This window comes from Coregonus clupeaformis, chromosome 10 (assembly GCF_020615455.1).
Source record: "Coregonus clupeaformis isolate EN_2021a chromosome 10, ASM2061545v1, whole genome shotgun sequence".
Taxonomy (NCBI): Eukaryota; Metazoa; Chordata; class Actinopteri; order Salmoniformes; family Salmonidae; genus Coregonus; species Coregonus clupeaformis.
Window position 1 is genome coordinate 14,542,307 of NC_059201.1, and position 72,089 is coordinate 14,614,395.

Below are 72,089 nucleotides of genomic sequence, written 5' to 3' on the forward strand. Positions count from 1 at the left end.
TACATACGGCCCTCCACTTCTCCTGCGTCCTCGAGCTTCTTTTTGTGAAGAAAAAGGATGGAGGGTTGCGCCCGTGCATTGATTACCGTAGTCTCAATCAGATCACTGTGAAATTCAGTTATCCACTCCCTCTGATTGTGACTATGACAGAGTCTTTGCACGGAGCCCGTTTCTTCACGAAACTGGATCTCAGGAGCGCCTATAACTTGGTGCGCATTAGGGAGGGCGATGAATGGAAGACGGCATTTAGTACCACCTCGGGTCATTACGAGTATCTCGTCATGCCATACGGGTTGATGAATGCTCCTTCAGTCTTCCAATCCTTCGTGGATGAGATCTTCCGGGACATGCAGGGGCAGGGTGTGGTCGTGTACATAGATGACATCCTGGTGTACTCGCCTACCCGAGACGAGCATGTAGCCCTGGTGCGCCGAGTGTTGGGTAGGCTGTTGGAGCATGACCTGTATGTCAAGGCAGAGAAATGTCTGTTTTTTCAGGAGTCGGTCTCCTTTCTGGGTTATCAGTTGTCCGCGTCAGGGGTGAAGATGGAGGTTGACCGGGTGTCAGCCGTGCGTAATTGGCAAACCCCAACCACCGTTAAAGAGGTGCAGCAGTTCTTGGGTTTTGCGAATTACTACCTGAGGTTTATCCGGGGTTTTGGACAGGTGGCAGCTCCCATAACGTCTCTTCTGAAGGGGGGTCCGGTGCGCTTGCAGTGGTCAGCGGAGGCGGACAGGGCTTTTGGGAGACTGAAGGCCCTGTTTACTTCGGCTCCAGTGCTTGCGCATCCGGATCCCGCCTTACCATTTCAGGTAGAGGTGGACGCGTCTGAGGCCGGTATAGGGGCCGTGCTATCTCAACGGTCCGGCACGCCACCTAAACTCCGCCCCTGTGCCTTTTACTCCAAAAAGCTCAGCCCGGCGGAGCGTAATTATGACGTAGGTGACAGGGAGCTGTTAGCCGTGGTTCAAGCCCTAAAGGTGTGGAGGCATTGGCTTGAGGGGGCTCAACACCCTTTCCTCATTTTGACTGACCACCGTAACCTGGAGTACATTCGGGCAGCTAGGAGACTGAACCCTCGCCAGGCTCGGTGGAAAATGTTTCTAACCCGGTTTGTATTTAACATCACGTACATCCCTGGGTCCCAGAACGGTAAGGCAGACGCCCTGTCCCGCGGTATGACACAGAGGAGAGGTCCGTAGAGCCCACTTCCATACTGCCGGAGTCTTGTCTAGTGGCACCGGTAGTGTGGGAGGTCGATGCTGAAATCGAGCGGGCGTTGCGTACCGACCCTAGCCCTCCACAGTGTCCGGTGGGTCGGACGTACGTTCCGCTCGAGGTTCGGGATCGACTCATTTATTGGGCTCACACGTCACCCTCCTCTGGACATCCAGGTATTGGCCGGACAGTGCACTGCCTTAGCGCGAAGTACTGGTGGCCAACGTTAGCCAGGGATGTGAGGGTTTATGTCTCCTCCTGTTCGGTGTGCGCCCAGTGTAAGGCGCCCAGAGATCTGCCCAGGGGTAAGTTACAACCCCTGCCCGTTCCACAACGACCCTGGTCTCACCTCTCGGTGGATTTTGTTACAGACCTTCCCCCCTCTCAGGGGAATACCACCATACTGGTCGTTGTGGATCGGTTCTCTAAAGCCTGTCGTCTTCTCCCAATGCCAGGTCTTCCTACTGCCTTGCAGACCGTTGAGGCACTCTTCACCCACGTCTTCCGGCATTACGGGGTACCCGAGGATATAGTGTCTGATCGAGGTCCCCAGTTCACCTCCCGAGTCTGGAGAGCGTTCATGGAGCGCTTGGGGGTCTCGGTGAGCCTTACCTCGGGGTAACACCCGGAGAGTAATGGGCAGGTAGAACGAGTGAACCAGGATGTGGGTAGGTTTCTGAGGTCGTATTGCCAGGGCCGGCCGGAGGAGTGGGCGAGGTATATTCCCTGGGCCGAGATGGCCCAGAACTCTCTCCGCCACTCCTCCACCAACCTAACCCCTTTCCAATGTGTGTTGGGTTACCAGCCGGTTCTGGCACCGTGGCATCAGAGCCAGATCGAGGCCCCTGCGGTGGATGAGTGGGTAAGGCGCTCGGAGGAGACGTGGAACGCTGCACACGTCCATCTGTAGCGGGCCATCCGTCGACAGAAGGCGAGCGCCGATCTCCACCACAGTGAGGGGCCGGTGTACGCACCTGGAGATCGAGTCTGGCTCTCGACCAGAAACCTACCCCTCCGCCTGCCCTGCCGGAAGCTGGGTCGGCGGTTTGTGGGGCCTTTTAAAGTCCTGAGGAGATTGAACGAGGTGTGTTACAGGTTACTACTGCCTATTGAGTATAAGAATATTAACCCCTCGTTCCATGTGTCTATTCTCAGGCCGGTGGTAGCTGGTCCACTCCAGGAAGATGAGATTGCAGAGACTCCTCCGCCCCCACTGGACATCGAGGGGGCTCCGGCGTACACAGTTCGGTCCATCTTGGATTCGAGACGCCGGATGGGGGGTCTCCAATATATTGTGGAGTGGGAGGGGTACGGCCCGGAGGAGCGGTGCTGGGTGCCAAGGAGGGACATCCTAGACCCGTCTCTCCTGACAGAGTTCCACCGTAGTCACCCTGCGCGCCCTGCTCCGCGTCCTCCTGGTCGTCCCCGAGGCCGGGGTCGGCGCATGGCTGGAGCCATGGTTTCGGCCGAGGCTGCTTCTCCTCCTTGCTCGGGCAGACTTCGGCGGTCGTCGTCCCCGGAGTACTAGCTACCACCGTTGTATGTTTTCGATGTTCGTTTGGTTTTGTCTTAATGTTGTACACCTGTTGTCGTTTAGCGTTGATTATGTGTCCTTTACGTTCTCGTTTTGTTTGTCAGGTGTTGTGTGTGATTGCGCTACCTGTCTACTGAGACTGTGGTTGGTTTTTCCCCGTTGTTGTAGGAGAGGTTTCCGCACGTGTGTGCGCGTTAGTATTTTCTTTGCTAGTTTACGCCTGTGTGCGTAATCGCTCGTCTCCGGGCTCCTTTTGGCTCGTGTTGTGTTTGGAGTACTAAAGTCTGTTGGACGAAGCTTCTGTGTCCTGCGCCTGATTCCTGCACCACATCCACATACAGCACTCTTGACAACAAGACACTGCGATAACCTTCACCCTACCCACTGCCGCACCTCACATAGTAAATTCTCTATCAGATATAGAGGTACCATACTCTGGAATTCTTATCTTCACATTGCCAAAATATCCTCATCCCTCAATAACTTTGAGCGAAGACTGGGGGTCAGCGTGATGAACCAAACTACTCAGTAATCTCCTCCATATAGCCTAACTCTCACACACTCACATGCACACACCTATTTAAACAAAAAAACAAAAAAATATTTTTACGTGATTACTTATCAATTCATTTATACATTTATAATTATTAGGTTTGTTATCTGTTTTAACAAACTATTTTTATTTTAACTTATTTTTTATACAGACTAGCTCAACAAAAGTGAAAATGTACAAAATATTCCATGGACTCTGATCATTTTCTGGTAAAATTCCCACAATGCACATTCCTCCTGAGTATGCCGATTTGGCACTCGCCTTCTGTAAAAAGAAGGCGACTCAATTACCACCTCATCGACAGGGGGATTGTGCGATAGACCTCCAGGTAGGCGTTGCGCTTCCTCGTAGTCATGTGTATCCTCTGTCTCAGGAGGAGACGGCAGCTATGGAGACATACGTCACCGAGTCTCTGCGACAGGGATACATAAGGCCGTCCACTTCCCCTGCGTCCTCGAGTTTCTTTTTTATGAAGAAGAAGGATGGGGGTTTACGCCCGTGTATTGATTACCGTGGTCTCAATCAGATTACAATCAAATACAGCTATCCTCCCCCTCTGATTGCTAGTATGACGGAGTCATTACACGGGGCGCGATTCTTCACAAAATTGGATCTCAGGAGCGCTTACAACCTGGTGCGCATTAGGCAAGGAGATGAGTGGAAGACAGCATTCAGTACCACCTCGGGTCACTATGAGTACCTCGTCATGCCATATGGTTTAATGAATGCTCCTTCAGTCTTCCAATCATTTGTGGATGAGATTTTCCGGGATTTGCATGGACAGGGTGTAGTGGTGTATATTGATGACATTCTAATATACTCCGCTACACGAGCCGGGTGCTGAGTAGACTGTTGGAGCATGACCTGTATGTGAAGGCGGAGAAATGTCTGTTTTTCCAGGAGTCCATCGCCTTCCTGGGACATCGGTTGTCTGCGTCAGGGGTGGAGATGGGGATTGACCGCGTTTCAGCCGTGCGTAATTGGCAGACTCCCACTACGGTGAAGGAGGTGCAGCGGTTTTTGGGTTTTGCCAATTACTACCGGAGGTTTATCCGGGGCTTTGGACAGGTAGCAGCTCCCATCACCTCCCTGCTAAAGGGGGGCCCGGTGCGTTTGCAGTGGTCGGCTGAGGCGGACAGGGCGTTTAGACATCTGAAGGACCTGTTCACCTCGGTTCCGGTGCTGGCACATCCGGATCCCTCTTTGGCGTTCCAAGTTGAGGTGGATGCGTCCGAGGCGGGGATCGGTGCTATACTGTCTCAGCGCTCGGGCACACCTCCAAAACTCCGCCCCTGTGCTTTCTATTCCAAGAAGCTCAGTCCGGCGGAACGCAATTATGACGTGGGGGACAGGGAGCTGCTAGCGGTGGTTCAAGCCCTGAAGGTGTGGAGGCATTGGCTTGAGGGGGCTAAACACCCTTTTCTCATTCTGACTGACCATCGTAACCTGGAGTACATCCGGGCAGCGAGGAGACTGAACCCTCGTCAGGCTAGGTGGGCCATGTTTCTTGCCCGGTTTGTATTTAAGCTCACTTATATACCAGGGTCACAGAACGCTAAGGCAGATGCCCTGTCCCGACGATATGACACAGAGGAGAGGTCCATTGAGCCCACTCCCATACTTCCGGAGTCTTGTCTAGTGGCACCGGTGGTGTGGGAGGTCGATGCGGAGGTCCGTGATCGACTGATATATTGGGCTCACACGTCACCCTCCTCTGGTCATCCTGGTATTGGTCGGACGGTGCACTGCCTTAGCGGGAAGTACTGGTGGCCCACCTTAGCTAGGGACGTGAGGCTTTACGTTTCTTCCTGCTCGGTGTGTGCCTAGTGTAAGGCGCCTAGACACCTGCCCAGAGGGAAGTTACAACCTCTACCCGTTCCACAACGGCCGTGGTCTCACCTATCGGTGGATTTTGTCATGGACCCTCCACACGATCTTGGTCGTTGTGGATCGGTTTTCTAAGGCCTGCCGTCTCATTCCTATGCCAGGTCTTCCTACAGCCCTACAAACGGCCGACGCCCTGTTTACTCATGTCTTCCGGCACTACGGGGTGCCTGAGTATATAGTGTCTGATCGGGGTCCCCAGTTCACCTCTAGAGTCTGGAGGGCGTTTATGGAACGTTTGGGGGTCTCGATTAGCCTTACCTCGGGTTTTCACCCTGAGAGTAATGGGCAGGTGGAGAGAGTAAACCAGGATGTGGGTAGGTTTCTGAGGTCCTATTGCCAGGACAGGCAGGAGGAGTGGTCAGGGTATATCCCCTGGGCAGAGATAGCCCAAAACTCACTCCGCCACTCCTCCACTAATCTTACGCCTTTTCAGTGTGTGTTGGGGTATCAGGCGGTCTTGGCACCCTGGCATCAGAGCCAGATCGAAGCTCCTGCGGTGGATGAGTGGTTTCTGCGCTCGGAGGAAACATGGAACGCTGCGCATATCCATCTGCAGCGGGCTATCAGACGGCAAAAGGCGAGCGCCGATCGCCACCGCAGTGAGGGTCCGGTTTATTCACCGGGAGATCGGGTCTGGCTCTCGACCCGAAACCTGCCCCTTCGCCTGCTCTGCCGGAAGCTGGGTCGGCGGTTTGTGGGGCCATTTAATTGGGTCTTTGTGATTTCCTCCCTGTTTTGGAGGTTTGTTGTTGTGTACGTTGATTTTACTGTAAATAACGTTGCCAGCCGCTCTGTGTCCTGCTTTTGAGTTCGCTACCGCATACTCATAGGAAAAGACACTGCATTGACACGGATTTCCACGAATGTCCAAATTCAGATTTCTCTCGTCAAGGCCAAATATATCATACTTTGACTAAAATAATGACCTATTGACGTAAAACGTTATACAACATGATGGGTAAGTTCTGTCCATTGTCTTTCAGCTCAAAACAGTGGATTACTGCTGATATGGATGTTTAAATAGGGATGTGAAAACCACCGCTCTTGCGCTTCCTTTCTGAAGTTGTCTCGTATGGATCTGTTTGTTGATCATACATTGAACTGCAAACGCTAAAGAAAGCGAAATATTGATTCAAAGATGATGTTCAATTTGAATAAAAGATAGTAAGAGGGCTCAAGGCATTGAATCAATGACAGGAAAAAGTGTAACAATCGCTGAAATGGTATAATATCAGATTTCTGTTCTCACACATTTAACATTTAAGTCATTTAGCAGACGCTCTTATCCAGAGCGACTTACATAAATGTTATTTGACTGTGTGCCTGTGTGTATACAGTGGGGGGAAAAAGTATTTAGTCAGCCACCAATTGTGGAAGTTCTCCCACTTAAAAAGATGAGAGAGGCCTGTAATTTTCATCATAGTTACACGTCAACTATGACAGACAAAATGAGGAAAGAAAATCCAGAAAATCACATTGTAGGATTTTTTATGAATTTATTTGCAAATTATGGTGGAAAATAAGTATTTGGTCACCTACAAACAAGCAAGACTTCTGGCTCTCACAGACCTGTAACTTCTTCTTTAAGAGGCTCCTCTGTCCTCCACTCGTTACCTGTATTAATGGCACCTGTTTGAACTTGTTATCAGTATAAAAGACACCTGTCCACAACCTCAAACAGTCACACTCCAAACTTCACTATGGCCAAGACCAAAGAGCTGTCAAAGGACACCAGAAACAAAATTGTAGACCTGCACCAGGCTGGGAAGACTGAATCTGCAATAGGTAAGCAGCTTGGTTTGAAGAAATCAACTGTGGGAGCAATTATTAGGAAATGGAAGACATACAAGACCACTGATAATCTCCCTCGATCTGGGGCTCCACGCAAGATCTCACCCTGTGGGGTCAAAATGATCACAAGAACGGTGAGCAAAAATCCCAGAACCACACGGGGGGACCTAGTGAATGACCTGCAGAGAGCTGGGACCAAAGTAACAAAGCCTACCATCAGTAACACACTACGCCGCCAGGGACTCAAATCCTGCAGTGCCAGACGTGTCCCCCTGCTTAAGCCAGTACATGTCCAAGCCCGTCTGAAGTTTGCTAGAGTGCATTTGGATGATCCAGAAGAGGATTGGGAGAATGTCATATGGTCAGATGAAACCAAAATATAACTTTTTGGTAAAAACTCAACTCGTCGTGTTTGGAGGACAAAGAATGCTGAGTTGCATCCAAAGAACACCATACCTACTGTGAAGCATGGGGGTGGAAACATCATGCTTTTGGGCTGTTTTTCTGCAAAGGGACCAGGACGACTGATCCGTGTAAAGGAAAGAATGAATGGGGCCATGTATCGTGAGATTTTGAGTGAAAACCTCCTTCCATCAGCAAGGGCATTGAAGATGAAACGTGGCTGGGTCTTTCAGCATGACAATGATCCCAAACACACCGCCTGGGCAACGAAGGAGTGGCTTCGTAAGAAGCATTTCAAGGTCCTGGAGTGGCCTAGCCAGTCTCCAGAGCTCAACCCCATAGAAAATCTTTGGAGGGAGTTGAAAGTCCCTGTTGCCCAGCGACAGCCCCAAAACATCACTGCTCTAGAGGAGATCTGCATGGAGGAATGGGCCAAAATACTAGCAACAGTGTGTGAAAACCTTGTGAAGACTTACAGAAAACGTTTGACCTGTGTTATTGCCAACAAAGGGTATATAACAAAGTATTGAGAAACTTTTGTTATTGACCAAATACTTATTTTCCACCATAATATGCAAATAAATTCATAAAGAATCCTACAATGTGATTTTCTGGAAAAGAAAATCTCATTTTGTCTGTCATAGTTGACGTGTACCTATGATGAAAATTACAGGCCTCTCTCATTGTCACGCCCTGGCTCTGGGGACTCTTAAATGTTGAGCCAGGGTGTGTAGTGTCTATGTTTTGTTTTCTATGTGTTTCTTTCTAGATCGTTTATTTCTATGTTGGCCAGGGTGGTTCCCAATCAGAGACAGCTGTGGCTCGTTGTCTCTGATTGGGAACCATACTTAGGCAGCCTGTTTTGCACTTGTCATTTGTGGGATCTTGTTCCGGAGTGGTTTGTGTTTTGTTAACCTTAGGACTTCACGTATCGTTTTGTTGTTTTGTATTGTTTGAAGTACTCATTAAAAGATGTACGCATATCATGCTGCGCCTTGGTCCGCTGCTTATGACGATCGTGACACTCATCTTTTTAAGTGGGAGAACTTGCACAATTGGTGGCTGACTAAATACTTTTTTCCCCCAATGTATGTGTGTGTGTGAGAGAGTGTGTGTGTGTGTGTGTGTGTGTGTGTGGCATGCGTGTGCATGTTCTCTATTGTGTGCTGGTAAGGTCATCATAGCTGTGTAGTGATATTTTAGTCACAGATTACCAAGACATTACATGTCCAGACAAAATTAGAATTAGGCTATAACTTGTAATCAAATTATTGCCACACCCTAGACTTACTGTACACCTCAACATAACTCAAATCCAGTAACCCAATACTGAGCCTTATGCCACCAAACCTTTCTCTATGTCATTATGTACAGTCGTGGTCAAAAGTTTTGAGAATGACACAAATATTAATTTTCACAAAGTCTGCTGCCTCAGTTTTCATGATGCCATTTGCATATACTCCAGAATGTTATGAAGAGTGATCAGATGAATTGCAATTAATTGCAAAGTCCCTCTTTGCCATGAAAATGAATTTAATCCCCAAAAAACATTTCCACTGCATTTCAGTCCTGCCACAAAAGGACCAGCTGACATCATGTAGGTGATTCTCTCGTTAACACAGGTGAGAGTGTTGACGAGGACAAGGCTGGAGATCACTCTGTCATGCTGATTGAGTTAGAATAACAGACTGGAAGCTTTAAAAGGAGGGTGGTGCTTGAAATCATTGTTCTTCCTCTGTTAACCATGGTTACCCACAAGGAAACACGTGCCATCATCATTGCTTTGCACAAAAAGGGCTTCACAGGCAAGGATACTGCTGCTAGTAAGATTGCACCTAAATCAACCATTTATCGGATCATCAAGAACATCAAGGTGAGAGGTTCAATTGTTGTTCAGGGAGCCCAAGAAAGTCCAGCAAGCGCCAGGACCGTCTCCTAAAGTTGATTCAGCTGCGAGATCGGGGCACCACCAGTGCAGAGCTTGCTCAGGAATGGCAGCAGGCAAGTGTGAGTGCATCTGCACGCACAGTGAGGCGAAGACTTTTGGAGGATGGCCTGGTGTCAAGAAGGGCAGTGAGGAAACCACTTCTCTCCAGGAAAAATATCAGGGACAGACTGATATTCTGCAAAAGGTACAGGGATTGGACTGATGAGGACTGGGCTAAAGTCATTTTCTCTGATGAATCCCCTTTCTGATTGTTTGGGGCATCCGGAAAAAAGCTTGTCCGGAGAAGACAAGGTGCGCGCTACCATCAGTCCTGTGTCATGCCAACAGTAAAGCATCCTGAGACCATTCATGTGTGGGGTTGCTTCTCAGCCAAGGGAGTGGGCTCACTCACAATTTTGCTTAAGAACACAGCCATGAATAAAGATTGGTACCAACACATCCTCAGAGAGCAACTTCTCCCAACCATCCAAGAACAGTTTGGTGACGAACAATGCCTTTTCCAGCATGATGGAGCACCTTGCCATAAGGCAAAAGTGATAACTAAGTGGCTTGGGGAACAAAACATCTACATTTTGGGTCCATGGCCAGGAAACTCCCCAGACCTTAATCCCATTGAGAACTTGTGGTCAATCCTCAAGAGGCGGGCGGACAAACAAAAACCCACGAATTCTGACAAACTCCAAGCATTGATTATGCAAGAATGGGCTGCCATCAGTCAGGATGTAGCCCAGAAGTTAATTGACAGTATGCCAGGGCGGATTGCAGAGGTCTTGAAAAAGAAGGGTCAACACTGCAAATATTGACTCTTTGCATAAACGTAATGTAATTGTCAATAAAAGCCTTTGACACTTTTGGAATGCTTGTACTTATACCATAGTAACATCTGACAAAAAATATCTAAAAACACTAAACCAGCAAACTTTGTGAAGACCAATACTTTTGTCATTCTCAAAACTTTTGGCCACAACTGTAGATGCAGTGTGTACTGTGTAGGCTGTGTTTTTGGATTCATGAGATTAGTTGATTTGAGAGGTCATTGACCCACTTCACCTTACATTGGACACTTTCTGACAAAGAACACTGGAACTTCCAAGCAATGACACGAGGAGGAGTGTCGAAAATGTCCACTCAGTAAACACTTTTATCCCTTGCCCTCCCAACCTCACCCAGGCTTCATAGTTTCCCACTGCGAGTTTCTTTTGTTCCCATCACAGCAGAACTCGAGCAGATGGTGAACTCGCCTAGTTGGGCACCAGGCAGTAATGACAAGCACGACCAATCTCACGTTTGATATCAGTTGACTAGACTTGCTGCGCTGGTCAGCGCCAGGTGCTCTCTGCATGTTAACTTGGAGGAGGGCACGAGCTCAGAGAAGCGCGAGCTCAAGGCAAGCGCTGTGCCGGGGTTACCAGTGGCGATGATAAAGCTCTTCTGTCAGCCGCGGGCAAAGCACAGAGGATAGAAGAAAGGCTGCTGAAGAAATGAAAACTAAACCTCTGTGAAAAGACGTCGCTTTTTGCTAAGTTAAATATTGTATAATTTATTTTTCATAGATATAGGAATGTTATCTTTCAAGACTGAGCGCTCAAATTGCCTGTTTTTCCTGGAGCAGCTGAGTGTGTGTACAGGGGGAGAGACATTATTGTGGATGATAAAATGCTAAGGTGAGACCAATTGCTCATTTTCATATATAGGGCCTATGCTACAATTTATATATCTAGATAACCATTGTGAAATAAGTCAATGAATGAGAATCGCATGCTTAGCTTTTGAATATTATCCACAGATATAAAATCATGAACTTAATTGGAAACGGAAATTACGGAATAATTAGACATGATCAGAATATTTTATTTTATTTCTGAAATGATCTACTCCTTGCCAAAGAATGCAAACAAATATGCCTGCTATATACACTGCACTCCTCACGCATTGAAGTGAATGCGACTGTCATTGAGGATACATTTTTCTTTCTAACGTGGTGGTGACAGCACAATTGGCATATCTTCGAAATAAAATATGTAGGCTAAGGTCTTATATGTAGGCTAAGCTCTTTGTTTATTTCGCTCAATGGAACCCTGGCCGTTCATATTTCTATTGTAGAAGCTGGCTGAATCTCACCTCAAATGGTAGGGCTAGCTACAGCATCAGTGCACCAATTGGTTTTGCAAGGGCACTGTGATCCGCATTCAGTAGCTCACATAATATGGAGGATGTAGTCTCATATGTGTGTGTCTATAATTAATTCATTTCTATCAATTGAGAATGCGAATTCATATCGATTTTGTCTGAGGGATGACACACTGACACAGCAAATTGCCCAGTGTTACCTAGTGTTGATTTTTCAGTGTCACATTTCTAGTGTTGATTCAGTTGTTAAATTAACTCATAGTGTTAAATTAACACTCATTGGTGTAAATGAACCCCAGTGTTGGTGTTAATTACCAGTGTTAAACCATAGCCACACCAATCGTTATCAAATGTCTGATTAATGAATGTTATGCTACTCAAATATACATAACATAATTTTTTCTAAACTAATCCTATCTGTTATTTGGATTTATTGCACCCATATCTGAAATATTTGTTCCAGTTTAGATGCTTTAGGTAGTCTCATATCTTAGTCTTCCAAACCCTGGCAGTCATTCTGAATGCAGGTTGGATACCAATAGGAATTATACATCACTTTGCAAGCAAGCGTAATGTGACTTGCAGGCCTGATTTTGCCTGTAAACCATGAGTTTCAGACCACTGTATTAGCATACGAGTGGCGCAGTGGTCTAAGGCACTGCATCTCAGTGCTTGAGGTGTCACTACAGACCCCCTGGTTCGATTCCAGGCTGTATCACAACCGGCCTTGATTCGGAGTCCCATAGGGTGGCGCACAATTGGCCCAGCGTAGTCCTGTTTTGGTCGGTGTAGGCTGTCATTGTAAATAAGAATTTGTTCTTAACTGACTTGCCTAGTTAAATAAAGGTAAAAAAAAAAAGAAGCCCTTAAAATAAGGCCTTATGACAGGGTTCCCCAACTGATGGCCCACGGGCCGAATTTGGCCCGCAAGGGATTTTATTTTTGAATGCTTTATTTTATTTTGTTGGACATAATAGACCAAAAACACTAAAAATCAGCTCCAAGTTATTTTAATTTAAGAAATCTGTTCCCAAGTATTCCCACGCATAATAGAGAGAAACATGCAGTCTACAAATTATTTGTAATTATGTTCCGGCCCCACAACCATGCACTCAAGAAAAAATCTGCCTGCGGCTGAATCTAGTTGATGATCCCTGCCTTATGAAATATGTTTTTAAAACAATTTAACTTTAAGGATAACATATTCTCTTATGATCTCTGTTGGTGAAGGCTACAGGACTGAAAATGGCTGAATGCAACAACCATGTCTCTGTCACTAACAAATACAGTCATGGGTAGTAACTCTAAAATTATGCAAATAAGGCTTTACACTAAGCTGTATGTTAATTTAACACTGAAAAGTGTGGACCCGTATAGACACTGAACCAGTGTTAAATGTAACACTCAGTGTTGATTTAACACTGGAGAATTTGCTATGGACAAACGTGCACTCACACAGTAAAATAGCCCAATATAAACCGCTTTATAAACAACAGCAGAAAAACATGCAAAACAAATAATTTGCCATAATGTCGCCTATATTATTGCCACACACACAACACGAACACAGGGAAAGCAGCTGAAACAGCTGACTGGCAGCTAAGGTCTCTCATGCCCCATCAGTTTCATTTGCATACGAAAGTGTGAGGATCCTGGCAGATGTCTCGACTGCTCTGTTGAGAAATTCGACAAGAAGTCTTCGGGGAAAATAAAAAGACAACGGTTCCTCATCCTCATCGGCTCTGTTGTAGCTGTTGCGCGATAGCGGCACCTGTTACTACTCTCTTTGAAGCTGAGCCACAGAGCCAAGATGCTTTGAGTGACTCAGGGCCACATTCAATCAAACCTACACAAGTCAAGTCTTGGTAATGTGGAGGATTGGATTGAAAAATGTATCACAAGTTGTAATACTTGGATTGATTAATTGTCCTACAGTTACAGAGGCAATCAACATAAAAGTTAAGCAAGGTTTTGTTTTTCAGTTTAAGGCTTTTGTTTTCAAGGAATGGCAGTTTCTGTAATTTGATTAAATTGAGGCTGATGTGGGAATGTGCGAAGTTCATTGGCCGAGGCTCAGTTGATTTAAATGATCCTGTTATTCACTACTGTGCTCTTTGGGCTTGCCAACTGAACCAGGGCTTTGTCTTGGGAAAACTCTGAGAATGCTGACATGTATGGATGTACTCTAGCCAGAGTGGTGAGGGAGGAGGGGGGAAGAGGCTATTAGGTATAACCCGCTTTAGGAAGCCGTGTCGTGCCCTCCCCCACACACAAAGCAGGATTCTCCGCCAGCAGTTCAGGAGTCGTGAGAACCAGCCAACTCAAAGACGTGTTTAACACAGTATGTGTGTGTGTGCACTTGCATGTGTGCATGTGCTCACCACAGAAGTCGTTGAGACCCATTGAGAGAGCCTGGGACTGACTCTGCACTGTGGGCTCTAGTTTTGGGGGTGTTTGAGGGGGGATGGCTGGGGACGACTTGGGTGCTCCAGCTCGACACTCTCCCATTGTGACTGCAAGTTGAGGGGTGAGGGAAACACGTCACCCCATTGTGAGATTTTTGTAAAGATGTTTCTGACTGAGGCAGCTGTTTGTCAAACTCTACCCATCTAATGTCTGGGTAGGGAATTAATGAATGGGAGAGAGAGAGAGAGAGAGAGAGAGAGAGAGAGACTTACAGTTATTGGTACTCAGAATATTAATTAATAAAAAAGTGTTATTGGCCCACCAAACTATTTGAAAATGCTTGTTCAGTAGTATTTCATTGTGTAATCTACATGCCTGACAGTGCTGAGGTGATATTTTTATGCTTTGTCCCACATGGGGCATCCCTTGAGATATCGGATTTGCGTCTCTCTATTGGTGCAATGTTGAAGGACTTTGCCAAAGTCAGCATGATTGATCCATGCTCAGATGACATATTAGCTTTTCTTTGCCGTTGTAGATAGAATGCGAAAAAAATAGGAAATAGACAGAAGAGAGAGATGTAGTGATATATATATAGAGAGAGAAAGATTGTGTGTGAGAGAGAGAGAGAGAGAGAGAGAAATAGTTACTGTCAGCACCATCTCTGTTCCATAGGGAATTTGGCATTTGTGAAACGCCCATGTTGGATCTGAATAGCTTCAGCTACTGAAACATATAAGACTGCCTCACATTAGCGTACTCTAACACAATTATTAATTAAACCGTGTCACATTAGATGGTGTTAGCATAATTATATGTTTTTTATTTGTATCTTGTTAAAAGTGATATAATCATTACAAATAAAATTTTATTTGTCAAATGCTTCATAAACAACAGGTGTGGACTAACAGTGAAATGCTTACTTACGGGCCCTTCCCAACAATACAGAGAGAAAGATAATAGAGAAATAATAGAAAAATAAAACGCGTAATAATAATAATAAAAGTAGTAATAGATACACAATGAGTGACTATAACTTGGCTATATACAAGGGGTACCAGTACCGAGTCGATGTGCAGGGGTACGAGGTAATTGAGGTAGATATGTACATATAACTAGGAATAAAGTGATAGATAGTAAACAGTAGCAGCAGCATATGTGATGAGTCAAACAAGTTAGTGCAAAAAGGGTCAATGCAGATAGTCCGGGTAGCTATTTGGTTAACTATTTAACTCACTATTTAGCAGTCTTATGGCTTAGGGTTAGAAGCTGTTCAGGGTCATGTTGGTTCCAGACTTGGTGCCGTGCGGTAGCAGAGAGAACAGTCTATGACTTGGGTGGCTGGAGACTTTGACAATTTCTAGGGCCTTCCTCTGACACCGCCTGGTATAAGGTCCTGGATGGCAGGGAGCTCAGCCCCAGTGATGTACTGGGCCGTATGCACTACCCTCTGTAGTGCCTTGCAGTCGGATGCCAAGCAGTTGCCATACCAAGTGGTGATGCAGCCAGTCAAGATGCTCTCAATGGTATAGCTGTAGAACTTTTGGAGGATCTGGGGACCCCATGCCACATTTTTTCATCTCCTGAGGGGGAGGAGGCGTTGTTGTGCCCTCTTCACGACTGTGTTGGTGTGTTTGGACCGTGATAGATCCTTAGTGATGTGTACACCGTAGAACTTGATGCTCTCGACCCGCTTCACTACAGCCCCGTCGATGTGAATGGGGGCGTGCTCGGCCCTCCGTTTCCTGTTGTCCACGATTAGTTCCTTTGTCTTGCTGACATTGAGGGAGAGGCTGTTGTCCTGGCACCACACTTCCAGGTCTCTGACCTCCTCTCTATAGGCTGTCTCACCGTCATCGGTGATCAGGCCTACCACCGTCGTGTCGTCGGCAAACTTGCTTTATGGAAGAGCAGAGCAGAGAAGGATTCCTATTGGCTCAGAAGCAGTAGTGCTCCTCAGAAGCAGTATTGCTCCTCAGTTCCCTCCCTCTCCTTCCTCTCTCTGGCTGAACAGACACATTTCTTCGTCCTCTTCTCAGCTCCACACCTCTGCTCTGCCTCCACCAGCTGCACCAAAGCCCTGTGTGATGTGGAGCGAGACGCCTGCATACTAATGATGCCCAAACAGGTTGCCTCTCAGGCAGACCAATGCAGGAGGAGCAGCGTGCCTCTCAGGCAGGCCAATGCAGCAGGAACAGGGTGCTTCTCAGGCAGACAAATGCAGCAGGAATAGGGTGCCTCTCAGGCAGGCTAACGAAAATGCACTTATCCAGGCTAGTTGCTTGTAAATATCCTTTGCTCTTTGCTGTTGTTTTTTTATATGTGATTTTGTTTGTATGTTTATGACTGCTGCAAAATGAATTGCCTCTGAGGACATTTAAGTTTTTCTAAATCTAAAAGGACCCATGAGCACCATCATGTGAAGTTCATAGGAGCATGTCAAATTGGGTGTCAAATGAAAGCTAAGAGTCTATATTATTGAGAATTTAAGGCATATATATACATTTTTCAACCATTTTCCAGGACTAAGCAAAGGCCTCTTGTAGCTCAGTTGGTAAAGCATGGCGCTTGCAACGCCAGGGTTGTGGGTTCGATTCCCACGGGGGGCCAGCATGAAAAATGTATGCACTCACTAACTGTAAGTTGCTCTGGATAAGAGCGGCTGCTAAATGTAAAATATATATATATATATACTGTATATATTTCTGGTCAAACAGATGGAAAAGGGGTCTTAGACAACATCTACCAGTTATTATTAAAAGTCTTAAAAGGTATTAGAAATACATCAAAACACAATAATGTTGAAGCAAAGACCCCTGCCAACTAATATCAACACATATTTCGTTTTGGATAAATGTTTTGCCTTCTGTAAGTTTAAGAAACATTGCCTTTTACCTTGTAATTCTGTTACCAAAAACCCACATATCTTTAAGATATTTTCTAATTTCTCTCCCTCATGAGGAGGGAGGATAATGAACGTTCACAGAAGCAACAAGTTAAGGAAGACCCACCAATTAGTTATAGTGTTTTTTTTTATATCAAGTTTGTTTATGAATTATTAAAACTCATAATTCTGTTACCAAATCGGTAACAGAATTACCTAAATTTAATCAGTAATGGAATTGCTGCAGTTGAATTGGCTACAATGGGAAATCATAGTAGTCACAAACCACAGTTGGGTCACCTGCTACTGTCCTCCCTTCCACTGGCATACTGTTATGTTCAGCTCATAATAGGCTTGGGCGGTATCCAGATTGTCATACCTTCATACCGACCTTGTGCCATACCAGGATATCAGGTCATACCGGCACTGAACACAATGCTATTTTCAAACCCCACCCCTCTGTAATCCGAAGGTTAGCAATGCTAACAAGTACATGTCAAATCCCATAGACAATGCTAACGAGCGCATTTGCAAACATTTTATACAGTCTCTGACCGAAACTATTTGCAGGACAGACATCCCAGCTCATAAAGTTATACAAGTACCTCAAAAATGCTACTCACAGTTTGCTGCACGCACAAAACAAATATTAGACCTCAACTAGCCGGTGCCCCCGCACATTGACTCTGCACCGGTACCCCACTGTATATATAGCCTCCCTACTGTTATTTTATTTTACTTCTGCACTTTTTTTCTCAACACTTTTTTGTTGTTGTTTTATTTTACTTTTTTATTTAAAAAATAAATGCATTGTTGGTTAAGGGCTGTAAGTAAGCATTTCACTGTAATGTCTACACCTGTTGTATTCGGCGCATGTGGCCAATACGATTTGATTTGATTTGATTTAGACAAGGCACTTAATCCAGGAGGGGATTCTCTGCTGTTACCAAGCGAAGCTTGATTTTGGAAGAAGCCAACTACTTAGCTAGCTAGATAGCGAACTAGCTACTAAATTAGCAAACCACAACTGCAGAGCATTTAGCACATTTTGACACTTAACTTAATAGTTATAAGATATCTAGCTGGCAAACATTTAGTTGTGAATTCCATACTGTAACTAGATCACCTGGCGTTTGCTGCACAACAGTGAGTGACTCACAAGACTCCAGTCTCTCGTCGTTGTGTGCTTGTAAACAAACACCATGTGACTGGGGTCTACCGGTAAGCTTCATAATACAAAATTATGTGACAGGTGAAATGAAGAACATGATCTTCTTTATCTCATAATGTATTGCACAAGTTGACTGCAGGTATTTACTTAAAAAGTAGCTACAAATATTCACATTTATGAAAAAAACTCAAATAAATATTATCAACAGTATTGACGGTATTGAAAAACCATCCCATGGCCATTTCCAAATACCCTGGTGTACAGTGTATATACGGTTTACTGCCCAAGCCTAGCTCATAACAGTTTTTTCTCTCTTTCTGTCATCTGGTGGTCAAAGCAAGACTGTGAAATCAGTCTAGACAACCCCTCACTCACTCACTCACACTCACTCTCTCTCTCTCTCTCTCTCTCTCTCTCTCTCTCTCTCTCTCTCTCTCTCTCTCTCTCTCTCTCTCTCTCTCTCTCTCTTCTCTTCTCTCTCTCTCTCTCTCTCTCTCTCTCTCTCTCTCTCTCTCTCTCTCTCTCTCTCTCTCTCTCTCTCTCTCTCTCTCTCTCTCTCTCTCTCTCATTCTCTCTCTTATCTCTCTCCAGTTAATGTCACCTCTCCCGGCTCTTACTGACACCTACCCTCTTTCCATTTTTACTGTAACAAGCATCCTCACCCACTGAGCACCGACTGACACCGGGTGAAAAGTAGTTTAAATTTGGTCAGCCTGCACTGGCCGGACCAAATCTGAACCAATCATAGACATCTATGTTTCACAAGTTTGGACAGCACAATACAATACAGTACAGTAGAGCCCAGTGGAGAACAGTACAGTACAGAACAGTACAGTAGAATAGAGTTCAGTATGATTGTTTCAGATTTGGTCTGGTCCGGACCAACCAAATGTGGTCTTGTTTGGAGGCAGAGCTCATTACAATAATAGCCAGTGTGTAGAATAATACCCTAATATGCAAAATAAGGATATTGCATATTTCTACTTTTGTGTACCTATTCAGGATACATTACTATGAAGAGAATGATATTCATATCCATAATTATGCATTTCTGTATAGGACAGATCAGGGACCCATGATGTAATTCTGTTACCGTAATTCCGTTACCAAACTCTGCATCAGCATAGTTCTTCCAGTCAATGTGTTTTTGTGACATCTTCGGTGTAAATTGTTCAAAGTAGTCCTTGTGCATAAAGTGGTATGGTTTGTTAAACTTTGAAATCAATGTTTTTTGTTTGGCATACATTTTAATGTGAAAAATCTGAGTCAAAGCGTAATAACGTTACAGTGGAATTGCCCAGCAAGGACATGGAGTGCCCATCAGCTACACACATGCCTGGCAGGCCGGCTGTCAGCAACACATGGCACAGCTTGGGACCCATGTATGGAGCTGTAATTTAGGAGTATTGCGACTGTAAACGAATAATAGTGATGGAATGGTAGGTTTGGCTGTGGTTGCTGTATTGTGATATGCTGTGTTTCATCAGTAATAGTTGCTGTTTGGGAAGGAGACATGCTACGGTGCATTGGTAGCTGTAGTCAGTAGAATCTACTAGGCAACAGCAGTCCCTTGTTTCTTTGTTGTGGTAGCGGGAGACTGAACGTAGGCGCGATATAGTGGGAGCCATGGTCTGCTGGTATAGCAATTATCAGCCTTTTCGTTTGACGGTGTCTGTTGTTTAATGTTCAATCTTTGGTTAACAAAGTCGACGAGCTACGGGCAAGGATTTCTTTCCAGAGAGACATCAAGGCCTGTAACATACTCTGTTTCACGGAAACATGGCTCTCTTGGGATATTCTGTCGAAATCGGTCCAGCCAGATGTGTTCTCAGTTCATCGCGCAGACAGGAATAAATATCTCTCCGGGAAGCAGAAGGGCGGAGGTGTGTGTTTCATGATTAACGACTCATGGTGTAATTGTAGTAACATACAGGAACTCGAGTCCTTCTGTTCACCCGACCTAGAATATCTCACAATCAAATGCCGACCGTATTATCTCCCAAGATAATTTTATTTGGTTATAGTCACGGCCGTGTATATCCCCCCTCAAGCCGATAACACGATGGCCCTCAAAGAACTTCACTGGACTTTATGCAAACTGGAAAGAACATATCCTGAGGCTGCATTTATTGTAGCTGGGGATTTTAACAAAGCAAATTTGAGGACTAGGCTGCCGAAGTTCTATCAACATATCGACTGTTGTACTCGCGCTGCTAAAATCCTCGACCATTGCTATTCAAACTTCCGGGATGGTTATAAGGCCCTCCCCCGCCCTCCTTTCGGCAAATCTGACCACGACTCCATTTTGTTTCTCCCTTCCTATAGGCAGAAACTCAAACAGGAAATACCCGTGCTAAGGAGTATTCATCGCTGGTCTGACCAATCGGAATCCATGCTTCAAGATTGATTTGATCACGTGGACTGGGATATGTTCCGGGTAGCTTCCGAAAATTATTTAGACAAATACACTGAAACAGTGACTGAGTTTATCAGGAAGTGTATAGGTGATGTTGTGCCCACTGTGACTATTAAAACCTACCCTAACCAGAAACCGTGGATAGACGGCAGCATTCTCGCAAATCTAAAAGCGCAAACCACCGCATTTAACCATGTCAAGGTGACTGGGAATATGGCAGAATACAAACAGTGTAGTTACTCACTCCGCAAGGCAATTCAACTGGCGAAACATCAGCATAGAGACAAAGTGGAGTCGCAATTCAACGGCTCAGACACGAGACATATGTGGCAGGGTCTACAGACAATCACAGACTACAAAAAGAAAACCAGCCACATCGCCGACACAGACGTCTCGCTTCCAGACAAGCTAAACACCTTCTTCACCCGCTTTGAGGATAACACAGTGCCACTGACTAGGCCCACTACCAAGGACTGTGGCCTCTCCTTCTCCATGGCCGACGTGATTAAGACATTTAAGCATGTTAACCCCTGCAAGGCTGCCGGCCCAGACGGCATCCCTAGTCGCGTCCTCAGAGCATGCGCAGACCAGCTGGCTGTTGTGTTTATGGACATATTCAATCTCTCCCTTTCCCAGTCTGCTGTTCCCACATGCTTCAAGATGGCCACCATTGTTCCTGTACCCAAGAAAGCAAAGGTAACTGAACTAAATGACTATCGCCCTGTAGCACTCACGTCTGTCATCATGAAGTGCTTTGAGAGACTAGTCAAGGATCATATCACCTCTACCTTACCTGTCACCCTAGACCACTTCAATTTGCTTACTGCCCCAATAGATCCACAGACGATGCAATCGAAATCACACTGCACACTGCCCTATCCCATCTGGACAAGAGGAATACCTATGTAAGAATGCTGTTCATTGACTATAGCTCAGCATTCAACACCATAGTACCCTCCAAGCTCATCATTAAGCTCGAGGCCCTGGGTCTGAACCCCGCCCTGTGCAACTGGGTCCTGGACTTCCTGACGGGCCGCCCCCAGGTGGTGAAGGTAGGAAACAACATCTCCACTTCGCTGATCCTCAACACTGGGGCCCCACAAGGGTGCGTGCTCAGCCCCCTCCTGTAACTCCCTGTTCACCCATGACTGCGTGGCCAAGCACGCCTCCAACTCAATCATCAAGTTTGCAGACGACACAACAGTAGTAGGCTTGATTACCAACAATGACGAGACCGCTTACAGGGAGGAGGTGAGGGCTCTGGGAGTGTGGTGCCAGGAAAATAACCTCTCACTCAACATCAACAAAACAAAGGAGATGATCGTGGACTTCAGGAAACAGCAGAGGGTGCACCCCCCTATCCACATCGACGGGACCGCAGTGGAGAAGGTGGAAAGCTTCAAGTTCCTTGGCGTACACATCACAGACAAACTGAAATGGTCCACCCACACAGACAGTGTGGTGAAGAAGGCGCAACAGCCTCAGGAGGCTGAAGAAATTCGGCTTAGCACCTAAAACCCTCACAAACTTTTACAGATGCACAATTGAGAGCATCCTGTCGGGCTGTATCACCGCCTGGTACGGCAACTGCACCGCCCACAACCGCAGGGCTTTCCAGAGGGTGGTGCGGTCTGCCGAACGCATTACCGGGGGCAAACTACCCGCCCTCCAAGACACATACAACACCCGATGTCACAGGAAGGCCAAAAAGATCATCAAGGACATCAACCACCCGAGCCACTGCCTGTTCACCCTGCTATCATCCAGAAGGCGAGGTCAGTACAGGTGCATCAAAACTGGGACCGAGAGAATGAAAAACAGCTTCTATCTCAAGGCCATCAGACTGTTAAATAGCCATCACTAGCACATTAGAGGCTGCTGCTGCCTATTGAAATCACTGGCCACTTTAAGAAATGGAACACTAGTTACTTTAATAATGTTTACATATCTTGCACTACTCATCTCATATGTATATACTGCATTCTATTCTATAATATTCTACTGTATCTTAGTCCATGCCGCTCTGTCATTGCTTGTCCATATATGTATATATATATGTGGTCCTCTGTAGCTCAGCTGATAGAGCACGGCGCTTGTAACGCCAAGGTAGTGGGTTCGATCCCCGGGACCACCCATACACAAAAAAATGTATGCACGCATGACTGTAAGTCGCTTTGGATAAAAGCGTCTGCTAAATGGCATATTATTTAAATCCCATTCCTTACTAGTTTTGTGTGTATTGGGTATATGTTGTGAAATTGTTAGATATTACTGCACTGTCGGAACTAGAAGCACAAGCATTTCGCTACACCCGCTATAACATCTGCTAAACACGTGTATGTGACAAATAACATTTTATTTGATTTTATTTGAATCCGGTCATTGCATATGGATGTTTATGGTTGTGATCTCGTGCTAGCGGCGGTTCTTGTTGGCTTTTCGCTCTATGGCCGTCTAATGGCACACACAGCTGTCTCCTCATTTGACTATGAAACAGACATGTGGCATAGCCGGTCACCATGGTGACGGCATGAATGTGAGGGAGCCTGTTGTGTGGCTGCTGATTGGGAAACACTGCTCACATTTTAGGCCCAATGAAAAGGGCCGAATGAATGAGGAGAAACACATTATTCTTCCCTGTGAAAAGTGCTATCATGTTCTCATTGGACCCAGTTTCCTCTTGGCAGTACCAGCCAGCATCTGAAAGACGAGGGTTAAGTCACTGAGCAAAACGGATACTGAAGACAGGCACTCTGTATACACTGTCTCCTCCCCAATGGAAAAAAAGCCATTTGGCTCATTTTTATTCATATGGTTGCCTTTGTGTACTTCGGTGTCCAGATTTGGCGATTGAGAAGGTTTTAGCTATTGATGTCTTTGTGGAACAGTGAGTGCTAATGTTGGCAGAGTGAACTCAGCCCAAGGAAACCTAATGCTGTTACGAAAAACTCAGCAGGACAGGAAAAAGAGCATCCATCTTTGATCTAAGATTTCCAGACCTCTGTTCAGACCTCCAAACAGGGTGTCTGTTAGTTTCTTCCCCCCAGAACTAATGAGCTTTATGCGGGAACAGAGAGAGACCCACACAGCCTACCCTGGAAAGGGACCAGATCTGTCTTCCCCTGGTTGTGTGCTGCTGCTGTGGCTTTGATGAGCTTCATTAGTCCCTGTGCTGTCTGGAGACTCGGGTAATAAATGCATTTATGAGGCCTTGGCATCAAATAGACAGGGCTGATGATATCTCTAAATGACATCTCGTCCTACTTGCCTGCCTTATCCTTTGAACCCCAGGGCTGTGTTTCTGGAAGGGAAGGCACTAAGCTGGGTAAACTTTTACCACAGTGTGTGTGTATTTACAGGTATGTGTATTTGTGTATGAGGTGTGTAGGTGTGTGTATTTGGTGTATGATTTTGTGTACAGTATGGTTGTGTATGTGTGTTTTGTTTGTTTTGTGTATGTGTGTTTTGTGAGTTTGTAAGGTTTTGTGTACGGTGTGTGTGCTCATGCACGTGTGTTTTAAAGAAGCTAAAGCACATAAAGGCTGTGACAGAATGAAGAGGCAGAGTAAATCCCCCCTGCCTGCCTGAGGCCTGCTCTGCTTTGATTCACACTGAACCAGCTGGATAAAGCCTGGATGATGAGGGATTTCTGCCCTTTCAGTGTACCACTGGTTTGTGGAGGTGTGAGTAGGAGTGTGTGTGAAAGAAACTGTTTGTGCACCAGTACTAGGACCAGGACAATGTATGCAATGTATGTACCACCACAGCATGTACAGTATGAGTGGGTGGTGTTTTGCATGCTTCGCAGGCACTGGTTTGCTGATGAGGTGCCTGTGCTCATGTTGTGGTATATGTCTTTATGTGGGTTTATATGTACAGTGGGGAAAAAAAGTATTTAGTCAGCCACCAATTGTGCAAGTTCCCCCACTTAAAAAGATGAGAGAGGCCTGTAATTTTCAGCATAGGTACACGTCAACTATGACAGACAAAATGAGGAAAAAAAATCCAGAAAATCACATTGTAGGATTTTTAATGAATTTATTTGCAAATTATGGTGGAAAATAGGTATTTGGTCAATAACAAAAGTTTCTCAATACTTTGTTATATACCCTTTGTTGGCAATGGCACAGGTCAAACGTTTTCTGTAAGTCTTCACAAGGTTTTCACACACTGTTGCTGGTATTTTTGCCTATTCCTCCATGCAGATCTCCTCTAGAGCAGTGATGTTTTGGGGCTGTCGCTGGGAAACACAGACATTCAACTCCCTCCTAAGATTTTCTATGGGGTTGAGATCTGGAGACTGGCTAGGCCACTCCAGGACCTTGAAATGCTTCTTACGAAGCCACTCCTTCATTGCCCGGGCGGTGTGTTTGGGATCATTGTCATGCTGAAAGACCCAGCCACATTTCATCTTCAATGCCCTTGCTGATGGAAGGAGGTTTTCACTCAAAATCTCACGATACATGGCCCCATTCATTCTTTCCTTTACACGGATCAGTCGTCCTGGTCCCTTTGCAGAAAAACAGCCCCAAAGCATGATGTTTCCACCCCCATGCTTCACAGTAGGTATGGTGTTCTTTGGATGCAACTCAGCATTATTTGTCCTCCAAACACGACGAGTTGAGTTTTTACCAACAAGTTCTATTTTGGTTTCATCTGACCATATGACATTCTCCCAATCCTCTTCTGGATAATCCAAATGCACTCTAGCAAACTTCAGACGGGCCTGGACATGTACTGGCTTAAGCAGGGGGACACGTCTTCACTGCAGGATTTGAGTCCCTGGCGGCGTAGTGTGTTACTGATGGTAGGCTTTGTTACTTTGGTCCCAGCTCTCTGCAGGTCATTCACTAGGTCCCCCCGTGTGGTTCTGGGATTTTTGCTCACCGTTCTTGTGATCATTTTGACCCCACGGGGTGAGATCTTGCGTGGAGCCCCAGATCGAGGGAGATTATCAGTGGTCTTGTATGTCTTCCATTTCCTAATAATTGCTCCCACAGTTGATTTCTTCAAACCAAGCTGCTTACCTATTGCAGATTCAGTCTTCCCAGCCTGGTGCAGGTCTACAATTTTGTTTCTGGTGTCCTTTGACAGCTCTTTGGTCTTGGCCATAGTGGAGTTTGGAGTGTGACTGTTTGAGGTTGTGGACAGGTGTCTTTTATACTGATAACAAGTTCAAACAGGTGCCATTAATACAGGTAACGAGTGGAGGACAGAGGAGCCTCTTAAAGAAGAAGTTACAGGTCTTTGAGAGCCAGAAATCTTGCTTGTTTGTAGGTGACCAAATACTTATTTTCCACCATAATTTGCAAATAAATTCATTAAAAATCCTACAATGTGATTTTCTGGATTTTTTTTCTCAATTTGTCTGTCATAGTTGACGTGTACCTATGATGAAAATTACAGGCCTCTCTCATCTTTTTAAGTGGGAGAACTTGCACAATTGGTGGCTGACTAAATACTTTTTTTCCCCACTGTATAGCTCTTAAACTCTGTGTGTGTGTGTGTGTGCATTCTTGAGTGAGTTATGTGTGTGCATGCGTGCCTTTGTGAGCTTGTGTGTGAGCATAATCGGCGTGTGTGTGTGTCTGTGCGTGCCTGTGTGTGTGTGTGCTCAGTGTAAACCGTGAATGAGTGTGCTGTTCTGTGGTTCCCCAGGCTGTGAGATTAGCTTCATGGTTCAGGCACTCAGGACACATCTGATTTGGTCCTGCTTTATCAGGGACAGGGAGGGAATTAAAGTCACTCAATTTGCCCGTGTCATATCCCCCCACAGCAAATGATCCAGTGTTAAAATGAATACTAACCAGGTTTCCATCCAACCTTTTTATGAGAGTAAAGTACATGTCACGACAGGCCTGATGGAAACAGCAGATTTGTCGTTAAACTTTCCAAATGTTGACAAAACAAAATACTCTAGACAAGGTGGGATCTTTTAGTCTGTAAAATTAATTATGTGAGGAATAAATATCTAGGGTCTTATTCTTATGACATGATGATCGATCCTTGGCTGCCGTTTGACAAATAAAAATAATCTTGCTCTTGTCCATAATAATCTCATCATGTAGGTAGCCTACCCACACTGTCCGAGAGCTGTTGGCTACAGCGCACATGCCAAGACCAGAGTGGGAACATTCACCATATAACGCAACATTTATTGTGACAAAACCATCAGTAGAGTTGAAAATGCGATGGAAACCCATTTAACTTGTATTTGGATGGAAACCTAGCTACTGAGAGTGTTAAATCAACACTGAGAGTGTTGAGTCAGTGGACCCATATAGACACCGGAACAGTGTTAAATTAACACACTGCTTAGTGTAAAGCCTTATTCAAATATTTCCCAGTGCCTTGCCTTTCAAATAAATTGTAGAGTTACCACCCAGGACTGTATTTGTTAGTGACAGTGTCATGGTTGTTGCATTTGTCAATTTTCGGTCTTCTGGACTTCACCAAGTGAGATCCCAAGCGAATATGTTATTATTTTTCATTATTATTTAACCCAATACAGTATGTATTTCATAAGGCCTTATTTTGAGAGCCTAGTTTTACTCTAGTACAGGGGCCTGAAACTCATACACATCACTTTAAACCAAAATCACGCCCATCATCATATTTCTCAGCATGCTCTATTGCAGGTTGATTTTTAGAATTGTTTGTTTCAATATCTATGTTTGTGCATGATTGATTAATCTTATGCTACACAAAGATAAATAGAATGCGTTTTTCAAACTAATCCAATCAGTTAGTTATATATTTTGCACACGTTACTGAAATGTTTGTTCCAGTTTAAATGTCGTAGGTAGTTTCCTCTCAATGATCCTAACGCTGGCAGTCATTCTGAATGCAGGTTGCAGGTGAATACAAATTTCCAACTCTGGCTGGATTCCAATAGGAATTACACATCATTTTCAAAGCCAGCAATGTTTTTTGAACACTGGAGAATTTGCTGTGCCCGAATGCCTCACGCTCTCACACAAAATGCCAGGGCCCACCGAAGACACTCACTATAGGGATAGAGTTGAACTAGGTTTAATGCAGGGCTTGGGTCTCCTTCTGTGACGAAGGAATTTGTTTGTGTGGTGAGCTAAGATAGGTGAGTGTAAATTCAAGTTAACTTTTTCTATTTTCACATACACCGGATAGGTGCAGTGAAATGTGTTGTTTTACATGGTCAACCATAGTAGTACAGCACCCCTGGATAAAATTAGGGTTAAGTACCTTGCTCAAGGGCACATCGACAGATTTTTCACCTTGTCAGCTCGGGTATTCAAACCAGCTACCTTTCAGTATCTGGCCCAACGCTCTAACCGCTCTAGCCACCCTACATTGCTCTGCATCTCTGGACTCTCTCCTTTAGCCCTCACCGCTACCTGTTTTTCCTATTTTGGGCTGTTCTGGGTTAAGTTAAAAGAATGTGTGAACAATGAATCTCTGTGTATCTGGTTTAAGCAGTTTGGCCTCTTCAGACAAGTGTTGCACCTGACTAGGGGTCGCTGGCCAGGAAGCCCAAAACAATGCTTGTTATGTCTGCTCCTGAGGCATTGTTATGTACACTACCAGTCAAATGTTTGGACACACCTACTCATTCAAGAGTTCTTTCTTTCTTTTTACTATTTTTTACATTGTAAAATAATAGTGAAGACATCAAAACTATGAAATAACACATATGGAATCATGTAGTAAACAAAAAAGTGTTAAACAAATCAAAATATATTTTATATTTGAGATTCTTCAAATAGCCACCCTTTGCCTTGATTACAGCTTTGCACACTCTTGGTATTCTCTCAACCAGCTTCACCTGGAATGCTTTTCCAACAGTCTTGAAGGAGTTCCCACATATGCTGAGCACTTGTTGGCTGCTTTTCCTTCACTCTGCCGTCCGACTCATCCCAAACCATCTCAATTGGGTTGAGGTCGGGGCTTGTGGAGGCCAGGTCATCTGATGCAGCACTCCATCACTCTCCTTCTTGGTAAAATAGCCCTTAAATAGCCTGGAGGTGTCATTGTCCTGTTGAAAAATAAATGATAGTCCCACTAAGCCTAAACCAGATGGGATGGCGTATCGCTGCAGAATGCTGTGGTAGCCATGCTGGTTAAGTGTGCCTTGAATTCTAAATAATCACAGACAGTGTCACCAGCAAAGCACCCCCACACCATAACACCTCCTCCTCCATGCTTTACGGTGGGAACTACACATGAAGGTCAGCATCCCGGAGTCGCCTCTTCACTGTTGACGTTGACACTGGTGTTTTGCGGGTACTATTTAATGAAGCTGCCAGTTGAGGACCTGTGAGGCGTCTGTTTCTCAAACTAGACACTCTAATGTATTTGTCCTCTTGCACAGTTGTGCACTGGGGCCTCCCACTCCTCTTTCTATTCTGGTTAGAGCCAGATTGCACTGTTCTGTGAAGGGAGTAGTACACAGCATTGTACGAGATCTTCAGTTTCTCAGCAATTTCTCGCATGGAATAGCCTTCATTTCTCAGAACAAGAATAGACTGACGAGTTTCAGAAGAAAGTAATTTGTTTCTGGCCATTTTGATCCTGTAATCGAACCCACAATTGCTGATGCTCCAGATACTCAACTAGTCTCAAGAAGGCCAGTTTTATTGCTTCTTTAATCAGTACAGCAGTTTTTAGCTGTGCTAACATAATTGCAAAAGTTTTTTTTAATGATCAATTAGCCTTTTAAAATGAAGAACTTGGATTAGCAAACACAACGTGCCATTGGAACACAGGACTGATGGTTGCTGATAATGGGCCTCTGTACGCCGTTTCCAGCTACAATAGCCATTTACAACATTAACAATGTCTACACTATATATTACTTTAGTGGGTAAGGCTGTGACAGAGAGCACACTTCCAAAAAATTTGTGGATTGACTGAAGGATTACCATCAGAATGTGGATAGTTTGTAGGATTTGAAGCGAAATCGTTTTTTCCATTCTGGATTAAACAGCATTTAGCCACCGTATATGTCAGCAGCAGAGCTGAGAGGAAGGGGTCCTGTCAACAGTGCCTAGTGCTGCTGTGTCATTGAGAGGAACATCTGTTACCCCTCATTCAGACCACTCTGTGAGTTGGGGAAATTTAATTTTGCTTAGTGTGACAACTTTCATTACACTCACCACTGACAGTCACAGAGTGTTCTGTTATCAGGCCCCAATGGACAGCTTGGTAGTCTCTCAGGGCTTTGATGATTAGGGAGGGCACCTCTGGCCTTGCTTGCCTCCAGTTTCCATGGGAGGTGTCTAGGGCTGTGGCGGTCATGAAATCTTGTCAGCCGGTGATTGTCAAGCAAATAACCGCCGGTCTCAAAGTAATTGACCGTTAATTAACATAAACACGTTCTCCTGGTTTCCACACATAGCCTACAAGCCACTGATGTAGACCTTTGGAACATCTACATTAAAAAAAGTATAATAAATCAATTTAATATAGCCTTCACCATCACAATAAATCCATTATTTATTTTAGACAGGTCTAAAGAAACATGATATGAAGAAAATGTAGTTTATTTCAAAAGAGCAGAATAGCATACTCTGAGTTGTCCTTATGTTAGGTCCTGATATGGCTATGGGCTACACTAGTTCATTTAGCAGACGAGATTTGCTTAGAATTCCGTGGCATTATTTTTTATTATTTTATAGTATGAAGAATACAATTGAACATAGCTGAATTAAATATAAATAATATTTTCTCCTAACGATTTCCAAGGAAGTGCACACACTATTCTGTGTTAAGCGGTTAACAAAGAAACAGGTCCTCCTATATGCTTGATTTAGAGTTATTTATGCAACTTTAGTTGTGATACAAAAGTTAGGCTATGTGTATTGGTTTTTAATATATTCTAAGGCTGCATGATGCAACTCTAATTATGATTTGAAAAAAGTTGCTTGAAAGGCATGAGCTCTGATTTGTTTCTTGTGCAGGCAGCACACACTTCATCAGTCTCTCATTCACAATTTGACAAGCACTTGATAATATTCTCACCAGGCCTCGAATTTCCCGGCGGCATCCCCCTTGTGTGGCCGTAATACCCCCTAAAACATCCATGCCTTTTGCGACCAAAGTGACCGTTGTGCCCTTGGGCTGAATATAATAATTATAATTCCCTCCTCCCGGCTGCCGTGCTCCGAAGCACTTCTCACTCACATGGCATATTGAAGATGTTAGAACTGTCCACATTTAGCCTACTTTTCGTCAGCCAACAAGATGAGTAGGCCTAACGAACAGCAACAGCACTAGCCTATGTCAATCTAGTATCCGCCATAGTACAAAAGTTGACCTATTCTATTGGTCAACTTGTCCTTCTGTGCAATAAATAAATATTCCAAACATTCTCTGGGACAGTTGTGGGATGCAATAGATCCCAAATTAATACAACCACTCGTATCAAAAAAACTTGAGGCTGATGCAACAGATCAGAACATTTAGCTTAAAATGTTGATAAACTATTAGGCTATTTGTTTACATTATAAGCGCAGCAATGTGCACACGGCAGTAGGCTATAAGCGTGAATGTTCCAAAATGCAATCAATTAGCGGGAAAACACTGTTCTCAAAAGTGACCGCAAATGCGATTATGCATGTAATGCTTTATTATATAGGTGAATGTTTTTGGTGAAAATTATCTTTCCCAAACTTGAAAATCATGCGCTGCCTATGATTGCCAGTTAGGCTCAACACCGGTTGTAAAGTGGATTCATGTGCTTAATTTTAAGAAGTTATTTGGCCACTTTAGTTGTGATACAAATCTTATAAAACATATAGGCCTATGAGCTAGGCTACATGAGGTGTGCGACTATGATGCGCTGTTTCTTGTCTTACTGCACATGCTGGGCATCATTCACAAGTGATAATACATCATTCACAAGTGATAGGCTAATATTGTCACCCATTAGACTATTCTTAATTTAATGTTGTCTTTACATATAGTAAATAATATATGTGTGAAATTAGTTTTGATTTAGAACGGACCATTATCAGGCACCTGTCTCGGAACAGGGGCATGGGAAAAAAATACAATTTTCATGCCAGCCAGGTAGGCTATACTCCTGTTGTAAGGGGAAGCAATGTGCTCAATATTAGGACATTTGATAAATAAATATAGTAGGCCTAGCCTATAGCAAGCTGATGGGATCCTCCTCTTTTTAATAGAGGCCATCAAAACTCTGTTTTCTCAAGCAATTGCATAGCCTATAGAAATATTGCGCAACATGAGCTCATGGGCTCTCATGAAGTGTTTGATAAGATTTTTGATTACATTTGCATTGATGTCAGAGTGATTAGAGGGACAATAGAGTGCAGAGTACCAGGCAGCTAGCAAGTTTGGTCTTGGAGAAGCCTAGTTACCGTGACTAAACGGTCACGTGGAATTTGACTGCGGTCATGACTCGTGACTGCCGGTGTGGCGGTAATACGGTAACCGTAACAGCCCTAGAGGTGACCTCCTACAGAGCTGCCAGCCCTCCAGGAGCCTGGTGCCAGGTGTCTGAGATTTATGGCCTCAGCGTGAAAACAGCGATTACCTGAGAGGGAGAGGGAGAGGGAGAGAGGGAGAGAGGGAGAGAGGGAGAGAGAGAGAGAGAGAGAGAGAGAGAGAGAGAGAGAGAGAGAGAGAGAGAGAGAGAGAGAGAGAGAGAGAGAGAGAGAGAGAGAGAGAGAGAGAGAGAGAGAAAAGTAGATTGCCTGATAGTTGGCCGGATATAAAGACACAGTGTATAGACAGACAGACCGATAGATGGGTACATAGATAGGTAGATGAATAGATAGGTTGATGGATGGATAGAGGGGGAAAGATGACAGTCATATCTCTATATTGTCCATTTCTGAGCCCTGAGAAGAGGAAGAGGATATAAAGCCCTGATGTTCAGTCACAGTATATGAATCACTGAGATGGCTCTCTTTATGCCCAGGGCATTTGACTTGAATAATGATATGGATCATCATGGTTATTGGAACAGTATCTTAGAGGTATGGGAGTTTCTCAGCCATAAAAATAGGATACTCACCAGATAATGGATACTCTAATGGACTTCACATCGTAAATTATATTGTATCCAGTATACAGTACTGTACCTAGTTTCTCCCACACTGACTAGATTAACTAATTGAGAATTTGTACTGGCAGATAGGCCTTTGATCAGGCGTTGGGTTATGGATATTTAGATTCCATGTCGTGATCATTATTAAAATATGCAGACATGAAACACTGGTACTGACATTCTGTTATATTTTCTGCATTACTATGTTTCTTTAGTCACTATAAATACCACACCTGCAATATGTTGAATCAAAGCTGTGAGTTCATGTCAGTCACACATCCCCGTGCTCTGTATTTCTGCCAGGTTTGCGCTGAATGTAGATGAGAAATCACACATGGAAGAAAAGAGAGAAATCAAACTAAATCTGTTCTATGTTAATATTGAAACTCAGAGACATGGTTGTCAGGTTTTGATGTGAATCAAAACACATCCCACTCATGCACGCATGCACACATAAACACACACACACACCTAATTTCAGGCTGTGCTGAGTGTGTTTATGAGGATAAATGTGTTGTTTTATGAGTTTCTGACTTAGACTGGAGGCTGAGGAACACTGGTGTTTATTCTCAATGTGAGAGCTGCAGGACCCGGAGAACACAGGACCAGGAGAGTTATGGAAGGCTGATTATTCCTCCAGGTTGAAGATATTGTCATCCTCAGCTGTAATATCTTCACACACCCACTTGAATCCTGCCTGAACAGATACAAAGTGTTTCACCTCGCCTAAAAGGATGGGATTTAATCATCCTTTTACCCAGTATTGAAAACAAATTGGCCTGGATAGAGATGGATTTGGTTTCATTTGTGAGAAAATGTTTGATTTGCTCAAATGGATAGGAGTTACTGGGGCCTGCCCTGTGCTCATCACTGTCATATCTGTTTATGATAATGCAGTGTTATGTTCCCCTGTCACTGATTTGAATATCCCCAGGCAGGGCAGGCAGAGGAGAGGCATAGTCATAGATCATGTGCAGATCATACTGTACATGGTAATTCATCCTCATCATACCTACATTGACCTGTCACCTGCTGAGAACACTACTCTCACAGCAGTACAGAGGATTTCACCACTACAGTGGAAATACCCTTATCACTGACAGCACCAAACTGATACAGGAAAAACATATTTCCCCCCTTACAGGCCTTATAGATCCCGTATTGGCTGTTTAAACGGAGAGGAAGAATAAACTGCTGTGTTTCATTTCCATAATTGGGCCTCATAAATGTGTTGGGGAAAGGGGAGGACGCAGCAATGCCAGTGGCTCATCTGAAGTAGATGTGAGGAGCTAGCACAGTGGCGGTGAAGGGCTCCTGAATGCTCCCTGTCCTCTGGGGCTAGACATCCCAGTTCAGCCCAGCCCTGCCAGTCCCAACACGCTGGCCTCAGCCCTGCCCGTCCCCCCACATCCATCCCACCACCCTGGGCCCAGTCCGGAGCTGGCACCGTCACAGCCCAGAGGTTCCAGGCCTCTAATTGATTTCTTCAGGCTCATTAAAAGGCTAATTTCTACCCGCCTGTGTTGCTGGTGTTTCCAGAGACGTGTCTCGCAATCGATTCTCCTTTTAACGATGTCGAGCCGAGCACTTTTCCTCTCTCTGCCCGCCCTGGTAGAATAGGCGTGTTGTGTAAGTAATATGCCCACAGTCAGATCAGCGAGCGCTGGCTGCTGCTGCCACACCAAAAGGATCTCTCTCTGTCACTGTGCCGGCCCGGTAGCATAGGCAGATAATCCCCTGGGAGAGAGTAACATGGGTAATCTCTAATATACATTTAGTGCCTTCAGAAATAATTCATACCCCTTTACTTATTCCACATTTTGTTGTGTTACAGCTTGAATTCAAAATTGATTAATCAGATTTATTTTCTCACGCACCTACACACAATACCCCATAATGACAAAATGAAAACATGTTTTAGACATTTTTGACATTTTTGCAATTTTATTGAAAATACAATACAGAAATATCTAAATTACATAAGTCTTCACACCCCTGAGTCAATACTTTGTAGAAGCACCTTTGGCAGCGATTACAGCTGTAAGTCTTTCTGGGTAAGTCTCTAAGTGCAACATTTTCTATAATATTTTCACAATTCTTTAAGCTCTGTCAAATTGGTTGTTGATCATGGCTAGACAACCATTTTCAGGTCTTGCCATAGACCTGATGCAGCCACCACTATGCTTGAAAATATAGAGAGTGGTACTCAGTAATGTGTTGTATTGGATTTGCCCCAAACATAACACTTTGTATTCAGGACAAAAAGTTAATTGCTTTGCCATATTTTTTGCAGTATTACTTTAGTGCCTTGTTGCAAACAGGATGCATGTTTTGGAATATTTGTATTCTGTACAGGCTTCCTTCTTTTTACTCTGTCAACTAGGTTAGTATTGTGGCATAACTACAATGTTGTTGTAGTTACTCCTATCACAGCCATTAAACTCTGTAACTGTTTTAAAATCACCATTGGCCTCATGGTGAAATCCCTGAGCGGTTTCCTTCCTCTCCGGCAACTGAGTTAGGAAGGATGCCTGTATATTTGTAGTGACTGGGTGTATTTATACACCATCCAAAGTGTAATTAATAACTTCCACATGCTCAAACGGATATTGAATGTCTTTTTTTTTGTTTCTTTTTTTACCCATCTACCAATAGGTGCCCTTCTTTGCGAGGCATTGGAAAACCTTCCTGGTCTGTGTGGTTGAATCTGTGTTTGAAATTCACTGCTCGACTGAGGGACCTTTCAGATAATTGTATGTGTGGGGTACAGAGATGAGATAGTCCTTCAAAAATCATGTAAAACAATATTATTGCACACAGTGAGTCCATGCAACTTATTATGTGACTTGTTGTGGTCCTCTGTAGCTCAGCTGGTAGAGCACGGCGCTTGTAACGCCAAGGTAGTGGGTTCGATCCCCGGGACCACCCATACACAAAAAAAATGTATGCACGCATGACTGTAAGTCGCTTTGGATAAAAGCGTCTGCTAAATGGCATATTATATTATTATTATTGTTAAGCACATTTTTACTCCCAAACGTATTTAGGCTTGCCATAACAAAGGGGTTGAATACTTATTGATTCAAGACATTCCAGCCTTTCTTTTTTATTAATTCGTAAAAATTCCGAAAAACATAATTCCACTTTGACATTATGGGATATTGTGTGTAGGCGAGTGACAAAAAAATATCAATTTAATCCATTTTAAATCAGGCTGTAACTGTGACGAGTGCTGAGGATACGAAGACGCAGACACAGGAATAAACCTTAACACTGAGCAAGAGAACAACAAAGAGCAAGTACACGACAAGACACTAACAATCACACACAACACAACACTGAACAGTCCAGGGCTATATAGGGGTGGTGATGAGATGATGAGGTGCAGGTGCGCTGGAGGTGATTAGGATGCGTTGGTTTCCATTCCGGTGTTGCCGAGGTGGTGCGCTCAGACCGGTGGCTCAGTAGACCGGCGAAACAGAGCGCCAGAGGGGAGCAACGGGAGGAGACGTGACAGTAACACAACAATGTGGAAAAAGTCAAGGGGTGTGAATACTTTCTGAATGCACTGTATACATTGATATACATTACAATTCTGGACCATAATCTTATAAATTTTCTGAACAACAAGACAGGTCTTCTGTATAGTGAGCCATATGCAAACAATGTGTACTTAATACAAATTCAATACAATGTGAACTCAGATGTTATAGGCTTATTGTTGGATGGGTAGTATGATTTATAACATACTCATGTGTTCGTTCCCCCTTAACTCACCCAGCTGTTAGAACAGCAGGACTAGTACATGTCACAGTTCATGTATGTAGTATGCTCCATATTTGATATAAAAAGAAGGAGAATTAGGAGGACACCGATATGATGAATTCCTTTACTGAAATCTCTGACTCACTTTCATTTCTTCTAGCTTTTGTTCATGTTTGGGTGGGATTTTCACTTTTGGGACTTGTCTATTGTTTCTATTGAACAGGCAAGGTCAATCAAACACAGCTAAAGTATTCAAAATTATTTCAAATAGTATTTGAAACCAGTTCTGCACAAAACCTGGTGTGCATGTATTTGACTTGCTCATAAAGGTATTCTAACATACCGGTGTGACTGTTTATTTTTCACTTTGTCAGCAGCTAACTAAATATATGACTCACGGTTTCACAGAAATGTTGTGCTGTCAGTAGCCTATTTAGCAGATATTAATTTGTTATTCATGCCGTTATTTAGGTTAAAACCCAGCTAGCACATTTGGTTCCTTGGAAGTTGTGGGAACATATGTTTTTGGTTTCACATTGGTGTAGGAATGAAGGCATACATTTCCTGACCGGTAAAACGGAACGTTTTTTAAACGTCCTGAGAACAGACGTTAACATTTAGCCTGGACATGTCATCATGAGGCCTCAGATAGTGACCGGAGTTACTGCCCTGACGACACAGACGGTTTCATCAACAACAGCAGGTAATGTGTGTTATGTGAAAAGTTGTATTAAAAAATACCCGGCTTGATAAACTACACTGAACAAAAATATAAACGCAACATGTAAAGTGTTGTTTCATGAAATGAAATAAAAGATCCCCGAAATTGTTCATATGCACAAAAAACGTATTTCTCTCATTTTCTGTGCACAAATTTGTTTACATCCCTGTTACTGAGCATTTCTCCTTTGCCAAGATAATTCATCCACAGGCATATCAAGAAGCTGATTAAACAGCATGTTCATTACACAGGTGCACCTTGTGCTGGGGACAATAAAAGGCCACTCTAAAATGTGCAGTTTTGTCACACAACACAATGCCACAGATGTCTCAAGATTTGAGGGAGCATGCAATTGGCATGATGACAGCAGGAATGCCCACCAGAGCTGTTGCCGGAGAATTTAATGTTCATTTTAGAGAATTTGGCAGTGTGTCCAACCAGCCTAACAACCGCAGATCATGTGTAACCACCCCAGCCCAGGACCTCCACATCCAGCTTCTACATCCAGGACCTCCACATCCAGCTTCTACACCCATTCCTATGAATGGAACAGTCAGCCACATGTTGGCAAGTATCCGGCCAGCAACCTTCACCTGTCAGCGGCAACAGCTTTCCCCGGCTCATCATTTGTACAAATACAGAAGGTAACCCACTTCATTACTTTTATACATTTTATAACCCAACTGTGAAACATAATTTATGTAAATTGACATTATTTGTTGCTTATTTTCTACTTCTTAGATGCATGTAGTGTCCAGGGCATAACCTAGCCTGGTGGAACTAGCCTGATCAGTGTGTTCACCATTCTATTTCACTTCACTTATTATGATATCTGAAGTGAAATAGAAAGGTCAATGCCGCGATCAGGTTGGTTCCACCAGGCTATACATAACCACCATTGATAGTGTAATCAGTGCTCTGTGTGTGTGTGTTTGTGTGTGTGTGTTTGTTTTTTGTGTGTGTCCGACCAGTATCTTTGATAAGGTGCCAGGAGCTGATGGTCTACGCTCCCATGCCCATCATTGGGGCGCTGGCAAAGACCTTACCTCCAGCCTCATCTCTTGCCTGCTCACCAATGGTCGTCGATGTGGAGACCAGAATTAGGTAGGTTTAGTCTGACCTGTTCAAACTTCAACATAGTATATGTTTGTTTGTCAGATATCACCTATCCTAATTTCCATTGGTAATAGAACAGTGACTGTGTATGTGTTCACAGATGCATCTATGGAGCCAGCACTTGGAGACTTGCAAGATGATGTGATGGAGTCCTGACCGACAGACAGGCTTGATACTGATGTCTCTGAATGGAGAGAGACCTGGCACTCAACACATCCACAGTGTGGGACTGAAAGGGATTACTAATAATACAGTACAGAATAAACGTCCTGTATTTGCAGCACACTTTTCATTCCATGTATCAATGATGAACTCTGCCTATTTCTACAGATGGAGAGGACTGTAGATGTTTTTGCAGATGCCAGCCTCGGTTGTTTGATGGGGAGACCATAATTAGTTAAGTTTTATCTGACCTGTTCAAACTTCAACATAGTACCTGTTTGTGTGTCAGATATGACCTATCCTAACTGCCATTGGTATTGTAACAGTGACTATATGTGTATGTGTTCACAGAAACATGTATGGAGACAGCGTATGGAGACTTGCAAGATGATTCGATGAAGTCCAGACTGTCCAGACTGACAGACGAGCTTGATACTGATGGCTGTCTGTAGTTATTGAACTCAACCTGCAGGAAGTTTGTTTGTTATGATTGAGTGGAGGGAAACAGCTATGGGAAAGGTTTGACAGATGGGTGTGTCTTGGTGGTGGCAAGGGCACACCCAAGAAACACCGACATCAAACCACACCCCTAAGCCAACTCACATTTGGCTTCTGTCATGGCAGCATTTCTTGAGGAGCAAGCCAAAAAATTAGGCCAAATCAGCGGGTGCAGTTCCCCTTTAAATACACAGTACAACACGCCATGGCAAAATTGATAGAATTGCAGGAAATTACCTTCCAGACCAGAGTCCGGAATATAAATCTACACTCAGTAGCCAGTTTAATAGGTACACCACCCAGTTCACAAAAATGGTTCGCTCCTACAGACAGTGATTCACGTGGCCGTAGTTTGCTATATAAAGCAGGCAGACAGGCATCGAGGCATTCAGTTACTGTTCGATTGAACGTTAGAATGGGCAAAACAAGTGACCTAAGCGACTTTGAGCGTGGTATGATCGTCGGTGCCAGGCACGTCAGTTCCAGTACCTCAGAAACGCCCGGCCTCCTGGGCTTTTCACGCACAACAGGGTGTAGGGTTTACCGAGAATGGTTTGACAAACAAAAAACATCCAGTCAGCGGCAGTCCTGTGGGCGAAAACAGTTAGTTGATGAGAGGTCGAAGGTGAATGGCAAGAATCATGCAAGCTAACAGGCGGGCCGCAAACAGGCAAATAATGGCACAATATAACAGTGGTGTGCAGAACGGCATCTCAGAACGCACAACTCGTCGGCCCTTGTCATGGATGGGTTATTACAGCAGACAACCACACCGGGTTCCACTTCTATCAGCTAAAAACAAGAAGCGGCTCCAGTGGGCACGCGATCACCAACTCTGGACAATTGAGGAGTGGAAAAACAAGGCCTGGTCCGACAAATTCTGGTTCCTGTTGCGTCATGCTGATGGCAGAGTCAGGATTTGGCGTAACCAGCATGAGTCCATGGCCCCATCCTGCCTGGTGTCAACGGTACAGGCTGGTGGCGGTGGTGTAATGGTGTGGGGAATGTTTTCCTGGCACATGTTGGGTCCATTAATACCAATTTAGCAACATTTCCAAGCCCCAAAGAATTCAGGCTTTTCTGGAAGCAAAGGGATGTCCGACCCGTTACTAGATTGATGTACCTAATAAACTGGCCACTGAGTGTATATATGTACTGTATGTGAATGGTATGTATAGACAATATGGACAGTATGTGAATAGAAAAGGTGTGTACAGCAGTAGTTATATAGGATGAATACAGTATATACAGATAAAGTGGATAAAACATGTAAACATTATTAAAGTGACCAGTGTTCAATGACTATGTACATCGGGGAGCAGTCTAAGGTTCAGGGTACTGGGCGGAGGCCGGCTAGTGATGACTGTTTAACAGTCAACACTGTAGGTTATTTGGAGGTTATTTGGAGGTTTTTGAATAACTTCCTTAAAACTTTCTCTGAATGTTTCAATAAGACTTTTAATAACACAGCTTATTTTGGGTTATTTTTTTTGAACTCCAAGCACAGATAGAACACATATGAATTAATTTCCTTATTAATCATGCAAACACATTTCTTTTTCATTGTGACACAGCATCAGTGAAATTCAAACCTTCTGTTCTGTATCCATGGAATTAGTCCACTGCGCCACCAGGATGGCGCTAGTATGCTGTTTTTTTACGCATACAATGCTGTTCATTTTAGTCTAGTCAAACAGACCCAATTTCAAAGGAAACAAGCACTCATTAAGATAAGGTGTGGCCAATTAGTAGGCGTGGCCAACACACCTGAACGCACTTAAAGCTGCATTTTGTAACTTTTTGGGCAACATAGAAATGTGTGTTATAGATCTGTCATTCTCATTGAAAGCAAGTCTAAGAAGCAGTACATCTGTTCTATGTGTGCTATTTCTGTGCTTGCCGTTCTTACGTTTCATTTTGCGTCTTTTACTTTCGGTTTCGTACACCAGCTTCAAACAGCTGAAAATGCAGTTATTTTTGGTTATGGAAAATATATTTCACAGTGGTTTAGATGGTATAATGATTCTCTACACTATACTTGCTGGTTTTGTCACATTAACTGAAATTAGGCGAACTATTAGAATTTTAGCAACCAGGAAATGGCGGCGTGATTTAACAAGATAGAGGATAAAAAGAGTTTTGTCGATGCTGAGAATGGTAGATGTTGTTAGATTCTGAACAAACTGAGTAAAAACTCAAACGGATAACTAGATAAAGCTCAAACCAAGTTTATTCACCCATTGGGTCATACAGCTGCAAAGACAAGGCATGATTACACAAGCACATATATTTATAACCTTCTAATAGACGTGGTCAACTCCTTACACATTTAGAAAACCAATAAATCTCTGTTGCTAGGCAGGAATTTAATTGGTTCCTCTCACTGGTGTAGTCACAGCCCTGCCTGTTACTAAAACCTTTGTGGGAGTGGAATGTATGTGTGAGATAGTACTGCAGCAGGAGAGACATTATTGTGGGCCTCTCTGGCCCCCCTCCCAGAGGTTTCTTCTCACTTCATCTGTTGATTTGACCTCGAGACACATTCCTCACTCCTCCACAGTTCCGCAGCCGGCCTGCCTTATCAGAGACTAACAATTGCCTTTCACCTTTCTTCTCAGAAACATGGAACAGAATATGAAGCTTCTACTCTCAGTAACTTTCCATATTCCTAGTCCTATCAACCCTTCATTGACCCCAACATACAGTGGGGGAAAAAAGTATTTAGTCAGCCACCAATTGTGCAAGTTCTCCCACTTAAAAAGATGAGAGAGGCCTGTAATTTTCATCATAGGTACACGTCAACTATGACAGACAAATTGAGAAAAAATTTTCTCCAGAAAATCACATTGTAGGATTTTTTAATGAATTTATTTGCAAATTATGGTGGAAAATAAGTATTTGGTCACCTACAAACAAGCAAGATTTCTGGCTTTTACAGACCTGTAACTTCTTCTTTAAGAGGCTCCTCTGTCCTCCACTCGTTACCCGTATTAATGGCACCTGTTTGAACTTGTTATCAGTATAAAAGACACATGTCCACAACCTCAAACAGTCACACTCCAAACTCCACTATGGCCAAGACCAAAGAGCTGTCAAAGGACACCAGAAACAAATATTGTAGACCTGCACCAGGCTGGGAAGACTGATTCTGCAATAGGTAAGCAGCTTGGTTTGAAGAAATCAACTGTAGGGAGCAATTATTAGGAAATGGAAGACATACAAGACCACTGATAATCTCCCTCGATCTGGGGCTCCACGCAAGATCTCACCCCGTGGGGTCAAAATGATCACAAGAACGGTGAGCAAAATCCCAGAACCACACGGGGGGACCTAGTGAATGACCTGCAGAGAGCTGGGACCAAAGTAACAGGAAGGGGATACGCGGTCAAAGCCTACCATCAGTAACACACTACGCCGCCAGGGACTCAAATCCTGCAGTGCCAGACGTGTCCCCCTGCTTAAGCCAGTACATGTCCAGGCCCGTCTGAAGTTTGCTAGAGTGCATTTGGATGATCCAGAAGAGGATTGGGAGAATGTCATATGGTCAGATGAAACCAAAATAGAACTTTTTGGTAAAAACTCAACTCGTCGTGTTTGGAGGACAAAGAATGCTGAGTTGCATCCAAAGAACACCATACCTACTCTGAAGCATGGGGGTGGAAACATCATGCTTTGGGGCTGTTTTTCTGCAAAGGGACCAGGACGACTGATCCGTGTAAAGGAAAGAATGAATGGGGCCATGTATCGTGAGATTTTGAGTGAAAACCTCCTTCCATCAGCAAGGGCATTGAAGATGAAACGTGGCTGGGTCTTTCAGCATGACAATGATCCCAAACACACCGCCCGGGCAACGAAGGAGTGGCTTCGTAAGAAGCATTTCAAGGTCCTGGAGTGGCCTAGCCAGTCTCCAGATCTCAACCCCATAGAAAATCTTAGGAGGGAGTTGAAAGTCCGTGTTGCCCATGCGACAGCCCCAAAACATCACTGTTCTAGAGGAGATCTGCATGGAGGAATGGGCCAAAATACCAGCAACAGTGTGTGAAAACCTTGTGAAGACTTACAGAAAACGTTTGACCTGTGTCATTGCCAACAAAGGGTATATAACAAAGTATTGAGAAACTTTTGTTATTGACCAACTACTTATTTTTCACCATAATTTGCAAATAAATTCATTAAAAATCCTACAATGTGATTTTCTGGAATTTTTTTTTCTCATTTTGTCTGTCATAGTTGACGTGTACCTATGATGAAAATTACAGGCCTCTCTCATCTTTTTAAGTGGGTGAACTTGCACAATTGGTGGCTGACTAAATACTTTTTTTCCCCACTGTATACATTCCTTATACATGTAAAGTAATTAATGCGTTCTAGTATGGTAACATGAATCAGTATATTTCAAGCTAGAGTCTAACAATGTTTTTAAATAACATTCTTAGAATGTTCTCTGAACATTATTAAAGTTTTGTTGTTGTTTTTATGGAATGTTTTCTTAACGTCCTCAGAACAATTTGAGAACATGACAATTTGAGAACATGATGTTTTATGGCTTTTATCTCTCACCGGGAACTCTCAATCCCTCACACCCCCCCTCTATTTCGCTGTGTCCCTCTCCCTCTCTATATCTCTTCTTTATCTAAATCACCATCTGTTTCTGGGATGATAATGGAACGATGTAATGCATTCACCATTGTTGCAGAGCTCTAATACCTCTCCTGGTTTCTGTGTATTGCAGACTTATTCAACTGAATTGTGGGAAGTGAGAAGAGAGAAAAACACGTGAGTGGAGGAAGAGGACAACCCTGAACATCCCTTGGCCCCCTTCTGAAACGCACACACACTTGCAATCACTGTGGACTGCTCACACTCTCACACTAACCGTGGATGGACCGCAGCTCTAGAAAAACCCACTACAAGCCTGTACAGGGAGGACACGGATGCCCATGACCCCACACCTACCCTCCAGGCCGTCCTCAGGAACCCTGCCTCTCCTGTAAGTGCAGTGTGACCAGACAGAGAGAGCAGATAGCATGGCTCCAAGCCCCCTCCCCTGGCCCCTACTGACATGGCTGTGTGTGGGGCTGCTGTTGCACCTGGTGAGGGGCGAGGAGTGCCCGCGGCTGTGCGTGTGTGAGGTGCGCCCCTGGTTCACCCCCCAATCCACCTACAGGGAGGCGGCCACGGTGGACTGCAACGACCTGCGGCTGACACACATCCCCTCCAACCTGTCCTCTGACACCCAGGTGCTGCTGCTCCAGAGCAACTCCATCACCCACACCAGTGGGGAGCTAGAGGCCCTGTTCAACCTGACGGAGCTGGACCTGTCCCAGAACAACTTCAGCAGCATGGAGGCTGTGGGCCTGGCCAACATGAACCAGCTCACCACCCTGCACCTGGAGGAGAACCAGATTAGCCAGCTGCCTGACCATTGCCTGCAGGACCTCAGCAACCTACAGGAGCTCTACATCAACCACAACCAGATCAGCACTATCGCCCCCGGGGCTTTCTCTGGCCTACGCAGCCTGCTGCGCCTCCACCTCAACTCCAACAGGCTCCGGGTCATCGACAACCGCTGGTTCGAGGCAACGCCCAACCTGGAGATCCTGATGATCGGAGAGAACCCTGTCATTGGCATCCTGGACATGAACTTCAAGCCCCTGGGGAGCCTGAGGAGCCTGGTCCTGGCCTGCATGGACCTCACTGACATTCCTGGGAATGCTCTGGTGGGCCTGGATAACCTGGAGAGCCTATCCTTCTACGACAACAAGATGGTCCGAGTGCCCCAGCTGGCCCTGCAGAAAGTGCCCAACCTGAAGTTCCTGGACCTGAACAAGAACCCAGTGCACAAGATCCATGAGGGAGACTTCAGGAACATGCTGCGTCTTAAGGAGCTTGGCATCAACAACATGGCTGACCTGGTGTCCATCGACCGCTACGCCCTGGACAACCTGCCTGAGCTGACCAAGCTGGAGGCCACTAACAACCCCAAGCTGTCCTACGTGCACCGGACAGCCTTCAGGGACATGTCCTCCCTGGAGAGCCTTATGCTAAACAACAATGCCCTCAACGCTGTCTACCAGCACACCGTGGAGGCGCTGCCCAACCTGCGCGAGATCAGCCTGCACAGCAACCCACTGCGCTGCAACTGTGTCATCCAGTGGATGAGGTCCAACAGGACCAGCGTTCGCTTCATGGAGCCCCTGGCCATGCTGTGTACCTCGCCGCCCGAGCTCCGGGGCCAGCGGGTCAGAGAGGTGAAGCTGCAGGACTCCCCAGAGCAGTGCCTGCCCTTCATCTCCCACGACACCTTCCCCAGCCACCTGAGCCTTGAGCTGGGCATGAGTGTCAGCCTGGACTGCAGGGCTATAGCTGAGCCTGACCCAGAGATATACTGGGTGTCTCCTATGGGGAGCAAGATCACGGTGGACACGATGTCGGAGCGGTACCATCTGAGCAGTGAGGGCACCCTGCGACTGTCCCACGTCCAAGTGGAGGACTCAGGTCGCTACACCTGCGTAGCCCAGAACACAGAGGGCGCCGACACACGCGTCACCACCATCCGCGTCAATGGCACCCTATTGGACAGCGCTGAGGTGATGAAGATCTATGTCAAGCAGACCGAGTCCCACTCCATCCTGGTCTCCTGGAAGATCAACTCCAACGTCATGACCTCCAACCTCAAGTGGGCCTCGGCCACCATGAAGATTGACAACCCCCACATCACCTACACTGCACGTGTGCCCGTCGACGTACACGAGTACAACTTGACCCACCTGCAGCCGGCCACCGAGTACGAGGTGTGCCTCACTGTGTCCAACATCCATCTGCAGACCCACAAGTCGTGCGTCAACGTGACCACGCGCAGCGTCACCTTCACCCTGGACGTGCTGGACCAGAGACCCAGCGCCGCCCTGCTAACCGTCATGGCCACCATGCTGGCCTTCCTCAGCCTGGCCACTGTGGGGGTGTACGTGACCCGGCGCTGGAAGAGGAAGAACTACCACCACTCCCTGAAGAAGTACATGCAGAAGACCTCCTCCATCCCCCTCAATGAGCTCTACCCGCCCCTCATCAACCTATGGGAGGCAGACAGTGAGAAGGATAAGGAGGGCGGTACAGAGAGAAAGCCGTCCGCCGTGGACACCACACGCAGCTACTACATGTGGTGAAGCGGGCCTGGCCCAAGCCACCCCTCCACCAGCACACACAGACACACTTTTGTCATTTTGGTGCAAAAGTCGTATAAAAGTTATATAATGTTTTTTGGGGTAATATTCAGTTTTGCTAACACATGGCAGAGTGATAAAGGACAGCATTTGTATTAGTATAGCGTATCGCCTTTGTTTGACTCTCTTTTTCTTTTTCTTTTTTGACTTTTTCTTTTTCTCTTTTATCGTTTGGACTATTGCAAGATGGCAGCTAGCTTCCAGATTGTCTATGTTGCTGTGTTTTATTTCTGTGATGCATTTTTGATAGCACAGCTTTTTGTCTTGTTGCCATGGACTCACTTTTTTAGGGTCGATGATGCAGCAGGAGGGCCTATTAGTCTAGGTAAAGGTTCCTCTGGCAGTGTTGGTAGAGATTACAGTGCTTATTCTCTCTTTTTGTAAAACAGGTCATCTGTTGTGCACTGAAATGTAAAGGAGTTTGTATGGACTTCAATTAAAAGCTGACTAAGGGGATTAGAGTTGTTATACTGTCTACTGAATAATGCTAGCGATTGTACGGTAATGTTGTATCAACTATCATTTGAAACTCTTTTTTGGAATTAGTTTGCTGATAAACGTGCTGTAAAGCTAGAAATGTGAACGTTTGATAACATACAGTTACTAGGTACATTAGTAGCTTTCTTATTTGCTCAAATCTGTCGCTGACCACTTACTTTTGTTGTGATTTCAACATGCGAAATGTTGTATATGAGGAAGAAGTTTGAATAAATAACATTTTTGTTTGTTTGATATAAATGTCTCTCAATCAGTTGTTGCATATTTATTTCAACGGTTTGCTTAATTATAGTAATTTCTCAGTAGAAATTATATTGTAAGGGCGCCCCATGACCTGTTACCTCTGTTTGACCTCTGATCACTAGGCTCTGGTTACATTTCCATGAGGACACAGTTCCACTTCACCTCCAATGTGCTTCAGCAGAATATAATCAGTATCTCAGCATGGATCTCACGGCTCAGACTCACACTGTGCAGCAGAGCCCACTCCCCTGAGTCTAATCAGCCATACAGAGAGCACAGATCCTGTCAGATTAATCCCCCTCTCAGTCTGCTCTGCTCTACGTGTGTGTTTGTGTGTGCGTGAGTGCATGTATGCACGCTATATTAGAGTGAGAGAGAAAAACTTTATTCCACCATATTACAACATTACACATCATCAATCAGTGTTTCACTATTGAAGGAACTGGGGTAATATCATACAACATGCCACCTTCACTCCACATGACACAGTGAAATATGGGTCTTAACATGTGACAACAGATGGTGTTTGCACTGTTCCCTCCTGGTCCGACTAAATCACTCCTCTCACAACGCCCACATTACGAACATGCAGAGAGAAACAGCTATGAATCTGCCAGGGGAGAGGGATGTAGAGGAACACGATCTCTCAGAGAGAATAGTAGTATACCTGTGGAGAGGATGTGAGGGGAAGTGAGGAAGGGTCTGAAGATGGATATGACCAGATTGAGGGTAGCAGGAGGTTGTAGATGTGGTGGGTTGTTGATGTGTACTATGCACTAGTGGAGCACCATCAATCCCCTTCTGTCTGTTTATAAGTGTCTTATTGCTCTGTGAGCTGCAAACAAGCAGTAGATGAGGAGACAATGTGTTAAGCGACGGGTTATGACTTGACTGTGCAAGAAGAATAGCCAATACTGCTCTGTAAATAATATAAATGAAAGAGACCAGTGCAGCACTTGATAATATTCTTCATACAATGTATCAAATAGACTTTTGTGTCTGTGCTGCCCTCTAGTGGGTGTTACAAGACAGCGCTAGTGGGCACTAAGCATTGACCATAAGAACTAATGTGGAACTGGAGACGTTTTAAGGTACATTATCTCCTGTTTGTAGACTGTAGTTCCATACACTCTCAGGACAGCCTTTTCTCCACCACAGATCTGCTCTCTGTACATCTTCAGGAGATCAGACAGACTGAGAGTGAACCTGAAGTTCCCATAACGTGATGACTGCTTGAAGGCAGGTGAGGTGGTGAACTTATTCAGGAAGGTCCCTATGTTTCTCTGCTCCTCTCTCTGCTCTGGTGTTCTGTCTGGGAAGATCTTCTCCAGGTAACGGTCTTCTGCTGCTCTGATATCATCATGCTCGATGGCTAGACTCCACCACAGGAGACTCTCATCCTCCTCGACCATAAATCCACCTGAATGTAAGATTCCATCGAGGAATCGAGAATCTTTGGTGACATGGGCCACTTTGGATATGTGAAACTCAGGTTCTTCTGGGTATAGTGGAATGGGATTATGAAGGTACCTATGTTCATTAAGGATCTCCTCATTTTTCAGTGTGGTGATATTCTTATGCACTCAACTGAAAAAAGTCTCAAGTTTACCTCTTCGATTAATACGCTCCATTTCCCTAAGATAGAAAAAATAACATTTAGAAATATTCATTCAACACAGACATTAAATTCTGCTCTCTGCTCTGAGGCTACAAATAAGGCCTCTCTCTCTCACACACACACACGCACACATACATGCACACACACACACTCACTCTTGAATTAGATTTTCATTGCTTCCATGATACAATCTACCTTTTTGTTTCAAGTTTGAAGATAGCTGCTTGGTGGAAGCGATGGAAGATTAGCTGCCTGGTAGATGTAGTTAGCTCTTGTCAATCCACAATGAGTGAATTACCTGTACAGTAGTTAAATCAGACATTCAATAACAGTATCTGAATGTCAGTATGTATCCAAACAGCACTGTAAAAAAAAGTGGCTACACCAATTATATATATTCTTTCAATGGCTTTGGTTCTATTTGTATGTGGTGAATCAAAACTCTTAGTACAAAACTGGTAACACAGCCAGTCTTACATTCAAAACCTTTCATTGTGCATTAATTTTGTTTGGAGACATCTTTCACCACACGACCATTGATCCAAAGTATTACTTTGCTGTAAAATATGAAAATATTGGTTTAATCACCAAAACACAACATAATGATGTCTTCTCAATTTAGTTGTTTTAACAACCAATGAATCCAATAGCAAACAATGCAAGATACTTGTTTCTAAATTGCCCTTTGAAGTGCTGAAAGTAATATGCTACAATGCTGTAAATTACAGTAATTTACACTGTTTTCACATTAGGCTATAAACTTGCACTACCCATCAAAATGTCCATCATTTCTATCCCATGTGTGATCAAAGGTGTGATCATTGATGACATCTTCCACAATCATTGATGCAAAAAATATATACACATACACAAATATACACAAATATATACACATTTTCAGATATAATGTACAACATAGGTGTACTGGAATCAAATGTAACAAATGAAATCAAACAAAATAAATGAAAGAAAGAAAGAACGAAAGAAACTAGTTAGCAGGCACTAGTTTGCATCAAGCCTGTCTCAAGCATTTGGCCAAAGGTTCTCATCAACATCATCCCTTTTTTGCCTTCAAGTTGACTCTTTTTCAAAAATTGAATCTCTGGCATTATTTAGGATGCTTAAGACAGACACAAATACTATACTAAATAAAACTAATTATTTGAACAACAGTGCAGAAAGTGTGGTTTCACATAAAATACATTTTCAAAATAGCATGCATATAAAAGGATTCAACCTCATACCTTCACATCCCTGAATGTTCCATAGTTCCCTACTCTACCTGCTAAGCTACCAGTCAGGTGAAACTACAATACATGTATAAAATCCTAACTATATTTGTAAGTACGGTGCCTGGTAGTGGTCGGTGTTTGAAAGCAGCTTGGAATTGAAGAAAGCCCCAGAAACATGGAGAAATCAGTGGGATCTCGCATTTTGCAACACACGGTTTTAAAAAGCACGTGATCAAAGGACGTTTCGGACGTCATTGATGATGTACACTATATATACAAAAGTATGTGGACACCCCTTCAAATTAGTGGATTTGGCTATTTCAGCGACACCCGTTGCTGACAGGTATATAAAACGAGCACAAAGCCATGCATTCTTGATAGACAAACATTGGCAGTAGAATGGCCTTACTGAAGAGCTCAGTGACTTTCAACGTGGCACCGTAATATGATGCCACCTTTCCAACAAGTCTGTTTGTCAAATTTCTGCCCTACAAGAGCTGACCCGGTCAATTGTAAGTGCTCTTATTGTGAATTGGAAATGTCTAGGAGTAACAATGGCTCAACCGCGAAGTGGTAGGTCACACAAGATCACAGAACGGGACCGTGAGTGCTGAAGCACTTAAAAATCGTCTGTCCTCAGTTGCAACTCTCACTACTGTCATGACTGTCCTGTGAGGATCCAATGGCTCAGATCAGCTTGGCAATGTTTGTCAATAACCAGACCCTCTCTCATCCACAGAAGAGGGGAGGAGGGCACTGGGCCGGTTTTACCCTCCAGTATTGGCTAAAGAAATGTCCTTTGTCTCCAGAGACTTTTGCCGCCCAAAACTCTAACGTCCAAAAAGTGAATACCGGAACAATATTTCTAACAGAAGAATGTGGGGAATGATGAGAGATGGTCTATGGAAAACGAATGTCTATTTTTTGATGTCATTAAAAATGGTATATCCCCTTTATCTGTCAGGTTTTCATCCAATATGTTGGGTATATAATATGAATAATGATGAAAGTATTTTTGTTAAGATAGGAATGTGATTTTAGTTTACTAATAAGATAATTGTTTTTGATAATACTTTGCACAGTAACTAGCCACTCCCCGAGTGAGGTCAGAGAGCTTGTCAGCATGACAGAACGCCCCTTTTGACCAAGAGTGCAAGAGTGCATGAACGCTTTGAAGAGAAATCAACCTTTAGACCATAAAGACGTGAGGCGGTTGTCTACACGTTTGAAATGGTTGGAACTTTGAACCTCAACACGAGGGGAAGAAAATGAACTCACCTATCAGACCAGGATGTCGCCAGTCTGCAGCTGCGCATGTAATGTGGTTCAAACTCTGTTTATCCACAAGAGGTGGAGAAAGGAGAAAATCCCCTCTCAGACCATCACTGGTATGGCTAAGAAGAAGTTCTGAGGAAAGACCCCACTGGAGACCAGACAACTAAGAAGAAGGACATTGTGACTTCTTGTGGACAATCAGAGCCTTACACCCACAGGAGACCAACCAAACCCCTTTCCAAGCAGTCTTGGTTTCGACAGAGATAGATGACGAACTAAGGCATTTACACATAAATACATTCATGATTTCTCACTCCAAACGGGCGGTGGTTCAGTGTTTAAAGTAAATTATTTATGTGAGAGTAGTTCCTAAATGTACCAACGTGTGTGCCTCTGTCTCGCTCTCCCTCTCTCTCTCTACCCCTCCATATTTTGGTAAACAAGCAGTCATGTTGTTGTTAGTCTGGTAGGGACCTTTTTCTCATGTATTAAGTGTGTTTGTTTATTCTGTGTTATTATTTAGTTAGCTAGTAAATAAATAATTAAACCAATTTGTGTAGTACTGAATCAGGAGTAAGAACGGGGTTTTTGCAGATGCAATGAGTATACAACGTTCAGAATGATGATATGATGAGAGGTAATGATTAATATGTTGACTGTTTTATGGACGTGATAGTTAAAGACCTTTAGAGTTTAATTCGGGAGATGGTAACTCTTTAAACAACTTATTCCGTGGTGCCCCAAATCCTAATGAGTTAATTGTTACATGATCAATTTAATTGAGTAGTTAGTTGATTCGATAAATAACAGTCATCAGATTAATGAAACTCACGTCAAGACACTACAGAGTTCCAAACTGCCTCTGGAAGCGACATCAGCACAATAACTGCTTTATGACATGGGTTTCCATTGCCGAGCAGCCGCACACAAGCCTAAGATCACCATGTGCAATGCCAAGCGTTGGCTGTAGTGGTGTAAAGCTTGCTGCCATTGGACTCTGGAGCAGCGGAAACGCATTCTCTGGAGTGATGAATCACGCTTCACCATCTGGCAGTCCGATGGAATTTCAGTTGATCCTCCTCAACACTTAACGCCACCCCAGTTATCACTCTTTTCAATGGTGCCATGCTCTGGAGCACAAAGACGAGTGTAATGAACCGGGGATGAACCCAGGAGCGATGCCCCGCTACAACGCGGTGAAGCTGCCAAGGACGGAGCCGCCAATCGCTGGGGAGCAGCAGGTGCAGCAACAACAACTGCCAGACCAGAAACCATGACCCGCCTGGAATTCAGCAGGGCAACTGCCTGTTGAAACCGCCAGGGCCACAGGAATAAGTTTGAAGCAACGGACAGCGATCGAAAATACCACGATTTGACAGTTAGGTCTACAAGATGCAAGTGGAAGGTGCAAGTAATTGTTTTACTAAATTATAAATGAAAAACAATAAGCAGTGTATTGTAATAACTTCATGTCCCTAAACAGGCTTCCTACAGTCACTAACAACGTTCCTTCACTTGACATTGCACATAGGCCTAATGACTCCGTAGTCAACAGAAGCTGCATGGACAAAAATAATTTCCAATATAAAGAAAACACGGGAATGTCTGGCGTTAGGGCTGGAAAATGCCAGTGCGCTAGTTGTGCATGGGTCAGCTGTTTGTTCACCCACACCCGCCCGTAATTGCTAATAACCCATCCTCAACCGCCCGACTATATGTGATAAAGTGAAAATCTGAGGCCCTGCACCTGACCCTAACCCACAAATATAGAAAATGCGCTGTATGATACAATCAGAGATGGCGGAATGATGTTTTTCGATGTTTTTATATATTTTTTATATATGTTTCTGCTTATAATATCCAACATTTTCGTAGGCTATTTGTTAGTCAACTTGTCTAATTAGATAGGGCCTACATGCAGCTTCTATTCTGTAATTACAGTTTTTACAGTTTTTTGGGGGGCCTCCCGAGTGGCGCAGCGGTCCAAGGCACTGCATCTCGGTGCTAGAGGCGTCACTACAGACCCTGGTTTGATCCTGGGCTGTATCACAAACGGCCATGATTGGGAGTCCCTTAGGGAGACAATCCCTTAGGGAGACAATTATCTGGGTAAGGGGAGGGTTTGGCCGGGGTAGGCCGTCATTGTAAATAAGAATTTGTTCTTAACTGACTTGCCTAGATAAATAAAAGATAGAAACAGTGACTTCAGAAAGTGTTCACACATTTTGCTCTGTTACAGCCTGAATTTAAAATTGATTACATTTTGATTGTGTGTCACTGATCTACACGCAATACCCCATAATGTCAAAGTGGAATTTTGTTAGTAGAAATGTTTCTACATTAATAAAACATGAATAGCTGAAATGGCTTGAGTCAATAAGTATTCAACCCCTATATTATGGCAAGCCTAAATAAGTTCAGGAGTAAATATTTGCTTAACAAATCACATAATAAGCAGCATGGACTCATTCTGTGTTCAATAATAGTGGTTAACATGATTTTTTTATGACTACCCCATCTCTGTAACACACACATTCAATTATCTGTAAGGTCCCTCAATCAAGTAGTGAATTCCAAGCACATATTCAACCACAAAGACCAGGGAGGTTTTTCAATGCCTTGCAACGAAGGACACCGATTGGTAGATGCGTAAAAAAATAAAATAAGCAGACACTGAGTATCCCTTTGAGCATGGTGAAGTTATTAATTAGGCTTTGGATGGTGTATTAATACACCCAGTCACTACAAATATACAGGCGTCCTTCCTAACTCAGTTGCCGAAGAGAAAGGAAACTGCTGAGGGATTTCACCATGAGGCCAATCGTGATTTTAAAACAGTTACAGAGTTTAATGGTTGTGATATGAGAAATCAAGATACATTTATTTTATTTTTCATAAATGTGTAATAAATGTTAGAATTTGCCTTCCACTTTGACGTTACATAGTATTTTGTGTAGATCATTGACCAAAAATGTAAATTAAATCCATTTTAATCCCACTTTCTAACACAACAAAATGTGGAAAAAGTCAAGGGATGTGAAAACTTTCTGAAGGCACTGTATATTGCCCTAGAAAACTAAATAAACCCTTGCTCACCAGAACAATGTCATAAATCAATCGAATTAATGCTTCAATCTAGTTGACATCGGTAAAGTTTTCTCTGTCATCTCTGCTTATTTCGCAGTGCAAAGGCGTTTAGGGACCTTGGAGAAAATGGAATAACAAAGAGGAAAAAGAAAGCTGTAAAAACGACCCAACATGTTTTGTTAAGATTTCAGTTTGGCTTGGATGCATGGTTCATGTGGTTGAAATCCTATCAGCTTTGATCTACAGATGGTATCTAATGGCGCATTCACATTCTCTCAAGATGCTGAAATAAAGTAGTCATATTTCTCCACTCCTGTTCCTGATGTCAACATTTTGCCTTCATTTGGTGTATCATTTTACTGTGAGATATGCTTACTTCTGCAGGAGTTAATATTAAAGCTCATGAACAGTCAAAATCCGTTTTTCATGAACTTGGATGATAGCAAGGGACAACGCAGCTAACTTGGCTAGTCTTGTGAGCTAGCTAGTTAGCTAGGTTGTCTTATTAGTTAGCTAGCTAGATAGCAAGCTAGCTTGTTATCTATGCTGGTTGTTAGCTTGCATAACTGATATGTGTATAATTGTAAGGGACACTTCATGTTTTGTGGATAATATTTATATTTACAGTGGGGTAGTGATTTATCAGCCTCTGATTTACAGATATGGGGTAGTGATTTATCAGCCTCTGAGGCTGCTATTGAATCTGATCAGCCTGCCAGGAATAGAGCGCACCCAGTCTTGATCATATACATAATGCACTGACTGCTAATCTGCCTGCAAGGAGCTTTACCTATGAAACAGCCTACAAGGCAGAATCCTGATTTATCAATCTCTGAGGCTGCTATTGAATCTGATCAAGCTCTTAGTCTGGAATTTAATCTGATCAGCTTGTCAGGAATGGAGCTCACCCACTCTGTAAATGTAAATATTATCCATAAAACATGAAGTGTCCCTTACAATTATACATATATCAGTTTCACAAGCTAACAACCAGCATAGATAACAAGGTAGCTAGCTAGCTAACAAGACTACCTAGCTAACTAGCTAACTTGTTCGCTCACAAGCCTAGCCAAGTTATCTGCATTGTTGCTTGCATGTGATTGGCTGTGGTCTTGGGGGTGGCACACAGCCTGGGAGACAGGGCTGCCTGTCAGGCATCGTTCAGGGCTAAAATGCCCCAAGAGGGCATAAATGCTCCAAGAGCTCTTAGATTAGGGTAAGGGACATTTAGCTTGCTAACATTCTAACTTATAAACTGATAATGAGCTCCAAACACAAATAAAAGCATGATGGTAGCATGAAATGTACCATCCCTTAGTGAAGCAATCAATAAAAACATACAGTATGTGCTGCTGCCTCAGCCATACTGTCAATCTATCATCAATACATCCACTCCTATTTATAGAGTTTATCTCGTGATCGCGACAAAACAACTTTTGGTATGTATTGATGATAGAACAACTTTTTATCTCGACATAACGAGGGAATCATTTTTGAAATGTATTTGTCCTCTCTGGACTTCCGTAATATTTAGATGAAACCAGGTCAAAGTATGATGAGCAAAGTATGAAAATGACTGTTGCTTCTACGTTGATAAAGTTTGATCATGAAGTTACTGGTCCCCTCCCCCATGTCAAACACTTCGATTCTGGAGGAGGAACTATAATTTTAATACACTAACGATAACATACTATTCTCTTACCTAATTTAAATAAGTATCACCTGCCTCCCAAGTGGCGCAGCGGTCTAAGGCACTGCATTTCTGTGCTTGAGGTATCACTACAGACTCGGGTTTGATCCCAGGCTGTGTCACAACTGGCCATGACCGGGAGTCTCATAGGGCGGCGCACAATTGGCCCAGCGTCATCCGAGCCCTTTGGGGAGTTGCAGCGATTAGATTGGATATCATGAAAAAGGGGATAAAATACTATATATATATACACTACCGGTCAAACATTTTAGAACACCTACTCATTCAAGGGTTTTTCTTTATTTTTACTATTTTCTACATTGTAGTGGAGCAGGTTGAGAGCTTCAAGTTGCTTGGTGTCCACATCCCCAACAAACTAACATGGTCCAAGCACACCAAGACAGTCGTGAAGAGGGCACGACAAAACCTATTCCCCCTAAGGAGACTGAAAAGATTTGGCATGGGTCCTCAGATCCTCAAAAGGTTCTACAGCTGCACCATCGAGAGCATCCTGACTGGTTACATCACAGCCTGGTATGGCAACTGCTCGGCCTCTGACCACAAGGCACTACAGAGGGTAGTGCGTACGGCCCAGTACATCACTGGGGCCAAGCTTCCTGTCATCCAGGACCTCTATACCAGGCGGTGTCAGAGGAAGGCCCTAAAAATTGTCAAAGACTCCAGCCACCCTAGTCATAGACTGTTCTCTCTGCTACCGAGAGTCTAGGTCCAAGAGGCTTCTAAAAGCTTCTACCCCAAGCCGTAAGACTCTGAACATCTAATCAAATGGCTACCCAGACTATTTGCATTGCCCCCCATCTTTACGCTGCTGCTACTCTCTGTTTATTATCTATGCATAGTCACTTTAATAACTCTACCTACATGTACATATTACCTCAATTACCTCGACTAACCGGTGCCCCCGCACATTGACTCTGTACCAATGCCCCCTGTATATAGCCTCGCTATTGTTATTTTTACTGCTGCTCTTTAATTATTTGTTACTTTTATTTCATATTATTTTATATTGTATTTTTTTGTGTGATTTCTTTTTTTGGGTATTCTTTCTTAAAACTGCATTGTTGGTTAAGGGCTTGTAAGTAAGCATTTCACTGTAAGGTCTACACCTGTTGTATTCGGCGCATGTGACAAATACAATTTGATTTGATTTGATTTGAATAATAGTGAAGACATCAAAACTATGAAATAACACATATGGAAACATGTAGTAACCAAAAACGTGTTAAACAAATCAAAATATATTTTATATTTGAGATTCCCCATGTGCATTTCCCACCGTAAAAAAATGTTATAGGTGATATTTGAGTCACTCAAAAGGCTATTTTACATCTGAATGACTGTTCGGGACCTTTAAGGCTATGTGAGAGGTTATAGACCTACAGTCAGTGTCCAGATTTCAGTTTCCATTTAACCCATCTGAACAGTAGACTATAGTTCCATTGACGTGCCATAGGCCTATTTGAAGTCCCCATCTTGTGACTGTCGAATGTGTATAGCTCCTCACAATCATCACACATAACACAGCTGGAACTGCTCTCCTCCTATTTTACTGCTTCACCAAATATTTCCCAAACATTACATTTCTGGCCATGCTTTCTCTTTATTTTCAACTCTCCATTTCGCAGCTTTTCTCTTATTGAATTAAACTACGACATTGTCCTTTTTGCTCTGTGGATCGACGTTAACTTTTTGTGCCCATTCCCAAAAGCATTTGGTAACTGGCGTGTAGGCTATTTGGCGCATGTACAGTTAAAGCTTAGACTTAGGCACTAATGTCAGAGAGCCTAAAATAATGAAAGAAAAACTCAATGTAGCCTATAGATATATACATTGCACAAGAATTATGCATTTATGGATAATTTGTTTAGTTATTGTTTTCTCTTTATTCAACCCGCCCTCCCTTCATCCATACAACATTTCATGACCCTAAACCCGCCCGCCCCGCTGACATAACAGTGTGCCAGTTTTTACATTACGAAATTGCTAACTAACGTGCATCCGAAAATAGAGCCCAGTAACTTGCTTCGTTGGTAGAATTTCAGATTGGTGGCCTTCGGTGGATGATGTCTCCCCACTGTATGGCAGCTCCTTGATGAAATGTCCCATGTGTGGATCTGTATTTATTGAGTCTGATCCTCATAACCACAACCCATTTCTTGAGAACTGAACAGCGGCTAGTGGGAACTGTTTACCTGTCTCTTGACGGTTTAACTTGTTTATTATGGTGAGTTGTCTCTGTAGATAGCACTTTACTATATGTAGTTATCGGGTTCTCCCTGAGATATTTCGAAGTAAACTTGTAAATGGACCTTGTTTTCATTGGATCTATTGAAATAAGCAGAAGATGTTTACCAATTGGGATTAATTCTTTGTAGTACTAGAAAGTATCCACAGGTAAAAACAGTGGAAACAGTACTGTAAAATAAGGTGCTACCTTTGTGTTTTTATGGTCGCAATATATATTGGGTGAGTCAACATGCTCATGTGGACCTGCACAATAAATTAAGTGAAACTAGGTCATGAGAATGGGACAAGATGCTGCCTGGCGATGGATCAGTAATGTATGGGCACTCTTTTAACTGATTGGATAACATATTTTTCAGATTAAACCTATCTTAATAAAAGCAAGGATACAAAATATGTGTTAACCAATCAACATTTATGTGTGGTATAAATAATGAGAGGGGAATAAAGAGCTCCACCACATCAACAGGCAATGTTTACTTTGACATAATATAGGCATAAATATTTTTATATCATTGAAAAAGCTAATATATTAATGGGTTATAACCTCATGCTTATACATAACTACATCAAATATGAAACAAGAACAAATATAATTGGAAAAACCCAGTCTAGTGGTAATAAATACCTAATAGCATCAATTATAAACACCTCACATGACATATGATGATGTTCTCAATGAGCTCAGCTCTCTGTCACGAAATAACAAAAGAAAACAGCACATAAAACAACACAAAAATGTGGTTAAATTGGTTTGGTTATTCTGAGTTATAAATATTACGAAATATTTTCTGCACAGCGAATTGGCCAGTGTTGATTTTCCAGTGTAACATTTCTAGTGTTGATTCAAGAGTTACATTCACTATGTAAGTGTTAAATTAAATTACAGTGGTGTAAAATAACCCCCAGTGTTGGTGTTAATAACCAGAGTTATTGTTTTACACTGTGGAGTGTAAAATAGTCCCATCAAAACTATACCAATCATTATCATATGTCACATCATGCTCAACTGCAGGTTGATTTTTTTAGGATTGTTTTTAATATCTATGTTTTTGCATGTACATTGATTGATAGATTAATCTTATGCTACACAAAGATGAATAACATTTTTTTTTTCTAAACAAATCCAATCAGTTAGTTAGATTTATTGTACCCGTTACTGAAATGTTTGTTCCAGTTTAAGTGGTTGAGGTAGTCTTCATTTCAGCTTTCCTAAACCTGATAGTCATTCTGAATGCAGGTTGCGGGTGACAAAAAATTCCAAGTGTTGGATATCCTAACTCTGGCTGGATTCCAATGGGAATTACACGTCACTTGGCAAACCAGCGTAATGTGACTAGCAAAACTGATGTAGCCTGTAAACCAGGAGTTTTCTAATACCACTGGGTTAAGGTAAAACTAGGCCACCAAAGTAAAGCTTTATGATATATTTATTGTATTGGCATAGTTTAATATTAAGGCAAATTTATTTGGTTATTCCAAAATGTAAAAATTTCAAATAAACTGTCACGAACGTCGAAGGAGGAGGACCAAGGCGCAGCGTGATGAGCGAACATACTTACTTTATTAAGTATCACACGATAAACAAAACAATAAACGATAATGTGACGTCCTAGGTCTAAACACAACCAACACGGAACAAGATCCCACCAAAACAGGACCAAGCAGCTTGTCCAGGAGCAAGCGCCGGGTAAGGAGCTGGAGAGGTTGGTGATGGTCCAGGTGGGCCAATGGTGGTCCTGGGAGGACATGCTCACGGGGAAAGGGCCATGGGCTAAAGTTAAGGCTCTGGCGAGAGAGGAGCAACGGCGTCAACAGTGTCGTCGTCGGACGGACGAGAGGCAACCCCAAAAAATGTTTAGGGGGGGGCACACGGCATGGGCGAAGGGGCAGCAGGAGGCAGCTACAGGGCGTATTGGGAGGTTAGGTGAGGAGGCCACCAGGTTAAGGGGGCTATTGGTCCAGAGGGAGCAGGAGTTAGTGTTTCAGAGGGAGGAGCTACTGGAGGCGATAAGGGAGAAGGAGAGAGTAGAGGCACGGCGAGAGGAATTGTGTAGGCAGCTGAGGGAGCGGAGGGTTATGAAGAAACCCAGTCCCGCTCCTCACACCAAGCAAGTGGTGTGTGTCACCAGTCCGGTCCGGCCCGTTCCTGCTCCCCGCACTAAGTTAGTGGTGCATGTTCCCAGTCCGGCCCGACCTGTTCCTGCTCCCCGCACCAAGCCTATGGTGCGCGTCGTCAGCCCGGTCCGGCCCATTCCTGCTCCCCGCACCAAGCCTACGGTGCGCGTCGCCGGCCCGGCCTGTTCCTGCTCCCCGCACCAAGCCAATGGTGCGCGTCGTCAGCCCGGCCCGGCCTGTTCCTGCTCCCCGCACCAAGCCAATGGTGCGCGTCGTCAGCCCGGCCCGGCCTGTTCCTGCTCCCCGCACCAAGCCAATGGTGCGTGTTGCCAGCCCGGCCCGGCCTGTTCCTGCTCCCCGCACCAAGCCAATGGTGCGCTGCCGCCAGCCCGGCCCGGCCTGTTCCTGCTCCCCGCACCAAGCCAATGGTGCGCGTCGTCAGCCCGGCCCGGCCTGTTCCTGCTCCCGCACCGGAGCCAATGGTGCGCGTCGCCAGCCCGGCCTGTTCCTGCTCCCCGCACCAAGTCTACGGTGCGCGTCGCCAGCCCGGCCCGGCCGTTCCTGCTCCACGCACCAAGCCGAGGGTGCGCACCGTCAGCCCGGTACGGCCGTGCCTGCTCCCGCACCAAGCCAGGGGTGCGCATCGTCAGCCCGGTCCGGCCCGTTCCTGCTCCCCGCACCAAGCCAGGGGTGCGCATCGTCAGCCCGGTCCGGCCCTGGCTCTGGGGACTCTGAAATGTTGAGCCAGGGTGTGGATTTTCTATGTTTAGTTTTCACTGTGTAGCTTTTATGTTGTGTTTTCTATGTTTTGGTTTCTGTTCTAGATCGTATAGATCTATGTTGGGCAGGGTGGTTCCAATCAGAGGCAGCTGTTGCTTGCTGTCTCTGATTGGGAGCCATACTTAGGTAGGCTGTTTTCATATGTTCTTTGTGGGATCTTGTTCCTTGTGGTTTGTGTTAGTACCGTTGGACTTCACGTATCGTTTGTTGTTTTGTTTGTCGTGTGTGCACTTAATAAAATAAGATGTACGAATATCACGCTGCGCCTTGGTCCTCCTCCTTCGACGATCGTGACATAAACTTCAAAAACAATAAATAATCAATCCAACTTAAGTTAATCAAATCAAATAAAAACAAACAATTACCAAAAAACTAAAACAAACAAATGCATTCGTTCAAATAACATGTAATAATCATCAGTCCGTAAATTTTTCAGTCAGTCTGTCAATCAGTCAGTCATGATTGGTCTGGTGGAGTGATTGATGGAGTGTTTGTGTCGTTGTGTTGGTGGAGGGGGAGTGGTAGGGGTGGGGTCTGAGCTGGTAGTTGCTGGATGAAGGTGGCAGTTGTGGTTGGTGGGAGTTGTGTCCAGGGTTGGTGCTGCGACAGGGAAAACCTGGGTTGGTGTTGGGGCCGGGTTGGAGATGTTGATGTCCTTCCATCTTGCCAGCCCCCATACCTCCTTTGCCTGGTCCGGGTCTTTATGGAAATCTGTGATCCCTGAGAAGGATGGTGATCCTCCTCCTCAGGATCGTTCGTTCCATGGTTTGTTAACCCTGATGTTCCTTGTCTCCCACAGGACCTGCTTGGCGGTGCCGATGATCCTCCACTGCTGGCGGAGCTGGGTGGTGCTACATCCGCCGGGAGGACCGTTCAGGATGTTCTCCGCCGTCAAGCGAGGTAGGGTTATCAACCTGTTGGGGATGACAGAGGGAACAAACAGGGCCCAGACCCGCCTGGCCACGGTGCACTCAACAAACAGGTGGTAGGTGTTTTCAGTTTCAGTGCATCCGTGGTGGCAGATGTCTGTTCGTGCTATGTGCCGTCTATACATTAATGCCTTTCTTAACTTTTTATTGCCAATTTATTTTATCTTGGCTCATCGCTGCAACTCCCCAATGAGCTCAGGAGAGGCAAAGGTGGAGTCATGCGTCCTCCGAAACATGACCCGCCTAACCGTGCTCCTTAACACCCGCCAGCTTCACCCGGAATCCAGCCGCACCAATGTGTCGGAGGAAACACTGTTCAACTGGCATCCGGGGTCAGCCTGCAGCACCCGGCCCGCCACAAGGAGCTGCTAGAGCGCAATGAGCCAAGTAAAGCCCCACCGGCCAAATCCTCCCCTAACCCGGACAACGCTGAGCACATTGTGCACCGTCCTGTGGGACTCCCGACCACGGCCGGTTGTGGCACAGCCCGGGATATGAACCCGGGTCCGTAGTAACGCCTTTGACCGCTGCGCCACTCGGGAGGCCCAGGAGATGTCTTTGTTTGTTTGTGATGCCGTGGTGATTGACGTTTAACCATACCTGTTGCGGGTCCACGGCTGAGCTGGTTCTCAGGTGAGTGATGATGTCCTTGGAGCGGATGTGGGTCATGATGTCCTTGTACTTCCAGGATGCCAGCCCAGCCATGGGCAGACCTGTCCTGAAGGCAAAATCTCTCCACATCTTTTACACTGGTAGGGGGTCTCAGCAATAGTGCACAGTGTGGTCGATGGTGCTGAGTTTGAGGGTTCTGAGGATGGGGGGTTGCAAAGTACCATCCAAAGTAGCTGGCTTTCCTGTCTGTCTTGTGATTGATGGTGACCAAGTTGGATAGTCCATGTGCCCTAAGGATGTTTAGGATGTCTGGGACCCCCTTTCCCCCATTCTAAACTGCTTTGTACAAGTTGCTGCACTTGAGTCACTCCATCTGGCTCCCCAAGGCAAAGTTGAACATCATGCGTTCGATCTCCTTGCTAGTCGCTCTGTCTGGGGGAAACACCCTGCCTAGGTACAGGAGAATGGGGAGAACGATTGCCTTCAGGTCCAGGATCTTACCCGTCATTGTGTGGGACCGCGCACTACATTCGCAGATCTTCAGTTGGCGGATGGTCTCATCCCAGCTGATGGGGAAATGTCAGTGGGGAGGCACGTCAAGATCCATGAACAGCCAAGGGGAGGGGCCACCATCCAGCACCACCGATCCTCTAAGAATCCCTCATCCAAATCTTCATAACCCATTATGCCCCTGAAAATATCTATCCTCAACACCAGAAGCATTCGATTTCCAGACAGATGACAGACTGCCCTGTGCTCATCACTGTCATATCTGTTTATGATAATGCAGTGTTATGTTCCCCTGTCACTGATTTGAATATCCCCAGGCAGGGCAGGCAGAGGAGAGGCGTAGTCATAGATCATGTGCAGATCATACTGTACATGGTAGTTCATCCCCATCATACCTACATTGACCGATCACCTGCTGAGAACACTACTCTCACAGCAGTACAGAGGATTTCACCACTACAGTGGAAATACCCTTATCACTGACAGCACCAAACTGATATAGGAAAAACATATTTCCCCCGACAGGCCTTATAGATCCCGTATTGGCTGTTTAAACGGAGAGGAAGAATAAACTGCTGTGTTTCATTTCCATAATTGGGCCTCATAAATGTGTTGGGGAAAGGGGAGGACGCAGCAATGCCAGTGGCTCATCTGAAGTAGATGTGAGGAGCTAGCACAGTGGCGGTGAAGGGCTCCTGAATGCTCCCTGTCCTCTGGGGCTAGACATGCCAGTTCAGCCCAGCCCTGCCAGTCCCAACACGCTGGCCTCAGCCCTGCCCGTCCCCCCACATCCATCCCACCACCCTGAGCCCAGTCCGGAGCTGGCACCGTCACAGCCCAGAGGTTCCAGGCCTCTAACTGATTTATTCAGGCTCATTAAAAGGCTAACTTCTACCTGCCTGTATTGCTGGTGCTTTCCAGAGACGTCTCTCGCAATCAGGTCTCCCTTTAACGATGTCGAGCCGAGCGCTTTTCCTCTCTCTGCCCGCCCTGGTAGAATAGGCGTGTTGTGTAAGTAATATGCCCACATTCAGATCAGAGAGCGCTGGCTGCTGCTGCCACACCAAAAGGATCTCTCTGTCACTGTGCCGGCCCGGTAGCATAGGCAGATAATCCCCTGGGAGAGAGTAACATGGGTCATCTCGAATATACATTTAGTGCCTTCAGAAATAATTCATTCTCCTTTACTTATTCCACATTTTGTTGTGTTACAGCTTGAATTCAAAATGGATTAATCAGATTTATTTTCTTACCCACCTACACACAATACCCCATAATGACAAAGTGAAAACATGTTTTAGACATTTTTGCAATTTTATTGAAAATACAATACAGAAATATCTAAATTACATAAGTCTTCACACCCCTGAGTCAATACTTTATAGAAGCACTTTTGGCAGCGATTACAGCTGTAAGTCTTTCTGGGTAAGTCTCTAAGTGCAACATTTTCTATAATTTTTTCACAATTCTTTAAGCTCTGTCAAATTGGTTGTTGATCATGGCTAGACAACCATTTTCAGGTCTTGCCATAGACCTGATGCAGCCACCACTATGCTTGAAAATATAGAGAGTGATACTCAGTAATGTGTTGTATTGGATTTGCCCCAAACATAACACTTTGTATTCAGGACAAAAAGTTAATTGCTTTGCCATATTTTTTGCAGTATTACTTTAATGCCTTGTTGCAAACAGGATGCATGTTTTGGAATATTTGTATTCTGTACAGGCTTCCTTCTTTTTACTCTGTCAACTAGGTTAGTATTGTGGCATAACTACAATGTTGTTGTAGTTACTCCTATCACAGCCATTAAACTCTGTAACTGTTTTAAAGTCACCATTGGCTTCATGGTGAAATCCCTGAGCGGTTTGCTTCCTATCCGGCAACTGAGTTAGGAAGGATGCCTGTATCTTTGTAGTGACTGGGTGTATTTATACACCATCCAAAGGGAAATTATTAACTTCCCCATGCTCAAACGGATATTGAATATCTTAATTTTTTTACCCATCTACCAATAGGTGCCCTTCTTTGCGAGGTATTGGAAAACCTTCCTGGTCTGTGTGGTTGAATCTGTGTTTGAAATTCACTGCTCGACTGAGGGACCATTCAGATAATTGTATGTGTGGGGTACAGAGATGAGATAGTCCTTCAAAAATCATGTAAAACAATATTATTGCACACAAAGTGAGTCCATGCAACTTATTATGTGACTTGTAAAGCACATTTTTACTCCTGAACTTATTTAGGCTTGCCATAACAAAGGGGTTGAATACTTATTGATTCAAGACATTCCAGCCTTTCTATTTTATTAATTCGTAAAAATTCCAAAAAACATAATTCCACTTTGACATTATGGGATATTGTGTGTATGCGAGTCACAAAAAATCTAAAGTTAATCTATTTTAAATCAGGCTGTAACGAGTACTGAGGATATGAAGACACAGAAATCAACAATGTAAAGGTTTACTTACCACTGAGCAAGAGCACAACAAATAGCACAACACTAACAATCACACACAACACAACACTGAACAGTCCAGGGCTATATAGGGGTGGTGATGAGATGATGAGGTGCAGGTGTGCTGGAGGTGATTAGGGTGCAATGGTTTTCCATTCCGGTGTTGCCGAGGTGGTGCGCTCAGACCGGTGGCTCAGTAGACCGGCGAAACAGAGCGCTGGAGGGGAGCAACAGGAGGAGACGTGACAGTAACACAACAATGTGGAAAAAGTCAAGGGGTGTGAATACTTTCTGAATGCACTGTATACATTGTGTGGCGTACAGCAGGTCAGCCACCAGGGGGAGACTCGTCGAGGCCTTGTAACAGATGGAGTATACATCACGAGGCGGTGGCTCCATCTGCTGGACGTGCCAGGTCTCGACGGGCTCCCTGGACAGGACTAATTGGGGCTGATTGGGAGCTGGTGAGTAATTAAGGGCAGATTGCTCACCAGCTGTGCAAGGCCCATAAAGCTGCCAGAAGGGCAGCACATGAGAGAGGACTGGGGGAAGTAAGGTAACTTCTGTGTAGTTGAAGATGGTATCTGTTTCTTTTGATTAATAAACACCCTTGAAGCCGAGCTAATCATACTGTGTCTGATCTGTGTAAACGTCTTGACCCAACACCCTGATCTGCCACAATTGTTATACGTTACAATTCTGGACCATAATCTTATACATTTTCTGAACAACAAGACAGGTCTTCCGTACACAAATATAGTGAGCCATATGCAAACAATGTGTACTTAATGCAAATTCAATACAATGTGAACCCAAATGTTATAGGCTTATTGTTGGATGGGTAGTATGATTTATAACGTACTGATGTGTTCGTTCCCCCTTAACTCACCCAGCTGTTAGAACAGCAGGACTAGTAGATGTCACAGTTCATGTATGTAGTATGCTCCATATTTGATATAAAAAGAAGGAGAATTAGGAGGACACCGATATGATGAATTCCTTTACTGAAATCTCTGACTCACTTTCATTTTTTCTAGCTTTTGTTCATCAGAGGTAACCTGCTACTAACAGGCCAGCACAGTCAGGTTGATTGACATTCTGACTGATTAACTCGAAAGCTCAGTGTTTGTTTTTTTCACCTGTTTTTGAATAGTCTCTGGCTGAGTAAAATCTCATTAAACGACAGAAATTAACCTCTGCACAATAGCACAGCAACAAGAATAATTTCACAGATGTATTCTACCCTGTTAGGCATATCAAATTAGTCCCCAAAAAGTCTGCAGGCTGGTGCTGTGTAGGCTAGGTGCTATCTCCAGTCTGACCCTCTGCTGAGAAACTATATAGAATGTCAGGTCTTTCAGTCCATCCGTAGAACCAGACCTGGGCTCAAATACTATTTTAAATCTTTCAAATATTTTAAAGGTTTGATGTTTGAGTGGGATTTTCACTTTTGAGACTTGTCTATTGTTTCCATTGAACAGGCAAGGTCAATCATGACTGTAAGTCGCTTTGGATAAAAGCGTCTGCTAAATGGCATATTATTATTATTATAATCAAACACAGCTAAAGTATTCAAACTTATTTCAAATAGTATTTGAAACCAGTTCTGCACAAAACCTGGTGTGCATGTATTTGACTTGCTCATAAAGGTATTCTAACACACCGGTGTGAGTGTTTATTTTTCACTTTGTCAGCAGCTAACTAAATATATGACTCACGGTTTCACAGAAATGTTGTGCTGTCAGTAGCCTATTTAGCAGATATTAATTTGTTATTCATGCTGTTATTTAGGTTAAAACCCAGCTAGCATATTTGGTTCCTTGGAAGTTGTGGGAACGTATGTTTTTGGTTTCACATTGGTGTAGGAATGAAGGCATACATTTCCTGACCGGTAAAACTGAACGTTTTTTTAAACATCCTGAGAACAGACGTTAACATTTAGCCTGGACACGCCATCATGAGGCCTCAGATAGTGACCCGAGTTACTGCCCTGACGACACAGACGGTTTCATCAACAACAGCAGGTAATGTGTGTTATGTGAAAAGTTGTATTAAAAAATACCCGGCTTGATAAACTACACTGAACAAAAATATAAACGCAACATGTAAAGTGTTGTTTCATCAACTGAAATAAAAGATCCCAGAAATTGTTCATATGCACAAAAAGCTTATTTCTCTCATATTTTGTGCACAAATGTGTTTACATCCCTGTTAGTGAGCATTTCTCCATTGCCAAGATAATTCATCCATCTGACAGGCATATCAAGAAGCTGATTAAACAACATGTTCATTACACAGGTGCACCTTGTGCTGGGGACAATAAAAGGCCACTCTAAAATGTGCAGTTTTGTCACACAACACAATGCCACAGATGTCTCAAGATTTGAGGGAGCATGCAATTGGCATGCTGACAGCAGGAATGTCCACCAGAGCTGTTGCTAACAACCGCAGATCACGTGTAACCACCCCAGCCCAGGACCTCCACATCCAGCTTCTACTCCTGTGGGATCATCTGAGACCAGCCAACCAGACAGCTGATGAAACTGTGGGTTTGACTTCAGTGGGCCAATGCTCATCTTCTATAGCCACTGGCACACTGGAGAAGTGTGCTCTTCACGGATTAATCTCAGTTTCAACTGTACCGGGCAGATGGCAGACAGTGTGTAGACAGTGTGTATGGCGTCATGTGGGTGAGCGGTTTGCTGATGTCAACGTTGTGAACAGAGTGCCCCATGGTGGTGGTGGGGTTATGGTATGGGCAGGCATAAGCTACGGACAACAAACACAATTGCATTTCATCTATGGCAGTCAACACCACCTTATAAGATGGCCTGATGCAGTTGTCCAGTTTGCAGCCGAACATGAATCATAGAGAAGACCATCACGGGGGCCCTCATCAGCATCATGCAAACATGCCCTTGCTGTGAGCATTCCTATGAATGGAACAGTCAGCCACATGTTGGCAAGTATCCGGCCAGCAACCTTCACCTGTCAGCGGCAACAGCTTTCCCCGGCTCATCATTTGTACAAATACAGAAGGTAACCCACTTCATTACTTTTATACATTTTATAACCCAACTGTGAAACATAATTTATGTAAATTGACATTATTTGTTGCTTATTTTCTACTTCTTAGATGCATGTAGTGTCCAGGGCATAACCCAGCCTGGTGGAACTAGCCTGATCAGTGTGTTCACCATTCATTTCACTTCACTTATTATGATATCTGAAGTGAAATAGAAAGGTGAAGCCGCGATCAGGTTGGTTCCACCAGGCTATAATAACCACCATTGATAGTGTAATCAGTGCTCTGTGTGTGTGTGTTTGTGTGTGTGTGTTTGTTTTTTGTGTGTGTCCGACCAGTATCTTTGATAAGGTGCCAGGAGCTGATGGTCTACGCTCCCATGCCCATCATTGGGGCGCTGGCAAAGACCTTACTTCCAGCCTCACCTCTTGCCTACTCACCAATGGTCGTCGATGTGGAGACCAGAATTAGGTAGGTTTAGTCTGACCTGTTCAAACTTCAACATAGTATATGTTTGTTTGTCAGATATCACCTATCCTAATTTCCATTGGTAATAGAACAGTGACTGTGTATGTGTTCACAGATGCATCTATGGAGCCAGCACTTGTGTTAGGCCTACTGCTGCTAGGTAGCTCTCTCTGCTCTCTCCCTCCCCTCTGTCTGTCCTTGATTGCAGGAGTGAAGTCTGGTGTGCGGGAGTCAGGGTTCCAGCTGCAGCTCATTCACCATAATCACCTCAGCCTTTAAGACCCGGTCAAACTTACCACTCATCGTCAGATCATAGTCAAGACGACCATGTTAGTCTCGCTGCCGACTCAACCTGGTTATTTTTGCTCTTTGTGTTTTTGGTCTGTTCTATTTACGTTTTCTCCTGTGCCACAGATATTTGGAACCTGACTCCTGCCTCCGCTTCACTCCTGCCACCACCATCCTGCTCTCCAATACCGGACCTCTCTTTTGGACTCATCACGGACACTAGGACATTACGGTACCACACCTGCCCTGATCTGGATCTGTTACCCTCCCTGTAACCTGGACTTGCTCTTCCCATATATTTGGAAACCTGGACTTTGAACATTGTAAATAAACCTGTTAACTTCTATGGCTTCGTGTACTTGTCTGCATTTGGGTTCTTATCCAGTTAAATCATAACAACTTGGAGACTTGCAAGATGATGTGATGGAGTCCTGACCGACAGACAGGCTTGATACTGATGTCTCTGAATGGAGAGAGACCTGGCACTCAACACATCCACAGTGTGGGACTGAAAGGGATTACTAATAATACAGTACAGAATAAACGTCCTGTATTTGCAGCACACTTTTCATTCCATGTATCAATGATGAACTCTGCCTATTTCTACAGATGGAGAGGACTGTAGATGTTTTTGCAGATGCCAGCCTCGGTAGTTTGATGGGGAGACCATAATTGGTTAAGTTTTATCTGACCTGTTCAAACTTCAACATAGTACCTGTTTGTGTGTCAGATATGACCTATCCTAACTGCCATTGGTATTGTAACAGTGACTATATGTGTATGTGTTCACAGAAACATGTATGGAGACAGCACATGGAGACTTGCAAGATGATTCGATGAAGTCCAGACTGACAGACGAACTTGATACTGATGGCTCTGAATGGAGAGAGACCTGGCACTCTGCATAATTGTTTTACTTGTCACAACTTTTACTTGTATTGTCTTTTTTAATTATTGAATTGAATGCTATCAGTCAATATGGGGAGGGAGAAACCCTGTGTATTCTGCACCAGGATCAGGGAACTCCTGTTGTATACAGGACACAACATAGGAAGGTATGACCACTCTGACATGTTTGCCAAGGTAGCCCCATTACCACCAGACAAAAGGCTGATAGGCACAGTATTTGTATCGGCTGGGCATGACAATGAAAGGTGAAAGGTGTGCATTGTTAGATTAGCAGAACATTACTTGTATGGTATTATGTAAGCGGTTGTTTATTCAATACGGACCTGTTACTACATTTGAAAGTTATCAAAACACTTAGTTTAGAATACCTACATAAATTCAGCAATTGCATTCTTTTCATATTACTCTGTAGGCTACTGACCTATTCAAAGCTTCCTCCGACATCTTACCATACATCTGCCTGTAGTTATTGAACTCAACCTGCAGGAAGTTTGTTTGTTATGATTGAGTGGAGGGAAACAGCTATGGGAAAGGTTTGACAGATGGGTGTGTCTTGGTGGTGGCAGGGCACACCCAAGAAAACTACCGACATCAAACCACACCCCTAAGCCAACTCACATTTGGCTTCTGTCATGGCCACCAGCATTTCTTGAGGAGCAAGCCAAAAAATGAGGCCAAATCAGCAGGTGCAGTTCCCCTTTAAATACACAGTACAACACCCATGGCAAAATTGATAGAATTGCAGGAAATTACCTTCCAGACCAGAGTCGAATATAAATATACACTCAGTAGCCAGTTTAATAGGTACACCACCCAGTTCACAAAAATGGTTCGCTCCTACAGACAGTGATTCACGTGGACGTAGTTTGCTATATAAAGCAGGCAGACAGGCATCGAGGCATTCAGTTACTGTTCGATTGAACGTTAGAATGGGCAAAACAAGTGACCTAGCGACTTTGAGCATGGTATGATCGTCGGTGCCAGGCACGTCAGTTCCAGTACCTCAGAAACGCCCGGCCTCCTGGGCTTTTCACGCACAACAGGGTGTAGGGTTTACCGAGAATGGTTTGACAAACAAAAAACATCCAGTCAGCGGCAGTCCTGTGGGCGAAAACAGTTAGTTGATGAGAGGTCGAAGGAGAATGGCAAGAATCATGCAAGCCAACAGGCGGGCCGCAAACAGGCAAATAACGGCACAGTATAACAGTGGTGTGCAGAACGGCATCTCAGAACGCACAACTCGTCGGCCCTTGTCATGGATGGGTTATTACAGCAGACAACCACACCGGGTTCCACTTCTATCAGCTAAAAACAAGAAGCGGCTCCAGTGGGCACGCGATCACCAACTCTGGACAATTGAGGAGTGGAAAAACAAAGCCTGGTCTGACAAATTCTGGTTCCTGTTGCATCATGCTGATGGCAGAGTCAGGATTTGGCGTAAGCAGCATGAGTCCATGGCCCCATCCTGCCTGGTGTCAATGGTACAGGCTGGTGGCAGTGGTGTAATGGTGTGGGGAAGGTTTTCCTGGCACATGTTGGGTCCCTTGATACCAATTTAGCAACATTTCCAAGCCCCGAAGAATTCAGGCTTTTCTGGAAGCAATGGGATGTCCGACCCGTTACTAGATTGATGTACCTAATAAACTGGCCACTGAGTGTATATACAGTGGGGGAAAAAAGTATTTAGTCAGCCACCAATTGTGCAAGTTCTCCCACTTAAAAAGATGAGAGAGGCCTGTAATTTTCATCATAGGTACACGTCAACTATGAGAGACAAAATGAGAAAAAATAATCCAGAAAATCACATTGTAGGATTTCTAATGAATTTATTTGCAAATTATGGTGGAAAATAAGTATTTGGTCAATAACAAAAGTTTCTCAATACTTTGTTATATACCCTTTGTTGGCAATGACACAGGTCAAACGTTTTCTGTAAGTCTTCACAAGGTTTTCACACACTGTTGCTGGCCCAAATTTTGGCCCATTCCTCCATGCAGATCTCCTCTAGAGCAGTGATGTTTTGGGGCTGTCGCTGGGCAACACGGACTTTCAACTCCCTCCAAAGATTTTCTATGGGGTTGAGATCTGGAGACTGAGCTAGGCCACTCAGGACCGAAATGCTTTTACGAAGCCACTTCCTTCGTTGGCCGGGCGGTGTGTTTGGGATCATTGTCATGCTGAAAGACCCAGCCACGTTTCATCTTCAATGCCC

General features: G+C 44.2%; 1 protein-coding gene across 1 annotated transcript; it reads left to right on the forward strand.

The window, feature by feature from the left end:
* Nucleotides 1-10,540: 10,540 nt before the first annotated feature.
* LOC121575196 (leucine-rich repeat neuronal protein 1-like) lies at nucleotides 10,541-46,622 on the forward strand. Its single transcript, XM_045222857.1, has 2 exons — nucleotides 10,541-10,997; nucleotides 43,384-46,622. The coding sequence occupies exon 2, from the start codon at nucleotides 43,679-43,681 to the stop codon at nucleotides 45,815-45,817; it is 2,139 nt and encodes a 712-aa protein (XP_045078792.1). The 5' UTR covers nucleotides 10,541-10,997; nucleotides 43,384-43,678; the 3' UTR covers nucleotides 45,818-46,622.
* The last annotated feature ends 25,467 nt before the right edge of the window (nucleotides 46,623-72,089 follow it).

Bases quoted from the DNA above. Each gene is read 5' to 3' on its own strand.
- LOC121575196 (XM_045222857.1), top strand. From the start codon at position 43,679: ATGGCTCCAAGCCCCCTCCCCTGGCCCCTACTGACATGGCTGTGTGTG.